Below are 72,089 nucleotides of genomic sequence, written 5' to 3'. Positions count from 1 at the left end.
CACTGGGTCATGTCCTGATGGCATGAAGTACTTAACAATTTCTGAAACTAAAGAATGAGTAAATAAGATGTGGGAGGTGCAGGATTAGACACCTGAGCAAGTGCAGAAATAGCTCAGGAGCATCCCTGTGGGGAGGGAGAGCATGTCCTTGAAAGCAAGGACAGGGAGATGTAAGCCACCCTTACACAGTAGATTCTCGGCTTGGCAGGACCCCTTGAGTCTTTTCTCATAGCAAATGCTCCATCTCCCACAGGGTGAGTGCTCCAAGCACACTTAGTAACGAGTAAATCAGAGGAAATGGTTATGCTTCAGATCAGCTAGTATTTATCAGGAAGAAGAGTGGTATCTACTTGCCCTGCAGTTGGGCACTGAAGGGTGCCTGTTCTCTAAGAGAGGATGACTTTGTGACCCTGACCTGCTCCCTCTCACTGCCTCCCACTGGTTCCTAACTCTCTGTCTTGTGTCACCAGCTCAGGGCCATGTCACCCCAAGGAAACGGAAACCTCTCAGTGATGCCTCTGCAGGAGTTTGTGCTGGATGGATTTGCGGGTGGTCAGCAGACCCAGGACCTGCTCTTTGCTCTGTTCCTGGCCCTGTACGTGGTGGCCATCCTGGGGAACCTCACCATGATCATGGTCGTCACCCTGGATGCACGTCTGCACTCCCCAATGTACTTCTTCCTCAAGAACCTCTCCTTTGTGGACCTGTGTTACTTGTCTGTCATCTACCCCAAGGCCCTGGCAAACACCGTAACTTCCTCCAAGGTCATCACGTTTGAGGGATGTATCATTCAGTTTTTCTTTTTCTCTCTAATGGGAGCCACTGAGGCATTCCTCTTGGCCGTGATGGCCTATGACCGCTTCGTGGCCATCTGCAGCCCCTTGCAGTACCCCATCTCCATGTGCCACTCAATCTGTGCCCGCCTGGTGCTGGGATGCTACTGTGGGGGCTGCCTCAACTCCGTCCTGCAGGCCAGCTTCACATTCACTCTCCCGTTCTGCAGCTCCAACCACATTGACCACTTCTTCTGTGATGTGCTGCCTCTGCTCAAGCTTGCCTGTGCGGACACTACAATCAATAAGCTGATCTTGTTTAGCATTTGTGGCCTCATCATCGTGGGCACCACACTCGTGGTTCTCACCTCCTATGGCTACATCACAGTGACCATCCTGAGGATGCGCTCAGGAGGAGGGAGACACAAGCTCTTCTCCACCTGCGGCTCCCACATGACAGCCGTGTCCCTCTTTTATGGGACCCTTTTTGTCATGTATGCCCAGCCAGGAGCTGTGGCATCCTTGGAGCAGGGCAAGGTGGTCTCTGTCTTCTACACCCTGGTCATCCCGATGCTCAACCCCCTCGTCTACAGTCTGAGAAACAAGGACGTGAAGGATGCTCTGTGGAGACTGGGGCAGAGACAGACAGCCACGTGAAGGAGGGTGGACAGAGAGACAGTGTCCTGAGGGCTGGACAAGAGGACTTGAGGGGAGTCACTAGGTTTAATTTGAAGAATTTATTCCTCATTTGTGTAATTCATTTTTTCAATTCATTCTTTCCTCCAACATTTTATTTAGGCCTTCTTGGAAGAACATCATGGACCTCAAACTGCAAGAGATGGAAAATGAATAACGCATTTTCTTTGCCAATATAAAATTAATATCCTTAAAGGGTATGACTCTAATCTGGAAATTTGGGTAATACAGTGGGCAGAGTGATCAGCAGAGAGTCTTTGACTGAGAATATATTTCCAAACTCTGCATCCTCCAGTGAAGATGTTGTTGTTTAGCAGCTAAGTTGTGTCCAATTTCTTGTGACCCCATGAATGTAGCACACCAGACTTCCCTTTCCTTTGCTATACCCTTGAGGTTGCTCAAACTCATCTCCATTAAGTTGGTGATGCCATCCAGCCATTTTATCCTCTGTCACACCCTTCTGCTCCTGTGCTCAATCTTTACCAGCACCATGGTCTTTTCCAATGAGTCAGCTCTTTGCATCAGGTGGCCAAAATATTGGAGCTTCAGCTTCAGCATCATTCTTTCCAATGACTATTCATAGTTGATTTCCTTTAGGATGGACTGGTTGGATCTCCTTGCTCTCCAGTGAAGGTATGAAACTAGACAAACTCTGATGTTTTTCCCTTCATTTCATTGTTGAGTCCATGTATTTATGTGCTCAGTGATCCCCTTTGGACCACCTAGTAGGGAGTTCTAGGACACTAAGCCCGGCCCCTTCCTTGGTGATAGCCTGGGTCACCACAGCCAATTAGGGGGGTTTGGAAGACCATGCTTCCCCTCAATCCTGAGCAGGGCTGTTCTTCCCCTCCCCCTTCTGTTCACTGATGCTGCCACCCAACAAGGCAACAGAAGCACCTGCGCTCCTGCTTCAGAGGCTCCTAGTGCTCCCTGTCCTGGGTTTCTCCCCTCAGACAGCAGCTGGGAGCCCCAGAGTGTCAACATGGATGTCTGATACCCAAAGTTCACCATCCAACCTGACAGGTGACACTGTCCTGACTACTTGTGACCCTAAGAAATGGGGTCTTGTCAGCACAGACATCTCTGAATAAGGATGCAGGTCCTGGTGCTGCTGCAGAGAGCAGGGGGTGAAGAGAGAAGGGGCAGTTTCCTGGCAGAAGCACAGCTCCCTGGCCCTCTGTCCCACACTCCCTGGGGCAGCTGGATCGTCTGCCTTGACCTCCCCATTCAGAGCTCCAGGCCCCTGCTCCATGGACCCAACACACAGTCTGCACTCAGATCCCTATGGTGTCTCCTGGGTAGGGTCATCCAGTCCCATGGTCACTCTCAGGAGGTGGTCCTGTGGACACAGGGCTAGTCTCTTCCCTGTAGGGCCAGTAGGGATGTGCCCTCCTCTCTGATCGCAGCTCTCCATCTCCCTGCTGTCTCTGCTCAGGAGACTCTGGCAAGCAGCCAAAACCCAAGTCATTAGATTTCTGCTCACCATTCCTCAATAGGAACCTACTCCAATGTCTCTGCTGGACTCTGATAGTATTGTCTCATCTTTGGGCTCCAAAATCAGTTCTAATTCTGCTGTAGATTACTGTATTCTTCTGATGACCTTTATTCTTTGAAGAATTTTCCCAAAATAACATGCCTTCTTATAGTGCCATGCTGCGATACTGTTCTCTTTCCCTGCATTCCTTTCTTCCTCTTTTTTCTCCGCCTCCTCCTCATTTCCTCCCCTTCCTTCCTTCTTTCCATTCTCCTTCTCTCCCTCATTTTATTTTTGCCATTTCAAGGAATATCTTACTCTAAATTTCTAAAGGAAAAGAAAAATCCCAATCTTTTGTACGCAAGTGTAGAGTTCTCATCATTATGTAAATTTTAATGGTACAAGCAGTAAGGAATCTATGGTTCTCAGTAGAACATTAATTTTCACTTTCAAATAAATCAGGAAAATTGAATCCAGTATTAGACAGAATGGAAATTGCTCTATAGTCTGGAAGAGAATTATTTTTAAAACCCTACAGGTTGACTTTACCTCTCCGTAAAACTATATTTCAGATTGCAGTGAATATCTCTATACAATGTTAGAAGTTGTTTACTTGGTTGTTCACCCCATATTATGCTTTGCCAGCTACTGGCACACACTAGATTCTCAGTTCACACCTAACACCAGAGTATAAGTTGAGTTCAGTGTTAGTTAGTCACTGAATTCCAAAATATACATGATACAGCTAGTTTCTTTATTGTGCTTAAGTGGACAATAAACACATTACATTTCAAGACCATATTGTAGTTTTGATGCTGATATTTTGGTGAACTTTAGAAGTTTCTACCTTTTAAAAGCAAAATAATAATAATAATAATAACTTTTGTTGTATTTTGAGTGTAGTTCAGTCCTATTGTTTAGTCACTAAGTCATGTGTTGTTGCTTAGTTGCTAAGTCTGTCTGACACTTTTGCAACCCCATGGACTGTAGCTCGACAGGCTCCTATGTCCATGGAATTTCCCATGCAAGAATTCTGGACTGGGTTGCCATTTCCTCCTCCAGGGCATCTTCCCAACTGTAGAGTTCAGTAGTGTCTGGCATATTCAGTTTGTGTGTATCAGATCTCCAGAACTTTTCATTTTGCAAACCTGGAACTCCATCCCCCTAAATAACAACTCCCTGTTTCCTTCTTACCTCCACCACTGGCAGCCACCATTCTTCTTTCTGTCTCTAAGAATGTGACTTCTTCAGATGCCCCAGGTAAGTAACATGTAAAGCATTGGTCTTTTGGCATCTGGTTGTTACACTTAGCATAGTCTCCTTAAGATTTACCCATGTTGCTGCATGTGACAGGATTTCTATCCTCTTTAAGGCTGAATAGTATTCCATCACATGTGTATGCAACTTTTTGTTTATGTCTTCACCCACCAAGGGACACTTGAGTTGCCTCCACCTTTTGGCATGCAAATATCTCTTAGAAAGACTGCTGTTTTGTTCTTTATCTTATTTTTTACTATATACCCAGATATCTGATTGCATAATATTGGAATTCTTTTTTAATTTTAGGAAGAACCCTATACTACTTTTCATAGTGACTGTACCATTTTTATGCCTACCAAAAGTGCAAAAGTGTTGCAATTTCTCCACATAATAGTCAGTATATGTTCTTTTCCTTTCTCTTTCATGTCAGCCATTATAATGATTGTGAGGTATAATCTCTTTGTTGTTTTTTTAGTATTTTCCTAATGATTATTGATTTTGAGCATTTTCTTATATGTTTGTTGGTAATTTGTAGGTTATCTCTAGAGAAATATCTTTAAGTAACATGAACATTTTAATTTAGGCTATTGGTTCATTTAATTGTAGTAATTTCTTATGTATTCTGAATATAATCCTCTTATCAGACATAACATTTTAAACATTTTCTTCCAGATCACAGGTTGCCTTTCCATACTGCTATCTAAGTCTTTAATGCACACATTTTTAGTTTGATGTGGTCACATGTGTCTATTTTCCCTTTTTTTTTTTTCATATGCTCTTGGTGTCATATCCAACAAATCATTGTTAAATTTAAGGTTACTGAGTTTTTCTCAGATGTTCTCTTCCAGGAGTTTAAGAGACTTAGGTCATACATTTAGGTTTTTAATCCATATTAAGTTAGTTTTTGTTCATGAATCAAAGTAATGGCCCACATTATGCTTTTTCACATAAGCAGCCAGTTTTCCAATGATGTTTGTTGAAGGGGCTGTCTTTCCCTGTGAGTCATCTTGGCACACTTGTTGACCATTTGACTAAATTGATGATGCTTCATTTCTGAGCTCTGTATTCTGCTCCATTGCTCTATGGTCTGCATTTGTGCCAATACTATTCTGTTCTGATTACTGTAGATTTGTAATATGTTTCCAAAGTAAGAAGTCTGAGGGCCTTTCAGTTGGGTGCTGAGTGGCTCTTCAGATCATGCCTGGCAGTTCCATAGATCATAACAAGAGAGAACATGGTGACCATGACCCAGAGGGAGTGGACCCACTGGTGTCATCGAGAGCAACTGGAATGAGGCTGTTGATCACATCGATAATATGAACTTAAAGGAATCTCTTCTTTGGGGCACGTATGCTTATGGTTTTGAGAAATCATCAGTTATTCAGCAGAGAGCTATTCTTCCATGTATTAAGGAGTATGATGTGATTATCAAGCTCAGTCAGGTACTGGCAAGACAGCTACATTTGCTCAATGGTTGGAGACTGAGTTCCAGGAGACCCAAGCACACTATTGGCCCCTGCCAGAGAACTGGCTTGACAGATACAAAAAGTAATTCTGGCACTTAGAGAGTACGTGGGAGCAACTTGTCATGTCTGCATTGGTGTAGCCAATGTTCTAAATAAAATGCAAAACTGCAGGCCAAAGCACCACATGTTGTTTTTGGTATGCGTGGGAGAGTTTATGATGTGTTAAACAATTATCTTTTTCCAAAACGGGTCAAAATGCTTGTTCTGGGTGAAGCAGATAAAATACTGGGCTGAGGGTTTAAGGATTAAATCTATGAAATTTTCCAAAAATTAAATACAAATATTCATGTGATGTTGTTTTCTGCCACAAGGCCAACAGCTGTGTTGAAAGTGACCAGAATTCCTGAGAAACCCAATTCAAATTCTGGTGAAAAAGGAATAATTGACCCTTGAAGGTTTCTCTAGTAGTCATGTATGGATGTGAGAGTTGGACTGTGAAGAAAGTTGAGCGCTGAAGAATTGATGCTTTTGAACTGTGGTGTTGGAGAAGACTCTTGAGAGTCCCTTGGACTGCAAGATCCAACCAGTCCATCCTAAAGGAGATCCATCCCGGGTGTTCATTGGAAGGACTGATGCTGAAGCTGAAACTCCAATACTTTGGCCACCTCATGTGAAGAGTTGACTCATTGTAAAAGACCCTTATGCTGCGAGGGATTGGTGGCAGGAAGAGAACGGGGAGACAGAGGATGAGATGGCTGGATGGCATCACCACTTGATGGACATGAATTTGAGTGATCTCCGGGAGTTGGTGATGGACAGGGAGGCCTGGCATACTGGGATTCATGGGGTCTCAAAGAGTCGGGCGCGACTGAGTGACTGAACTGAAGGAATAAAACAATTTTATATTAATGTTGAGAGAGAGAAATGAAAGTTGGACATGCTTTTGTGACTTGCATGAGACACTAACGATTACACAGGCTGTTATTTTTCTCAACACAAGGCACAAGGTAGACTGACTCAGAGAAAATGCATGGCAGGGACTTCAGAGTTTCTTCTGTGCATGGTGACATAAATCAGAAGGAAAGAGTTGTAATCATGAGGGAACTCCAATCAGGATCAAGTTGTGTTCTGACCTCTTATTGACTTGCTGGGTTGTGCGACTGATATACAACAAGGGTCACTGATTATAAACTATGATCTACCTACCAATCATGAAAATGATGTTTACAGAAGTGGCAGATGGGGACTATTTGGGAGGAATAGTGGGGCTATAAACTTTGCTACTGAAGAAGACAAGAAGATTCTTTATGACTTTGAGACTTTCTACAATACTATCAGATCAGATCAGATCAGTTTCTCAGTGGTGTCTGACCCTTTGTGACCCCATGAATTGCAGCACACCAGGCCTCCCTGTCCATCACCAACTCCCACAGTTCACTCAGACTCACATCCATCGAGTCAGTGATGCCATCCAGCCATCTCATCCTCTGTTGTCCCCTTCTCCTCCTGCCCCCAATCCCTCCCAGCATCAGAGTCTTTTCCAATGAGTCAACTCTTCACATGAGGTGGCCAAAGTACTGGAGTTTCAGCTTCAGCATCATTCCTTCCAAAGAAATCCCAGGGCTGATCTCCTTCAGAATGGACTGGTTGGATCTCCTTGCAGTTCAAGGGACTCTCAAGAGTCTTCTCCAACATCACAGTTCAAAAGCATCAATTCTTTGGCGCTCAGCCTTCTTCACAGTCCAACTGTCACATCCATACATGACCACAGGAAAAACCATAGCCTTGACTAGACGAACCTTTGTTGGCAAAGTAATGTCTCTGCTTTTGAATATGCTATCTAGGTTGGGCATAACTTTCCTTCCAAGGAGTAAGCGTCTTTTAATTTCATGGCTGCACTCACCATCTGCAGTGATTTTGGAGCCCAGAAAAATAAAGTCTGACACTGTCTCCACTGTTTCCCCATCTATTTGCCATGAAGTGATGGGACCAGATGCCATGATCTTCGATTTCTGAATGTTGAGCTTTAAGCCAACGTTCTCACTTGCTTCTTTCACTTTCATCAAGAGGCTTTTTAGTTCCTCTTCACTTTCTGCCATAGGGGTGGTGTTATCTGCATATCTTAGGTTCTTGATATTTCTCCTAGCAATTTTGATTCCAGCTTGTGTTTCTTCCAGTCCAGCGTTTCTCATGATGTACTCTGCATAGAAGTTAAATAAACAGGGTGATGATACACAGCCTTGACGTACTCCTTTTCCTATTTGGAACCACTGTGTTGTCCCATGTCCAGTTCTAACTGTTGCTTCCTGACCTGCATACAGATTTCTCAAGAGGCAGGTCAGGTGGTCTGGTATTCCCATCTCTCTCAGAATTTTCCACAGTTTATTGTGATCCACACAGTCAAAGGCTTTGGCATAGTCAATAAAGCAGAAATAGATGTTTTTCTGGAACTCTCTTGATTTTTCGAGGATCCAGCGGATGTTGGCAATTTGATCTCTGGTTCCTCTGCCTTTTCTAAAACCAGCTTGAACATCAGGATGTTCACGGTTCACATATTGCTGAAGTCTGGCTTCGAGAATTTTGAGCATTACTTTACTAGCATGTGAGATGAGTGCAGTTGTGTGGTAGTTTGAGCATTCTTTGGCATTGCCTTTCTTTGGGATTGGAATGAAAACTGACCTTTTCCAGTCCTGTGGCCACTGCTGAGTTTTCCAAATTTGCTGGCATATTGAGTGCAGCACTTTCACAGCATCATCTTTCAGGATTTGAAATAGCTCAACTGAAATTCTATCACCTCCACTAGCTTTGTTCATAGTGATGCTTTCTAAGGCCCACTTGACTTCATATTCCAGGATGTCTGGCTCTAGGTCAGTGATCACACCATCGTCAATATCTTGGTCGTGAAGATGTTTTTTGTACAGTTCTTCTGTGTATTCTTGCTGTCTCTTCTTAATATCTTCTGCTTCTGTTAGGTCCATACAATTTCTGTCCTTTATCGAGCCCATCTTTCCATGAAATGTTTCTTTGGTATCTCTGATTTTCTTGAAGAGATCTCTAGTTTTCCCCATTCTTTTGTTTTCCTCTATTTCTTTGCATTGATCCCTGAAGAAGGCTTTCTTATCTCTTCTTGCTATTCTTTGGAACTCTGCATTCAGATGTTTATATCTTTCCTTTTCTCCTTTGCTTTTCGCTTCTCTTCTTTTCACAGCTATTTGTAAGGCCTCCCCACACAGCCATTTTGCTTTTTTGCATTTCTTTTCCATGGGGATGGTCTTGATCCCTGTCTCCTGTACAATGTCACGAACCTCATTCCATAGTTCATCAGGCACTCTATCCATCAGATCTAGGCCCTTAAATCTATTTTTCACTTCCACTGTATAATCATAAGGGATTTGATTTAGGTCATACCTGAATGGTCTAGTGGTTTTCCCTACTTTCTTCAATTTAAGTCTGAATTTGGCAATAAGGAGTTTATGGTCTGAGCCACAGTCAGCTCCTGGTCTTGTTTTTGTTGACTGTATAGAGCTTCTCCATCTTTGGCTGCAAAGAATATAATCAATCTGATTTCGGTGTTGACCGTCTGGTGATGTCCATGTATAGAGTCTTCTCTTGTATTGTTGGAAGAGTGTGTTTGCTATGACCAGTGCATTTTCTTGGCAAAACTCTATTAGTCTTTGCCCTGCTTCATTCCATATTCCAAGGCCAAATTTGCCTGTTACTCCACGTGTTTCTTGACTTCCTACTTTTGCATTCCAGTCCCCTACAATACTACAGTGGAGCAAATACTGATGAATGTGGCTGAGATCATTTAATTCCTGGGATGAGATAGTTTGGGATGCCGTGCTCACTATCACAACGTGCATTATGCTTCTTTCTCTGGGAATATTTGAATCTTGTCTTAGTGCTCATAATGAATCAGAAATAACAGATTTTCATAGCAAAGTGACATTAGTCATGAGTTCTTGTAAGGAAAGTCATTAGCTTTATCTTCTTAGAGTGAGACTGTTCGGGTTGGGTGTAAAAGACAGGATCTTTAAAAATCTTTCTTTCTAATGAGCTATCACTTCACACCAGTCAAAATGGCCATTATCCAAAGAATCCACAAGCAATAAATCCTGGAAAGGCTGTGGAGAAATAGGAAGACTATTGCACCGTTGGTGGGAAATGTAAATAGATATAGTGACTAAGGAAGTCAGTATGGAGATTGCTTTAAAATCTGGGAATACGTGTACACATGTCCCCTCCCTCTTCAACTTCCCACTTATGGCTAATTAATGTTAATGTATGGCCGAAATGAAGCCAATATTGTAAATCAAGCATCAATCAATTAAAAATAAATGTATTTTTTAAAAAGAAAATTAAAAAGAACTAGAAACAAAACTGCCATATGTCCAGTAATCCAACTACTAGGGATATACCCTGAGAAAACCAAATTTGAAAAAGATGCACTTACCCCAATGCTCATTGAACCACTATTTACAATAGCTAGGCCATGGAAACAACCTGGGTGTCCATGGACAGATGAATGGATAAGGAAGCTGTGGTACATATACACAATGGAATATTACTCAGCCATGAAAAGGAACACATTGGAGTCCGTTCTAATGAGGTGGATGAAACTAGAGTGTATTATATAGAGTGAAGTAAGTCAGAAGGAGAAAAACAAGTGTTGTATATTAATGCATATATGTGGAATCTAAAAAAAAAAAATGGTACTGATGAACCTAGTTTCAGGGCAGCAATGGAGGTGCAGACATAGAGAACAGACTTATGGACATGGGCAGGAGGAGGAGAGAGGGGGTGGGATGAATAGAGAGAGTGTCATGGGAACACATACATCACCACATATAAAACAGTTAGCCAGTGGGAATTGGCTATATGACTCAGAACTCAAACTGGGCTCTGTAACAACCTAGAGGGGTGGGATGGGGTGGGGTGGGGGGTGAGAGGGAGGTTCAAGAGGGAGGCGACATGTGTAGACTTATGGCATTCATGTTAATGTATGGCAGAAACCAACACAATATTGTAAAGCAATTATCCTTCAATTAAAAATACATAAATTTCTTTAAAAAGTCTGGGACTTTCAACTTTGCTTTCAAAATTGTTTTGACTATTTGTCTTTCTTGAGACTCCATATGAATTTTAAAATGTACTTTTCATTTTCTGCAAAACATAACTGTGATTTTGAAAGTGTGACATTGAAGCTTAGATCACATTGGATAATTTTTTTCTCTTCCAAATCAAGCACATGGGATATCTTTCATTTTTTAGGTTGCCTTTAATTTCTTTCAGCTATTTCAGCAGTCCAAGGGACTCTCAAAGGTCTTTTCCACACCACTGTTCAAAAGCATCAATTCTTTGGCACTTAGCTATCTTTATGGTCCAACTCTCACACCTGTACATGACTACCGGAAAAGCCATAGCTTTGACTATATGGTCCTTTGTCAGCAAAGTGATGTCTCTGCTTTTTAATATGCTGTCTAGGTTTGTCATAGCTTTTCTTCCAAGGAGCAAACATCTTTCAACTTCAAGGCTGCAGTCACCACCTGCAGTGATTTTGGAGCCCAAGAAAATAAAATCTGTCACTGTTCTCATTGTTTCCCCCTCTATTTGCCATGAAGTGATAGGACCAGATGCCATAGTCTTTGTATTTTGACTGTTGAGCTTTAAGCCAGCTTTTTCACTCTCCTTTTTACCTTCATCAAGAGGCTTTTTAATTCCTCTACAACTTCTGCCATAGTGGTGGTGTCAGCTGCATATTTGAGGTTATCCCGGTTTTCCCAGCAATCTTGATTCCAGCTTGTGATTCATCCAGTCTGGCATTTCCCGTGATATATTCCGCATAGAAGTTAAATAAGCAGGGTGACAATACACAGCTTTGACGTACTCTTTCCCCAATTTGGAACCAGTCTGTTGTTTCATGTCCTGTTCTAACTGTTGCTTCTTGACCTGGATACAGGTTTATTTGGAGGCATCTCTTTAAGAATTCCCATCTCTCTAAGAATTTTCCACAGTTTGTTGTGATATCATGTTTCATATTTTGAATCAGTCTAGTACATGACAACAAGATTTTGACTTGTTTCATCAATTACTGAGAGAAGTATGATAAATTTCTATCATGATTTTGATGTTTACATTTCTAATTCTGTCAGTTTTTGATTCATATATTTGAAATCTTCATTAGTGGTGAAGTGAAGCGAAGTGAAGTTGCTCAGTCATGTCGACGCTTTGCAACCTCGTGGACTGTAGCCTACCAGGCTCCTCTGTCCATGGAATTTTCCAGGCAATAATAATGGAGTGGGTTACAATTTCCTTCTCCAGGGGATCTTCCCAACCCAGGAATCGAATCCAGGTCTCTGCTTTGTAGGCAGATGCTTTTACCATCTGAGCCACCAGGGAAGTCTCTTTAGTGGTATACAAATTTAAATTTTCTGATAATCCACGTGGATTGAAATTTTTATTTTGAAATATTCCTTTATAAGCAAACTTTTCCCCTGAAATCTATTTTGTCTAATAATTTTTGAGCCTTAAGAGCCTCGTTTTCCTTAGCATATTCATAACACAACTTTCTCCAGGATTTTACTCTCATACTTCCTATAATTTTCTAATAATCATATATCACATTTATAAATTGGCTTTGATTTTTCAGTGCAGGATTAAAATATCTTAACAGATACATTTACTCAACCTGCAATGAGGGAAGGGCCATATTATGACTTAGAGAGGGCTGTGCTTCTTCTGCAGACACAGAACCCTGCACATCACTCTTTGTCACACCAACACGCCAGGATGAAGCAAAGGAGAATGGTGTGGTGTGGGCCAGGAGGTCACACCTGCAGCCTGAGGAGACCTTTCCAAAAAGGGTCACTGGGTCCCTCTGAGTTGCTTCTCACCCTGTGGACCTGAGGAATTTCAGGCTTCCTGCTCCTCCTGTTTTGGGCTGAGATGTATCAAAGGAAGGTTAGCCACAGGATTGCATCATTCAGGGACTCAAGGAGTTGGGAGTCCCAGCGTACTCAGAGCTCAAGTAAATGCTAATTGACCACTTGAGACCTCGAATCCCAGCTGTGCCAGGTGGAGAGTATCTTTGAGTAGAGTCATCCAAAGATGCAGGTGCCATGAATACTACCCAGCTGAGGGTAACAGGTAGAATTGAGCCAGTCTCATCTCCTGCTGCAGTCCATGGGGTCGCTAAGAGTCAGACACGACTGAGCGACTTCACTTTCACTTTTAACTTTCACGCATTGGAGAAGGAAATGGCAACCCACTCCAGTGTTCTTGCCTGGAGAATCCCAGGGACCAAGGAGCCTGGTGGGCTGCCGTCTATGGGCTCGCACAGAGTTGGACAGGACTGAAGCGACTTAGCAGCAGTAGCAGCAGCATCTCCTGCTTACAACAAGACCCAAGACTTTCCTGCAGCAGGCACTTGGAGCACATGGCCGGCCTCTGACCGGTACCCCAGGTGCTCTCTGCTGCCCCCTCCTCACTCCCATGTCCCTGAACAGGACGCCAGAGGTGAACGAGGGAGCAGGATCCTCAACACCACGTCATTATCATCAGCACGGACCTGGGTCAGGAGTCCTCCCCGGGAGCACAGGGTCCTGGGTGAGCCATGCCCCTCCTGACGTCACAGGAGCGCTGCAGTCATCACTCAGCAGGCGTGGGCAGCATCACTGACAGGTGAGTCCTGGGAGCCTGGACTCCGAACAACACGACCCCCTACCTCTCACTGCACTGGGCAAGATCAGTCAGGGCCACAGGTCTGAACTTTAATGAGAGTGGAAATAATCAGGAGGTGTTATATAAGTGTGGATTTTATCTTTAATGAGAGTAGAAATAATCAGGGGGTCTTGAATAAATTTGATCTTAAATTCAGTGCCTGAGACCTTGCATTTCTGACCGGGTCTTAGATGCTGCTGCTGCTGTAGGGCCTCAGACACACATGATAACTAGATATACTAGGAAAGCACTCAGGGCCCAGTCATTACAAGCAGAGGCTTCTGACAGCACTGGATTATTCCGATTCACCCCTTAAGGCATTTCTCAGGCTCAGCTCACAGATTCAGTGAAGCCAGCACTGCAGCCACTCTGGGTCATCTCAACAGCCAAGGGAATGTGTGAGTATGTTTCCATAAAGCAAACTGAGAGACTGGCTTCCCAGATGAAAATGCAAATTGTTCCTCATGTGCTCCCCCAGGCACCCTAACGGTCACTGTTTTGATGACCCGAGGCTCCTGAGGTGGACAAATAGCCCTGGGAAACAGAGAACAGAAACAGGAAGCTGGGAACCCCAGGAGCAGACAGCCAGCCTGGGGTGGTGGGGAAAAGATAGTCCCTCTGGTCACAGTGAATCTATTGTGCGTATGACCAGGGGGTAAGCAGAGTTGGACAGAAAAGCTTGGTCATGATGAATGTGACTGCTTGCACAGGCCAGGGGTGGGAGGCCAGGGTGGTTGGCCATGGAGCACAGGGCAGACCACCACCTCCGCTCTTAGCAGCAGCTCCAAACACATATCACAGTGAACCCTGCCTGTCCCAAGCCAGACTGTCCCCTCTGCTCTCACGTGAGGGTTGGACTCAAGTCTGCCAGAAGAGGAAGCCTGGACAAACTACATGGTCATCCACTCTTCTATTGTTGGAAAAAGTGAACTTTCTCAGACCTCCTTCTAAGAGAACTTCAGGCTGGGGGGGTCATCGCTCCTTCAAGGAGCCCCCAACCAACAGGGCTCCAACTGCACACCCTGACTCCCAGGGAGCTCACTCCCGCCAAAATCAGCCAGTTCCAGGATGGCAAAGATCTCACCTCTAGAAAATATGAAACTGCTCCAAAGCTGATTGACCTCACCCTCTCACTAATCGCCTCAACTTCTTAGGTGCCCCGTAGCTCTGTGCCCCCTGCCTTCCACACTCCTTTCTATTTGGGATAGATTTCCTCTAGCATTTTCTCTGGCCATCATACAGCTTGTCCCCATGTTCCATGTGAGTGTGGTGGTCAGGCCTGTCCAGCGCAGACAAGGGAGGTCTGGGCTGTGACAGGAACAGGAAGCAGCACTCAGCAGGAGGACTCAAACATTGAGGCAGATGTGACCGTGTTGGTGGCTCCCATGGCTCCAAGCAATCACTTCAGGGGATGTGCCGACACGCCAAGGGCATGGGAGTAAGGACAGGGAGGATTTGCTCACATCCTGAACGTGTCCCAGCCTCTGTCCTGCTGTTCTCAGACCATGAAGCTGGGCTGTCCCCTCTCCACGAATTGTCCAACTTCTGGACATTTTAAGAAAGAACCCTTTGACTCCCAAGGATGTGGAGAGCTCTGTTGATGTTTGCCACCACAGTCTTACCTCAGAGACAAAAATGCTCAGAGACATAGGGTCTGTCTCTCAGGGTCTGCAGGAGAGGCAGACATAGCTCCACATTAGCCTGGTGAGGGCTGGTCCCTGATCTGCTCCCGGACTGGCCTGGAGTTAGAACCATCACTGGGTCAGTTCCTGATAGCATCAGGTGCTTAATGATTTCTAAAATTAAGAATGAGTAAAATAGGGGTGGAAGTGCAGGATTAGATATCTGAGCCAGTGCGGGAATGGCACAGCTCAGGACCATCCCCGTGAGAAGGGACAGCATGTCCTGCAAAACAATAACAAGGAGATGGAATCCACCCTTATGCTGGAGACTCTCAGCTCAGTAGGACCTCTTGAGCCATTGACAGCCTATGGTGAATGATGTCAGATTCATGATCTCTGAAGAAGAAGATTTAAGTTCGGGACCAGGGACCAGGCCTGATCACTCAGGAGCTTTGTGTAGCAGAGTTTTATTAAAGTAAGAAAAGGGCCAGAGAAAGTTTCTGACATAGACATCAGAAGGGGTTGGAGAGTGCCCCCCTCACTAGTCTAAGAAAGGGAGTTGTATGCTTTTTGTTTTATTTTATTTTTTAATTTAATTTTATTTTTAAACTTTACAATATTGTATTAGTTTTGCCAAACATCGAAATGAATCCACCACAGGTATACCCGTGCTCCCCATCCTGAATCCTCCTCCCTCCTCCCTCCCCATAGCCTCCCTCTGGGTCGTCCCAGTGCACCAGCCCCAAGCATCCAGTATCGTGCATCGAACCTGGACTGGTGACTCGTTTCATACATGATATTATACATATTTCAATGCCATTCTCCCAAATCTCCCCACCCTCTCCCTCTCCCACAGAGTCCATAAGACTGATCTATAGTTATTACAATAAATCAAAAGAATGTGTTAAGGTTGTAAAGATCTTACTAGACCCACTCCCATAATTTATATTTTATGATAACAAGATTAGCCAGGTTTTCAGGAAGGAGAAACTGTCCTCAAGAAGGATACATTGCTGTTATATAATCCTTACTAAGGAATATAGAAGAAAAAAAATAAGTTTGGCCTTCCGTCCTCCTTGAGAATTCCAGAACCCTGTCTCCTCTTTGAGAACCCCAGACCCTTCTCTCCTCCTCAGGGACCCTGGACTTCTTTAACAACCTGCCTAAGAATTGACTCTCATTCCCCCCTTTTCTTTTAGGAGAATTATATTTCCAAGGGAAAGAGGCATTGTTTTCATTCCATAACTACTTCCTGCTGTTGAGGAGCATAGTCCCTAAACTGTTGAGGCAACATATTCTGCTAACCCTCATACGAGGGTCTTTGACCAGGAGCCCCAAGTAATAGTTGGGGGAGGCTGCAGCAATTGTAGGAACCTGGACAGCCATGTGTAACTTAAAAGCTTTCAGACAGTTAGAAACAAACCCCATTTTACAGTTACAGATGTAAGACAAAATAGTCATTAAACCAAGTTAAAACATAAAATTTTAATTCTAAAATTAAAAGTCACATTATGTCCTTAGTTAAGTTATATCAGTCCATTTTAGGATTGTTAGATGTAATCAGATCAAGAAAAGGCATCACATATGATTGTTGCTGGTATTCACAGAGTTGAAGAAAGTCCTTCCTTTGAAGTGGAGAAACACATCATGGGAAGCCAATTGATGAGGCAAATTGGTGAGGAGGTTGAAAAGCTGAGAGCTGAGTCACATAGTTAATTCTGAGGCTTCAGGGTCTATAACAATGTCTGTGCATAAGAAGGGTCTTCCATAAATACATTCAAAGGGGAACAGTCCCTCCTTTTGGGGGACAGCTCGAGCCCTCATTAAAGCTATGGGTAGAATTTTAAGCCCATTTTCCTGTGTCTCTTGGGTTAATTTGTGCAGCTGTCTCTTCATGATGTCATTAGATTTTCAACCTTTCCTGAGGACTGGGTCTCCAGTAATAGTATAAGTAGTATTCTATTCCTAAAGCTTTCGACGCCCGCTGACTCACAGCAGCTCTAAGGTGGAGCCATTGTCACTCTGGAGGCTCTGCAGCAGCCAGAACCTGGGAATAATTTCAGGGATCAAAATATGCATAACTCCTTAGCCTGTTCACTACAGCAGGGAAAGGCCTCAGTCCACCCAGTAAAAGTGTCCACCCAGACCTGTGAGCAAAACAATCCGTTTGTTTTTGGCACATGAGGAAAAGGAACCACAGCCTCATTTATTATTCATAAATCTTATTATGAGATAATGAGATTATTCATAAATCTTATTTTTCATAAACCTAGTCTCCATTTATCATTTGATTTTTCTATACCCAAAATAGGAGTGTTGCATGGACTGTTACAGGGAATTAATAGCCCCCGCTCCTTTAAATTCTCAGTGATGGGTTTTAACCCTTCCTTAAACTTTCAGTGGGTACTGCTTTTGATGTGGAAATAGGTGAGGGCCTTTGAGCTTGATAAAGACAGGAACAGCATTTTGTGCTCGACACACAGTTTTTCCATCAGCCCACACTTTAGGATTTACATTTTGTTCAATTAATGGGAGAAAAGGAGCAGGCTCCACATTTATGAAAACGGAGGCCTGGACCTTGCTCAGTGTATCCCTCCCCAGAAAGGGTGCGGGAGACTCCAGCACGAATGGGAACTCAGGAGAAAATAGTACAGAGTCCAAGTTGCAGCCTAAAGGATGACTGAAATAATATTTGGCTTGTCCAGATAGTCCCATGATGGTAGTGGATTGGAAGGAAAGCAGGCCAGGGGCTTCAGTGAGGACAGAGAAATTTGCCCCAGTGTCCAAAAGAAAATTGACTGATTGGCCCCCCACAGTTATTAATACCCAGGGTTCCTCACGGGCTGTTAGGATGGGGGGGTTGTGTGGGGACCATGGGCACCTTCAGTCCTGATTGTCCTGAGAGTCTGACCCTGGGGCCTATGCCTCAGAGGGCAGTTTCTCCTCCAGCATGGTCCTTTGCAGACCAGACATGGAGCCAGGTGCAGCTTAGATGCCTGAGGGCAATCCCGCTTGAGATGCCCCTCCTCTCCACAGTGATAACAAGTCCGCCCCTTTTCACCTGGGTCCCTCTGGGCACTTTTCTCTTCAGGTTGATTCATAGCAGTTCTCACAGCCATCACTAGAGCCTGGGTCTTTTCTTTGGTTCTTGTCTGTTGTCGTTTATCCTCATTTCTCTACTGTAATATACTGTCTGAGCCAGCTGCAACAGTTTTTCTAAAGGCTGATTTGGTCTGAATGCCTGTTTGTGTAACTTACAGCAGGTATCTGGAATCAACTGAGTGAGAAATCTATCTTTTAAGATCATTCCTCCTCTGCAGTTACAGGATCAACATCAGTAAACTTGCAGAGAGCCTCCCATAATTATCTAGGAATTTGCCAGGAGTTTCCTTCTCATCCTGCTCTATGTCAGCCAACTTAGCATAAAGTCTTAGTGTGTATTTGCTTGAGTCCCTCAAGAATATGTCTGGCAAAGTGATTCTGATCCCAGTTAGCCATGTTATAGTCCCAGTCTGGCTCTGTCGTGGGAACTGCTTGGCTCCCAGTAGGGAGGAGGGCTATTTCATGTTCCCTCTTTCCCCTTATCTCAGGTTCAAGCCATTCATCTCCAAAAGTAGTAGCTTCCCTCAGAACTCGAGCTCTCAAGTCAGGAGTCAGCATCTGTCCTAAGACATGTATTATATCTAAGGAAGCTCATAAAGTAAAGTTAGTCCCACAAAGACTTCTATGTACTTTTTGGATCCTCTAAATAGTCATGACCACAATTGGAACTGTGCTAATTTCTACCTAGACTGAGGCAACCCCTCCTGGAAGTGTGTCCTGATTCTCAGCCTGTTCAGTTGGGAACCCCAGATACAGGGGCAAAGTAAGAGGACTAGAGGGAACCGAAAGTTTCACACCCAAATCTGTACCCTTAGGACCCAAGTCTGGAATATCTTGCAGAGAGATAAAGAGCCACACATATGGTACTTCTAGTTGTAAAACAGTATCATAATTGAGAGACCCTTTAACCGACCAGTGTTCCCTGTCTTCCAAAGGATACTGTGCCCATTTAATATCACAGAAGAAGATCAGGTATGTCTTTTTAAATTGTGGGGATCAAACTTGTCCCAGCTTTTCTTAAAATACATTTTAAAGGAGTGGTTTTGGAACTGCTAGCTCCCATCTGTAAGAGAGAAAAAAGCAGCATCCACAGCCATGGCTTCTTTCCATCAGAGGCATCCCTCCCTGCTCTAAATGGGGGTGTAGACAGACATTCCATTGAAGCTTTTTTTTCCCTGGTCAGACGTAGTCTGTCGCTTACCCACACAGGCGCCTTACTCATCCCTCCCGGTTCTTCCACTGAGGAGGGGTGGAGATGCACCAGGGATAGACATGATGGCATCCCAGATTGATTTCTAGCTCCTTACCACCGAGATCTTTGTTTGACTTGTCCTTTTCTCTGCTGCCACCCAGAATGTAACAGAGTAGCTGTCCTGGAATGTTGCCCAAGCTAGGACTGCTATGGGAAGCATCAGTGTTCCATGTGCCCATTCACATTCCTGAATACAATCCTGACTGCAGTAGAAGCGGTGAGTCACGAAGGGACGAACAACGATCAACATGTCCCTTCTGAGCGTCACCATGCTAGTGTTCATGATAGTAAAAGAGGTGGTGGAGTGTAGCCCAGTGAGGAAAAAGTGAATTTTGTCCTCAAGCTACTAGGACCAGTCCTTCCCGTTCATTCCCCTGGTCCACTAACAGCACTAGCAAAGGAAGAAGCCCATTGCACTTCCAATCTGACCAGATCCTGCAATTCCTGATCTGTGTCCTCAAAAACCTCATGGTCACCAGCAGCGCTTCTATCCACATAGGGTGGAGGCACAGCCATGACAAAGACTCACTTTTAGGACTCTGGCCCCTGAGGCAGACAGCCAAGGGAGTGACCTCTAGCCTGAGAGATATTCCTGGAGCTAGAGTTCTGCCTAGTTCCCGAACATGCTGCTGGAGCTAGAGTTCCCTCTCGCTCCATATATGCTCCTAGTAACTTTCTAGCAAGGCTAAGCACTCCCATACAGGGGCATCTAAGTAAAAGTACACAATAGCAGCATGGATCACAAGTCCCTTGAAAGTTTATGATCTGACAGATTATGTTAGTAGGTTTAATTCCCCAAGCAATTACGAAATGGTCAAAGAAACCAGGAAAAGGTAACCGAGAAAGGAAAGTTTGGTCCACATGCTTTGCCCAACCCTGGCCGCTTCCCTCGCAGGGATGTTGGGTGTCTCTTGGCATTGGCAGGTCAATATAAACCCCTGACAAGGTTCCCCTTTCTGGGGCTTCCATCAGTTATTACACAGAACTGTGAAACCACAGAGCAGGGCTCATCACTGGCTTTACGCAGGGCGTGTCATTCATTCACAAAAGCACACAGAAGAGTTAGTAAAGTAAAACAGAAAACGTGCATACTGAGAAAGCAGAGAGTCTAGAGCTCTGAGAGTTTTTACGTTGTCCTGAAGATCCTGGACGAGCCCCCAAAATGATAGCTTACAGTGAACGATGTCGGATTCATGATCTCTGAAGAAGAAGATTTAGCTTTGGGACCAGGGACCAGCCTTGATCACTAAAGAGCTTTTGCGTGGCAGAATTTTATTAAAGTAAGAAAAGGGCCAGAGAAAGGTTCTGACATGGACATCAGAAGGGGGATGGAGAGTGCCCCCCTCTCTAGTCTAAGCAAGGGAGTTATGTACTTTTATATTGGTTTTACAATAAATCAAAAGAATGTCTCAAGGTTGTAAGGATCTTACTAGACCCACTCCCATAATTTACATTTTTAAGATAACAGGATCAGCCAGAAGGTTTTCAGGAAGGAGAAACTATCCTCAAGATTCTCAAGCAGGATACACTATTGTTATATAACCCTTACTAAGGAATGTAGGAAAAAAACATTTGTCATTTCCTCCTCCTTGAGAATTCCAGACCCCTATCTTCTCTTTGAGAGCCCCAGACTCCTCTCTCCTCCTCAGGGACCCCAGACTTCTTATCAACCTGCCTAGGAATTGGCTTTCTCACCATCTCATACCAAACACTGGGCGTCCTCCACAGAGTGAGTGCTCCAATCATACTCTGTTGTTCTGTTCAGTCACTAAGTCGTGTCCAACTCCTTGCGACTCCATGGACTGCAGCACACCAGGCTTCCTTGTCCTCCACTATCTCATGGGGTTTGCTCAAACTCATGTCCATTGAGTCGGTGATGCCATCCAACCATCTCATCCTCTGTTGCCCCCTTCTCCTCCTGCCTTCAACCTTTCCCAGCCTCAGGGTCTTTTCCAATGACTTGGTTCTTTGCATCAGGTGGCCAAAGTATTGGAGCTTCAGCATCAGTCCTTCCAATGAATATTGAGGGTTGATTTCCTTTAGGATTGACTGGTTTGATCTCCTTGCAGCCCAAGAGACTCTCAAGAATCTTCTCCAGCACCACAATTCAAAAGTGTCATTTCTTTGGTGCCTGTCTTTTTTTATGGTCCAAGCATACTTAGGAATTAGAGGATATGTTTATGTTTCAGGTCAGCTGGAGCTCATCTAAAAGAAGGGTGGGTATCTAGTTGTCCCTTGGCCATGGGCAGTGGATCACTGAGGGGATCCTGTTCTCCAAAAGAATACAACCTTGTGACCTTGACCTGCTCCTTCTCATTTGCTCCCACCTGCTTTCTGCTGTCTGCCGCTTGTTTCCTTGCTGAGAGCCATGTCACCCTATGGGAATGGAAACCTCTCAGTGATGTCTCCGCAGGAGTTTGTGCTGGATGGATTTGGGGGTGGCCCACAGACCCAGTCCCTGCTGTTTGCTCTGTTCCTTGTTCTGTACTTGGTGGACATCCTGGGGAACCTCACCATGATCGTGGTCATTACGCTGGATGCCCGTCTGCACTCCCCAATGTACTTCTTCCTCAAGAACCTCTCCTTCCTGGACTTGTGCTACTCATCTGTCATCTACCCCAAGGCCCAGTTTGACTTAATGTCGTCGACCAAGGTCATCACCTTTGCAGGATGTGTCACCCAGTTTTTCTTCTTCTCCACCATGATCACCACTGAGGGATTCCTCTTGGCCGTGATGGCCTATGACCACTTCATGGCCATCTGCAACCCCCTGCTTTACCCCATCTCCATGCGCCCCTCGGTCTGTGCCCTCTTGATGCTGGGCTGCTACTGTGGGGGCTCCTTCAACTCCATCCTGCAGCTCCAACCACATCGACTACTTCCACTGTGATGTGCCGCCTCTGCTCAAGCTGGCCTGTGCTGACACTACAATCAATGAGCTGGTCATGTTTGGTCTCTGTGGCCTCGTAATTGTGGGCACCATACTTGTGGTCCTTGTCTCCTATGGCTACATCACAGTGACCATCCTGAGGATGCGCTCAGGAGGAGGGAGACACAAGCTCTTCTCCACCTGTGGCTCCCACATGACAGCCGTGTCCCTCTTTTATGGGACTGCCTTTATCATGTATGCCCAGCCGGGAGCTGTGCAGTCCATGGAGCAGGGCAAGGTGGTCTCTGTCTTCTACACCCTGGTCATCCCGATGCTCAACCCCCTCATCTACAGTCTGAGAAACAAGGACGTGAAGGATGCCCTGTGGAGACTGGGCCAGAAGCACACAGCCACGTGAAGGAGGGTGACTGCAGAGACTGGTTTTCCTGAGGGCAGGATAACAGGGCTTTGGAGGAGGCCCTGGGTTTAGTTTGAGGAATTAATTCCTCATTCATTTAATTTATTCTTTCATCCTATATTTTATTTAATCCTTCTTGGAAGCATATCCTGGACAAAAAAATAACTGCAAGTATGAGATGAAAAATGAATAAGGCATTTACTTGCCAACAGAAAATTAATATCCTTAAAGGGTAAGACTCCAAGCTCAAAGTCTAGGTAACAGAGTGGGCAGAGTGGTGAGCAGAGTCTCTGAAATAGCATATGTGTCCGAATTCAACATCCTTCACTGAAGACATGAAACTACACAAACTCTGATGCCTCCTCTTCAGTTCACTTCACTGAATCCATGTAAATATGTGCTCTGCATTCCCCCTCAGCCACCTAGAAGGGGGGCATTGGTAGGCTCAGCCTTGCCCCTTCTTTAGTGATAACATGCGGGTCAGTTATGGGGAGTCAGGAAGACCATGCTTCCCTCAGTGCTGCAGCGGGCTGTTCCTCCCCTCCCCCTTCTGTTCACTGATGCTACCACCCAACAAGGCAGCAGGGAACTCCTCTGCTCCTGCTTTAGATGCTCCTAGTGCTCCCTGTCTTGGGTTTCTCCCCTTAGGAGTCCCAGAGATGCCCCAAATCCATAGTTCTACTGATCTTTCACAACCCAGCCTGACACGTGACAGTGTCCTGGCTAGTTAAGACCACAGAATATGGTGCACAGGTATCTCTGAATAAGGAGGAAGGTCCTGGTATCTATTGCAGAGGCAGAAGTTAGAGAGGGAAGGTGCACTTTCTTGGCAGAGAGCACAGCTCCCTGCTCTCTGCCCCACTCTCCCCAGGGTAGCCTGGACCCTCAATCCTGACTTGCCTGTTCAGAGCTCCATCTTCATTGCTCCCTGGACTCAACACACAGCCTGGACTCAGAGCCCAATGGCCTCCTTGTCATAGGTCCCTAGAGTCATCCACTCCCATGGTCACTACCAGAAGGTGGTCCCCTGGACATGGTATGGTCTGCACCCTATATGGTCAGTGGGGATGTGCCCTGCCTCTGATCACAGCTCTCCATCTCCCTGCTCTCCTGCTCAGGAGAACTGTGGGTGAGGGGCTAGAACACCCAAGTCATCAGACTGTTGATCACCATTACTGAAGGGGTAGATAATCCAAGGACCCTTCTGGATTCTTGATCCCATTGTCTCATCTTTGGGCTCCAAAATTAATTCAAAGCCTTCCATAGATTACTGTATTCCTCTCACATAATGCCTTCACTCTGAGGAGTGCCTACAATTTTCCATTCCCAAATGACATGCCTCCTTGTCATCCCATGCTATTATATAATTCTATCTCATACTCTCTCTTTCTTCATCTCTTTTATTCTCCTCACTCTCCTCCTCTTTTCCTCATCTTTCTTCCTTCCTTCTTTCTCTCTCTCTCTCATCTATTTTATTTTTGTCACTCCATGGAATACTTCATTTAAATTTGCAAATGAAAGAAAAAGCACAATATGTTGTCTGCGATTCTAGATTTCTCATCATTATGTCCATTTAATGGTACAAACAGAAAGGAATCTGTGGATCTTAGAAGACCCTTAATTCTAAATTTGACTAAATCAGGAAAGCTTGTCTGATTTTAGATTGAGTAGAAATTCTCAAACACTCTTAAAGAGAATTATTTTTAAAACCCTACAGGTTGGCTTTACCCCTGGTTGATCTTTACACTGAAGATCACTGTAAGGTGTCAGAAGTGGTTTATTTGGCTTTTTATCCTGTTAATGGTTTGCAAGCTGCTGGTACACAGTAGGTTCTTAGTTCACACCTAACCTACTGCCTGATTCCAATTTGAGTTCAGTGTTAACTAGTCACTGATCCCCAAAATATGCATGATGCAACTCTAGGTTTTTTATTCTCCTTAAGTGGAAAATAAATCCATTACACTTCAAGACCATACTGTAGTTTTGACGTTGATTCTCTACTAACATTTATAAGTTTCTACCTTTTTATAATCCAAAAAAATAGCATTTTTGTTGTAACTAATTTTGAGCATGCTGTTCAGTAGTGTTTAGCATAGTCACCTTGTTGTAAATCAGATCTCTGAACTTGTTGTATATCAGATCTCCAATCTTGCAGTCCTGAAACTCCATGCCCCTAAACAATAACTCCCTGTTTCCCCATTATCTCCACCACTGGCAGCCACCATTCTACTTTCTATCCTAACGAATGTGACTTCTTCAGATACTCCAGAAAAGTACAACCTACAGCATTCGTCTTTTGGGGGTTTGGTTGTTTCACTTAGCATAGTGTCCTCAAGATTTAGCCATTTTGAAGCATCTGACTGTATTTCCATCCTTTTTAAGGCTGAAGAGTATTCCATCGCATGTGTATATTTTGTTTCCATCTTCATCCACCAAGGAACACTTGGGTTGCCTCCACTTTTAGACTATGCAGAAGAGTGTTGCTATGTAAATGGGCATGCAAATACCTCTTAGACAGACTACCTCTTTTCTTTCTTTTCTTTTTTATAGTATCTATTTAGATGTTTTATTACATCATATAATAATTCTTTTTCAATTTTGGGAAGAACCCTATATTACTCTTCATAGTAGATGCACCATTTTTCTTCCCATCAACAGGGCAAAATCATTACAATTTCTCCACATAATAGCCAACACATATTCTTTTCTCTTTCATGTCAGCCATTTAATGATTGTAAAGTATGAGCATTTTCTTATATGTTTGTTGGCAATTTGTAGATCATCTTTAGAGAAATGCCTTCAAGTAATATGAAAATTTTAAATACAGTTATTGGCTTAACTGTAGTAATTTTTATGTATTCCAAATATTATCCTCTTATTGGACATCTGCAAACATTTTCCCCACCCCACAGCTTGCCTTTCCACACTGTTATTACTATTTAAGTCTTTAACAAACACGTTTTTAAGTTTGATGTCATCCCACATGTCTATTTCACTTTTGTTTCATATCCTGTTGATGTCATATCCAAGAAACCATGCCTAAATCTAAGACTATTAGCTTCTCTCTTATGTTTTTTCCATGGATTTAAGAGACTCGGCTCATCCATTTAGGATTTCATTCCATTTTAAAGTGGTTTTTGTTCATGATGCAAGGTAAAGGGCCAGCTTTATAGTGGTGTACATACACAGCTAGTTTTCCGATGACATTTGTTGAAGAGGCTGTGTTTTCTCCATGGGACATTTGTTGGAGGTCATTTGACTAAAACCATGAAGGTTCACTACTGAGCTCTCTATCCTGCCCCATTGTTCAACCAGTCTGTCTTTGTGCCAGTACCATACTGTTTTGATTACTGTAGCTTTTATATTAAGAAATAAAGAAGTCTGAGACCCCCAAATTTCTTTTCAAGTTGGTTTTGGTAATATAGCCTCCCTGAGACTCTATATGAATTTAAAATGTGTTTTCATTTTCTAGAAAAAATAACATTGTGATTTTGATAAGGGTTGCATTGAATCTCAGAACATCGGGTAATATTGTGATCTTCCAACTCATGCACTTGGGATATCTTTCATTTATGTTGAATATCTTTAACTTCTTTCAGCTATGATTTCTAGTTTTATATCCCTAAGTCTTTTGTCCCCTTGGCTAAGATTAGTCCTTAGTATTTTATTCTTTTTGATATTTTTGTAAATGGATTGGCTTTATTAATTCCTTTTTATGTAGTTCATTAATAGTGCATATTAGTGCTTCTCATTTTAATGTATTGATTTTATATATTGACACTTTGCTAAATTTTGTATTTCTAACACATTTTTCATGGATATTTAGGGTTTTGTATACATCCGTGAACTTCCTGATGTTCAAGCTGGTTTTAGAAAAGGCAGAGGAACCAGAGATCAAATTGCCAACATCCGCTGGATCATGGAAAATGCAAGAGAGTTCCAGAAAGACATCTATTTCTGCTTGATTGACTATGCCAAAGCCTTTGACTGTGTGGATCACAATAAACTGTGGAAAATTCTGAAAGAGAGGGGAATACCAGACCACCTGATCTGCCTCTTGAGAAATTTGTATGCAGGTCAGGAAGCAACAGTTAGAACTGGGCATGGAACAACAGACTGGTTCCAAATAGGAAAATGAGTTCGTCAAGGCTGTATATTGTCACCCTGTTTATTTAACTTCTATGCAGAGTACATCATGAGAAACGCTGGACTGGAAGAAACACAAGCTGGAATCAAGATTGCCAGGAGAAATATCAATAACCTCAGATATGCAGATAACACCACCCTTATGGCAGAAAGTGAAGAGGAACTCAAAAGCCTCTTGATGAAAGTGAAAGTGGAGAGTGAAAAAGTTGGCTTAAAGCTCAACATTCAGAAAACGAAGATCATGGCAACCGGTCCCACCACTTCATGGGAAATAGATGGGGAAACAGTGGAAACAGTGTCAGACTTTATTTTTCTGAGCTCCAAAATCACTACAGATGGTGAGTGCAGCCATGAAATTAAAAGACGCTTACTCCTTGGAAGGAAAATTATGACCAACCTAGATAGCATAGTCAAAAGCAGGGACATTACTTTGCCAACAAAAGTCTGTCTAGTCAAGGCTATGGTTTTTCCACTGGTCATGTATGGATGTGAGAGTTGGACTGTGAAGAAGGCTGAGCACCAAAGAATTGATGCTTTTGAACTGTGGTGTTGGAGAAGACTCTTGAGAGTCCCTTGAACTGCAAGGAGATCCAACCAGTCCATTCTGAAGGAGATCAGCCCTGGGATTTCTTTGGAAGGAATGATGCTGAAGCTGAAACTCCAGTACTTTGGCCACCTCATGCGAAGAGTTGACTCATTGGAAAATACCCTGATGCTGGGAGGGATTGGGGGCAGGAGGAGAAGGGGACGACAGAGGATGAGATGGCTGGATGGCATCACTGACTCAATGGACGTGAGTCTCGGTGAACTGTGGGAGTTGGTGATGGACAGGGAGGCCTGGTGTGCTGCAATTCATGGGGTCCCAAAGAGTCGGACAAGACTTAGCGACTGATCTGATCTGATACATAATATCATGTCATCTGTAGATATAGATATTTTTAAATTCCTTATCAACTTGAATCTCTTTTATGTCTTTTTCATGCCTACCTGCTCTAGTCAGGACCTGCAGTACTATGTTAAATAGAGGTGGCAAGAGACATTCTTATTTTGTTCCTAATCTTAGAAGAAAAGCTTTTACTAGAGAGTATGATGTTAGCTGTGGGAGTTCCTATGTGGATTTCACTTAGTTGAACTTTTTCTTTCATTTTCTATTTGTTTTTTTAATATACAATTAAAGGGAATTGGATTTTTAAAACATTCACCTACATTAGTTGAGCTGATCTTGGGATTTTCCCCCATCATCCTCTTAATGTACTGAGTTACAGTCTTTGATTTCCAAAACATCACAAGTTTTCATTGTATTTACTTATATCAGTTCAGTTCAGTTCAGTCACTCAGTTGTGTCTGACTCTTTGCGACCCCATGAATCGCAGCACACCAGGCCTCCCTGTCCATCACCAACTCCCGGAGTTCACTCAGACTCACGTCCGAGTCAGTGATGCCATCCAGGCAACACCACAGTTCAAAAGCATCAATTCTTTGGTGCTTAGCTTTCTTTATGTATTTACTTACATACTAGTCAGTAACACTATTTTCTCTCTCCTCCCCCCCCCCCATATTTTTATGTATCATGCACATAAATGTTTGTTATCATCAAAGCATTTATTTAGTAGGAAAGAGAATAAATATCTTGTATCACCTTGACTCAAACTTCACACAGAAAAAAAAAAAATCCCTAATACCCTCCCCATACTCTTTACCATTCATCCTGAGCGCACCCGGATGCAGGGCTTTGCCACCTCCCATCGAGCAATGATAAGCATTGACTGAAAGGGCCCATTGCCTCCACTTGGCCTCTTGTCAACTCACCTTCACTACCATCATCAAAGAGAATTGTTCGAGAAATAATCAAAATACACGGACAAATTTCCACCTGGAGAGACTGACTTCAGTGGGACTAGGCTTGGCATCAGTGGCTCAGATCTGACAAACAGTGTCTCTCATGGAGGAACCAGGTCAGTGGTCTGAGGAGAATGTGGTGGTTCCACTTGCGTTGGATGTTTCCAGGGTTCCTGCCCCATCACACCAAGGCCATGGGTGACACTGTCATTAGAGATGATGATCCAGACCTCCAGCCACAGCATCCACCTTCCTAGTCTCAGAATGGAAGACACGAATATTTATATTGATACTAATATTATACTTTCTTTATAATATACTTATATTTATACTTATGAATACTTAGTTGTAATACAAATGTCATATTTATACTAATATTATATAATATATAAAATACTAAAATAAAATCCAATTATGGAACTTTTCATCACCCAAACACAGACAAAGAAATTTTTCTAAATCTCATTTCTTGTCCTCCAAAGTTAAATACTATCTTGACTCTAAAATCAATGCCATTAATTCTTGGTAGAATTTATATACAACAGAAAAAATTGATTCTAAAATAGGATCAGTTCAGTTCAGACACTCACTCTGTCCAACACTTTGTGACCCCCATGGACCACAGCACTCCAGGCCTCCCTGTCCATCACCAACTCCCAGAGCTTACACAAGCTCATGTCCATTGAGTTGGTGATGCCATCCAACCATCTCATCCTCTGTTGTCCCCTTCTCCTCCTGCCCTCAATCCATCCCAGCATCAAGGTATTTTCCAATGAGTCAACTCTTCACATGAGATGGCCAAAGTACTGGAGCTTCAGCTTCAACATCAGTCCTTCCAATGAACACCCAGGGCTGATCTCCTTTAGAATGGACTGGTTGGATCTCCTTGCAGTCCAAGGGATTCTCAAGAGTCTTCAACACCACAGTTCAAAAGCATCAATTCTTCAGCGCTCAGCTTTCTTCACAGTCCAACTCTCAAATCCTTACATGACCACTGGAAAAACCATAGTCTTGACTAGATGGACTTTTGTTGGCAAAGTAATATCTCTGCTTTTTAATATGCTGTCTAGGTTGGTCATAACTTTCCTTCCAAGGAGTAAGCGCCTTTTAATTTCATGGCTGCAGTCACCATCTGCAGTGATTTTAGAGTCCAAAAAATAAAGTCTGCCACTGTTTCCACTGTTTCCCCATCTAATTGCCATGAAGTGATGGGACTGGATGCCATGATCTTCGTTTACTGAATGTTGAGCTTTAAGCCAACTATTTCACTCTCCTCTTTCACTTTCATCAAGAAGCTTTTTAGTTCTTCTTCTGCCATAAGGATGGTGTCATGTGCATATCTGAGATTATTGATATTTCTCCCAGAAATCTTGATTCCAGCCTGTGCTTCTTCCAGCCCAGCATTTCTCATGATGTACTCTGCATAGAAGTTAAATAAGCAGGGTGACAATATACAGCTTTGATGTATTCCTTTTCCTATTTGGGACCAGTCTGTTGTTCCATGTCCAGTTTTAACTGTTGCTTCTTGGCCTGCATACAGATTTCTCAGAAGTCAGGTCAGGTGGTCTGGTATTCCCATCTCTTTCAGAATTTTCCACAGTTTATTGTGATCCACACAGTCAAAGGCTTTGGCATAGTCAGTAAAGCAGAAATAGATGTTTTTCTGGAACTCTCTTGCTTTTTTTTTTTTTTAAAGAAAACATGTTTAATCTTACAGCACAGTACCTTCAGAAGCACACAGTACAGTACAGCAGCTGGCATACGGGGTTGGCATGCCTGTTTGCATCCCATAGGTTTTGTCACATGCATCATGCCACGCAGCCTCCACTGCAGCATCATACAGAATGATGTCTCTGCCCTAAAAGTCCTCCATCCTCCTATTCATTCCTTGCTTCCCTTCCTAACTCCTGGCAACCACTGGTCTTTTTACTGTCTCTATGGTTTTGCATTTTCTAGACAGTCATGTAGTTGGAATTCATACTAGATATTTAATAAACCCTTGTTTAATGAATGGATAATTGATAGCTGTTTTGACAACCCATGTGAGCTTTGGTGAGGGCTGTACCAGTGAGGCTATTGAGAGGGGAATAGGCTAGTGAGACATAGTGGGATGGAATGAACAGGGCATAGTAACAGAGCAGGAGAAGGAGTGGCTAAAGTTGATGCTTTCACATTCTAATCCAAATGTCCTGAACAAGGGGATAAATGCGTAGACATCAGTGCAATGTCCTGAAATAATTTCTTCTTACCCAGGTCATAGAGGAAGAGTTGTATGCTCAAGCTCTTATCCTAGAATCACTTAACACAACCCTCTACCAAACCCAGATGGAACTCCAGAGAGAGGTGAATCTTGGCTGGAGTGGGGATGGGAGCTGGAGGGAGGAACCCTCTGCCATGTAGCTCTGCCCTGCGTGACTCTAATTTAGGAAAGATGGCTATTAAAATGTACCTGTCTTTCAGAAAGCTGTGGTAGCAACTCTGGAGAAAACACTCCAGATCAAGCTTACTGAAGCTGAAGACAAGTTTAAGTACACCATACACAATCTGACAGAAGAAAACATTCATCTAAGGTATGAATGATGCTGCTCAGAAAGACGTGACTGAATTATCTTCAGAAAGTGATAGCAGGAATTCCCTGGCAGCCCAGTGGTTACAATTCTGTGCTTCCACTGCAGGGGGCCTGGGATCAATCCTTGATCAGGGGACTATGATTCCACATGTTGTGTGGTGATGGGTGAGGAATGGGTGGAAATGAACCTAGGTATTCCCTCATGAAGTCAAGGCACAGGCACTGTCAGGAGGGGGATATTCGCTGGCCACAGAAGTTACCTTCTGAGGTCAGCACTTTTAAAGTGATGTTGGGAGACTCCTCTCCCTTTCCTATGTTAGTTTTTAATGCAAAATAACACATGAGGTTTATCTGAGACTCTCTGGGTTTATTCAGTTTTATGACTGAGAATTATTTTTAAATCCATGGCCTTGAGCCTTGTGATTTTCTATTAAGGGCTTTATGCCTTGAAGGCCTTCTTTACTTATGGGGTATTAATAAATGCTAGAAAGAGGTTCTAGCAGAACTTCTTTCTAGAGAAGGCAATGGCACCCCACTCCAGTACTTTTGCCTGGAAAATCCCATGGATGGAGGAGCCTGGTAGGCTGCAGTCCATGGGGTCGCTGGAGTCAGACACGACTGAGTGACTTCACTTTCACTTTTCATTTTCATGCATTGGAGAAGGAAATGGCAACCCACTCCAGTGTTCTTGCCTGGAGAATCCCAGGGACGGGGAAGCCTGGTGGGCTACAGTCTGTGGGGTCGCACAGAGTCGGACACGACTGAAGTGACTTAGCTTAGCAGAAAGAGGTTCTGAGGGATCTATTTGAATATCTTGATGGCAAGTGCACTGTGAATTTTTCCAGTATCAGTTGGAGAGTTTGCCCATAAGAAAGATAGTTGATTCAGGAGGGACAGATGATCAATGTTTCCAGAATAAGTTTTAGGTCCACGACAGATGGAGCAAATAAAAGATGTCACAGGGTCTTTAAATTCACCTAGTTGGTTGTTTTGATGATTGTAGTCAAATTCTAGAATTATTTTATATAGGGAGAAAAAAATTCCAGCAAGACACTTCTCTAAGAAGTCTCAGCTTAATAAATGGGTAGAGATGAGGGAACTAAGGAGAAAGGGACGTGTGTCTCAAAGGACCTAAACAAAAGGAAGTAAGTGCAGAGACAGGACCCTCTTGTGGCTCATTAGAGATCCCCTCTCTTTGAAGTGTTTTAGAACTCTGAGGCAAGGGCCGCTTTATTGTAGTGGGGCTGAGCACTGAGAATGTGGCTCTGATGTCTTTTAGGACTGAAAGAGATTCATCCCCAACTTGGAGAAAAGTTTCTTCAAACCAGTTGGGAGGGAGGATTGGGAAGAGCCCCTGGAGTTCCTTGGAGCCCTATCACTGAGAATTGAAAGGATGTTGGAAAGGCTGGTTAAGAGGGCTGAAGCAACCTGAAGTGCTAGACTCTGTAAAATCTCTTTTCCAATGTCCTGGCTCTTTGCAATAACAGGAGAAACTAGGAGGATTCTTGTCTGGCTTAGGAAATTTAGTTTGTGAAATTGAAGATAAGAATTTTGGTGGTCTTCTTTATGGGTGACTCATCCATGAGTGTCAGAGAGCTGATTTGCCAGATGAACTAAATCTGGAGTGGATGTAAATTCACCATTCTGAGGGTCCTTTTAGCAGGGGAAGATTTCAGTTCAACCCATTAATAAGTACAGTTAAAAGCTTCCTGGGTAGAATCAAACTCTTTAGGAAGACAAGAATTTTCTTTAAAAACAATCTGAAGTCAATTGTAATTTGTCATGAACAGGTTTGTTACATTTTTATGTGCAAGCTTGAATTTTCTTCTAATCAACAGGCTTTGGAAAAGCCCTAGGAATCATGGGATGAAGTCATCTAGCAGTTGCTCAAGCCATATAAGTTAGTAGTTTCCTGGTTGTAATTTTTGAGATCTGTTAGGATTTTCTTTTTTTTTTTTTTTTTTTTAATTTTATTTTATTTTTAAACTTTACATAACTGTATTAGACTTGCCAAATATCAAAATGAATCCACCACAGGTATACATGTGTTCCCCATCCTGAACCCTCCTCCCTCCTCCCTCCCCATTCCATCCCTCTGGGTCGTCCCAGTGCACCAGCCCCAAGCATGCAGTATCGTGCATCGAACCTGGACTGGCAACTCATCTCTTGCTTTTTTGATGATCCAGCGGATTTTGGCAATTTGATCTCTGGTTCCTCTGCCTTTTGTAAAACCAGCTTGAACATCTGGAAGTTCACGGTTCACGTATTGCTGAAGCCTGGCTTGAAGAATTTTGAGCATTACTTTACTAGCATGTGAGATGAGTGCAATTGTGAGGTAGTTTGAGCATTCTTTGGCATGGCCTTTCTTTGGGATTGGAATGAAAACTGACCTTTTCCATTCCTGTGGCTACTGCTGAGTTTTCCAAATTTGCTGGCATATTGAGTGAAGCACTTTCAACAGCATCCTCCTAAAACGATTTGAAAGAGCTCAACTGGAATTCCATCACTTCCACTAGCTTTGTTCATAGTGATGCTTCTTTTTTTTTTTTTTAATTTTATTTTATTTTTAAACTTTGCAATATTGTGTTAGTTTTGCCAAATATCGAAATGAATCCGCCACAGGTATACATGTGTTCCCCATCCTGAACCCTCCTCCCTCCTCCCTCCCCATACCCTCCCTCTGGGTCGTCCCAGTGCACCAGCCCCAAGCATCCAGTATCGTGCATCGAACCTGGACTGGTGACTTGTTTCATACATGATATTATACATGCTTCAATGCCATTCTCCCAAATCTTCCCACCCTCTCCCTCTCCCACAGAGTCCATAAGACTGTTCTATACATCAGTGTCTCTTTTGCTGTCTCATACACAGGGTTATGCTTCTTAAGGCCCACTTGACTTCACATTCCAGGATATCTGGCTCTAGGTGAGTGATCACACCATCGTGGTTATCTGGGTTGTGAAGATCTTTTTTGTACAGTTCTTTTTCAAAGAATATGTAGAGGACTTTTTAAAAAGAAAAAGCAAGAGGGACCATTCCTGAAAAAAAGCTAGATATGTTTTAGTGCAAACAGTTGAAACTGCTGCTGCTGCTGCTGAGTCACTTCAGTCATGTCCGACTCTGTGTGACCCCATAGACGGCAGCCCACCAGGCTCCCCCATCCCTGGGATTCTCCAGGCAAGAACGCTGGAGTGGGTTGCCATTTCCTTCTCCAATGCATTAAAGTGAAAAGTGAAAGTGAAGTCGCCCAGTCATGTCCTACCCTCAGTGACCCCATGGACTGCAGCCTACCAGGGTCCTCCGTCCATGGGCAAACAGTTGAAACTAGTTTTGTCAAATATCTAAAAGAACAATAAGAAAGGAAACTCAAATGGCCAAAATAATTCAGAAAGTTACTAGAATTCATTGTGAATTTAGGAAACTCAAATTAAAACAAAGCAACGTGTATCTAACACACTCAGAAAATGAGGGAATATGGTGAAAACAAAGACTCCCACACTGCTTATTGCAGCCCGTTGGTACAATCAGTTTGAGAGAAAAGTGGTCAGATAACTGTTAATGTAGGAAAGAAGCTTATGCAATGCAGTTGCTCACCAAGAAGAGCAAAAGGCTAGAACGATTTATAGGAAGAATAAATCACCACCCTTTTGCTTTGGATGTTACAGATGTAGACAGACCATATTTCTAGAGAATTAGAAGAGAAAAGAGAGATTGGCAAGGGTAACCTCTATGCTCACCTTATTAGACAACACCATGGTCATGGAGCACCTTATAGACTGCCTCAGTCCCATGGAACCAGGACTTCTTAAAAGAGAAGTCTTATCTTTTCAGTTGTGTAGAGTAAGGGGATGACAAAATGAATAAGAATAGAAGAAAAGGAGTCTCTATAATGTAAAATTAACATGAAAATTAATGAAGTTGAGAAAAAAATATGTCTTTGTACTCAAGAATCCTTCTCTAGATATACACTTTAAAGGGGAAAAAATATCCATTGCATAACACGCACTATTAAAAAAACACATAAAAATGAAGTAACCTAAATGTCTCTCTAAAGAAGATTCTGCAAGTAATTAGGGTATGCTTTCATGTTTAAAGCAATTGAAATAAGTGAACTAGAACATGGAAGGATTGGGAAAGGTGATCAAGTTCCCTGCAGAGTGCATTTTGACATAGAGCTGGAGAGGTGATACACCCCTGAGATAGGAGAGAGAAAGTGTATTGCTGACCTTGCCAGGTAAAAGCAAACTCCCTCTCTGCTCTCCTGTGTCAGTCATCAGGGCCACCACAAATAATTAACACACAGTTGGCAACTTATAGCGATAGGAACCTACTCTCTCGTAGGTCAGGAGGATAGATGTCCAAAATCAAGTTTTCAGCAGTTCTGGCTGCCTTTTAAATTTCTTTAAAAAAAATTCTTCCCTGCCTTTTCCTAGGTGCTGGAGACTCCCGGTATCCTTGGCACTCCTTCCCCTGTTGCTGTATTGCCCTAACCTCTGCTCAGTCTTTACATGCCCTTTGTCTTTATGTCTCTGTGTCCTTTCCTCCTCTTATAAGGAAATAAGTCATTGGATTTACAGTCCACCTAATCCAGCATGACCTCATCATAACACACTCATTTTGAAAGACCCTATTTTCAAATAAGATCAATTTCTGATTTTTGGGGTGGACTTTTTTTTTGGAGGGAGACTCTATTCACCTTATCATAGTGATGTTCTCTATGCTTCAGGGGAATTTACATTCTACAGTTTCTGAGTATAGTTTTCTATCTACACCCAATAATCTCATTTAGGTAATATGTTGAATTAAATCTAACATACGACTACAATTTTTCTGTTTGCTTATCAGTTACTGAGACAGTATGATAAACCATGATTTGGATGTTTGCATTTCTTTTTAATTCTGTCAGATTTTCCTTTATATACTTAATCTTTTTAAGTTTCAAACAAATTTAAAATTTTCACATCATCCACTTGAATATTGAGAATTGAAAATTGAATATTTTACTATGAGTCAGTCAGTGTTAGTTACCCAGTCACGTGCAACTCTTTGTGACTCTGTGGACTGTACCCTGCCAAGCTCCCCTGTCCATGGAATTTTCCAGGCAAGAATGTTGGAGTAGGTTGCCATTTCCTTCTCCGATTTCATTATGATATGTCCTTTTAATGAAAAAGACACGTGTACCCCAATGTTCATCACAGCTTTATTTACAACAACTAGGACATTTTTGGGGGCTCCAAAATCACTGCAGATAGTGACTGCAGCCATGAAATTAAAAGATGCTTACTCCTTGGAAGAAAAGTTATGACCAACCTAGATAGCATATTCAAAAGCAGAGACATTACTTTGCCAACAAAGGTCCATCTAGTCAAGGCTATGGTTTTTCCTGTGGTCATGTATGGATGTGAGAGTTGGACTGTGAAGAAAGCTGAGTGCCGAAGAATTGATACTTTTGAACTGTGGTGTTGGAGAAGACTCTTGAGAGTCCCTTGAACTGCAAGGAGATCCAACCAGTCCATCCTGAAGGAGATCAGCCCTGGGATTTCTTTGGAAGGACTGATGCTAAAGCTGAAACTCCAGTACTTTGGCCACCTCATGTGAAGGGTTGACTCATTGGAAAAGACCCTGATGCTGGGAGGTATTGGGGGCAGGAGGAGAAGGGGACGACAGAGGATGAGATGTCTGGATGGCATCACTGACTCAATGGACATGAGTCTGAGTGAACTCCGGGAGTTGGTGATAGACAGGGAGGCCTGGCGTGCTGCGATTCATGGGGCTGCAAAGAGTCGGACACGACTGAGTGACTGAACTGAACTGAGGACACGGATGTAATCTAGATGTCCATTGACAGATGAAGGGAGAAAGAAGCAATGGTACATATATACAGTGGAATATTATTCAGTCATAAAAAGGAATGCATCTGACTCAGTGCTAATGAGATGGATGAACCTAGAACCTATTATGCAGAGTGAAGTCAGTCAGATAGAGAAAACCAAATATCATATATTAATCCATATATATATATATATATATTCTAGAAAGATGGCACTTATGAAAGTATTTGCAGGGCAGCAATGAAAACGCAGATGAGGAGAACAATCTTATGGACATGGCGTGGGGGAAGGAGAGGCTGGGACAAAGGGAGATAGTAGCATGGAAACATATACACTACCATGTGTAAAATAGATAACTAGTGGGAATTTGCCCTATGACTCAGGGAACTCGAACCAGGACTCTATGACAACCCAGAGCGGGGGGATGGGGTGGGAGATAGGAGGGAGTTGCAAGAAAAAGGGTGTCCCTGCTATGTGACCTATAGCAGACTCATGTTGATGTATGGCAGAAACCAACACAATATTGTAAAGCAATCATCTTCAATTAAAAATAAATAAAAAATGTTTAATGGATTTAAAAATGTCCTTTTATGAGCAAAATTTTCTCCTGAAATCTACTTTGTCTGATAATTATTGAAATATAGCAGCCTTGGCTTTTTCAGGATATTTATGATACTACATTTTCCAACTTTTTACTTTCACACTTCCTATATTTTAATAGTAACCATATATCAACTTTATACTTTGTTTTGGGGTTTCTGTCCAGGATTAAAATATTTTGTTTTAATAGACATATTTACTCAACCTGCATTGAGGGAAGGGCTACATTATAAATGAGAAAGTGTTTTATAGCTTCTGCAGACACAGAGTCTTGCCCATTGCTCTTTATCACACCAACATACAAGGGTGAAGCAGAGGAGGAAGGACTGCAGGCCAGGAAGCCACACCTGCAGTCCTGAGAAGACCTTTCCAAGATGGCCACTGGTCCTTCTAAAATGACTTGCTTCTTGTCTGGTGGACCACAGTGCTCCCACGGGGATTTCTGGCTTCCTGCCCCTCCTGGTTTGGACAGAGATGTATCAGAGGAAGTTTAGCCACAGGGCTGCATCTTCCTGGGATCCAGGGAATTGGGAGTCTCAGTGCACTCCCAGGCCAAGTCTCACCTAATTGGCCAACTGAGGATGAGAGTCCCAGCTGTGCCCAGTGGAGAGCATCTTCCCCAGCAGAGGGACCAAGGATGCAGGTGCCATGAATACTATCCAGCTGAGGGGGCAAGACAGAGTAACAGGTGAGTTGAGCCAGTCTTCCGCTGGTACTAAGAGCCAAGCACTTCCTGCAGCAGGCAATTGGAGCACATGGTCTGCCTATCACTGTGACCCCAGGTGCTCTCTTCTGCACCCTCCCCACTCTCACTTCCCTGCACAGGAGGCCAGAGCTGAACAGGGTGGAGGAGGGTGCTCAGCACCACATCATTATCATCAGCACAGACCTGGGTCAGGAGTCCTCCCCGGGAGCACAGGGTTCTGGTGGGTCATGCCCCTCCTGACATCACAGGAGCAGTGTGATCACCACTCAACAGATTGTGATCAGCATCACTGACAGGTGAGTCCTGGGAGCCTGGACCTGGACACATCACCACCTATAGCCCCATGGACTGGGCAGGGCCAGTCAAGGCAGAAGTTCTGGACTTTAACAATAGTAGAAATAATTAGGGGGTCTTGTATCACCATGGGTTTAAATTCAGTGGCCTGAGATCTTGCATTTCTGGCCAGCTTTAGACCTCAGACCACACTTTTTTTTTTTTTTTTTTTTTTTAGAGTTCAACATATTTATTTTATTCATAGAGAAACTGAGTCTCAGAAATATAAAATGATTTTCCCAAAGCCATGGAGGTAATATAAGCTAACATATTTGTATAGTTTATTACATATTTTCTCCCCACTTAGTTATAAGCTCCCTAAAAACAGAAACTTTAACTATTTGGTTGATTGACTGCTTACAGCACCTTGAACAGTGCTTTACACATAGAAGTTTCTCAGTAAATATTTATGCTTCAACAATGAATCAATGAACTAAAATCTAGCTCCTGTGACTAGATCAGCCAGGTGGTCTCCCCTTAAGATATGGTATACTGCTTTATATAACCATTATGGACATTGACTGAATTATATAAATTCTTTCATTAAAAAAAAGAAAAAAATTCATTTACCATATTACAAAGAAACACCAAATTGTCAACATTTAATTAAGTCATAATATCCATGAAAAAGCATTTCCCAGGCGGCACTAGTGGTCAAGAACACACCTGCCAGTGTAGAAGATATAAGAGACAGGGGTTTGATCCTGAGGTTGGGAAGATCCCCTGGAGCAGGGCATGGCCATCCACTCAGACCACACTTGATAAGCTACAGTTTACAAGGAATAGATGCAGAACAGTCTTTAAAAACAGAGGCTTGTAGACAACACTGGGTTCTTCTGCCTCCCCCATTGAGGATTTACCAGGCTCAACTCACAGGCAGGTTTCCTGAGGCCAGCGCTACAGTCACACTGAGTTGTCTCAACAACCAAAGGAATGTGCGAGTTTGTTTTTTTAAAAAACCAAGAGCTTGACTTCCCAGATGAAGACGTTGATCTCTGCTCATGTGCTTCCCCAGGCATCCTAAGGGTCACTGTTTTGATGACCTAAGGCCACTGAGGTGGATGAATGGCCTTGGGAAACAGAACAGAAACAGGAAGCTGGGAAAACTAGTGGACACAGGAGCAAGACAGCCAGCATGGGGTGGTGGGGAGAAGACAGTCACTCTGGCCACAGTGGCTCTGCTGTATGTATGAGCAAGGTGTGGGCAGAGATGGAAGCAAAAGCTTGGCCTTGGTGAATGTGAGTGTGTGCACAGGTCAGGGCTGGTAGCAAAGGGGTGGGCAGCCATGGCGTGTACAGCAGTGACCCACTCCACTTTTAGCACCGGCTCCAAACCAATATTACCGTGATCCTGCCTAGACATCCCAGGTCATACTGTCCCAACTCATTCATGTGATGGTTGGGGTCAAGTCTCCCAGGAGAGGGAAACTGGACAGCCTTCACTGTAGTCAACCTGTCCTTTATTGGGGAAGTATGGACTCTCTCAGACTACCTTCTAAGAGACTACCTCCCCTGCTTAGGGGAGCTTGGGGTAATCTCTCCTCCACAGATACCATTGACCACCCAACCTCTGCCAGTATATCCCCACTTCCAGGGAACTCACTCCATCCAAAGAGAGCCAGCTCCATGACACTGAAGATCTGACCTCTACAAAATGTGGAATCTGCTCTGAAATAGACTTCCACCCACTGACTAATCTGCTTGCCTTCCAAGGAAGCACGATGGCTCAGCGTCCAACTTCCTTTTTCATTCCTCCATCTTTGGGCAGGATTCCCCTCAACCACTCTTGTGGCCATCACGCAGCTGGTCCCCATGTCCGATGAAAGTGTGGTGGTCAGCCCTGCTCAAGGCAGACAAGGGAGGTCTGGGCTGTGACAGGGACAGGAAGCAGCACCCAGCAGGAGGGCCCAGTCATTGAGCAGATGTAACCGCGTTGGTGGCTCCCATTGCTCCAAGCAATCGCCCCATGGGGTGTGCAGAGGAACCAGGGGCACAAAAGTAATGATGGGGGAGGAAATGCCATGTCCTGAATGTGTCACAGCCCCTGTCCTGCTGTTCTCAGACCATGCAGCTGGGCTCTCCCCTGCTCATGAACTGCCTAACATCTGGGCTTTGCAAGAAAGAACCCTTAGATTCTCAAGGATGTGGAGGACTCTGTTGCTGGTTGCCATCACAGTCTTATCAGAGATAAAGATGCTGAGATAGGTCTCGGGGTCTTCAGGAGAGACAGACATAGTTTCACTTTAGCCTGGTGAGGGCTGGTCCCTGGTCTGCTCCCTCACTGGCCTGGAGTTAGAACCATCACTGGGTCTGTTCCTGATAGCATCAGGTGCTTAATGATTTCTAAAATTAAAAATGAATAAAATAGGGGTAGAAGGTGCAGGATTGGATACTTGAGCAGGTGCAGAAATGGCACCACTCAGCCATCCCCATGGGAAGGGAGAGCATGTCCTGCAAAACAAGGACAGGGAGATGGAAGCCATCCTTACTCTGGAGACTCTCAGCTCAGCAGGACCCCTGGAGCCATCTCATAGAGTGAGTGTTTCAAGCATACTTAGGAATTAGTAAATCAGAGGAAATGTTTACATTTCAGGTCGACCTGAGCTCATCTGGAGCAGAACTGTGTAGCCGGTGGTCTCTTAGTCAGTGAACAGTAAGGTGCTGAAGGGCCCCTGTTATCCAAGAGAAAATGATCTGACTTAGACTGACTTCCCCTTGTTGTCTCCCACTTATTCTCTGCTCTCTGCCCCGTGTCCCCCAGTGCAGGGCCATGCAACCCCCCAAAAGTGGAAACCTCTCAGAGATGCTTCTGCAGGAGTTTGTGCTGGAGGGATTTGATGGTGGTCCGCAGACCCAGGCCCTGCTCTTTGCGGTGTTTCTGGCCCTGTACTTGGTGGCCATCCTAGGGAACCTCACCATGATCGTGGTCATCACCCTGGATGCCCGTCTGCACTCCCCGATGTACTTCTTCCTCAAGAACCTCTCCTTTGTGGACCTGTGCTACTCATCTGTCATCAGCCCCAAGGCCCTGGTCAACTTCCTGTCCTCCTCCAAGGTCATTACCTTTAAGGGATGTGCCACCCAGTTCTTCTTCTTCTCCATGATGGGCACCACTGAGGCATTCCTTTTGGCTGTGATGGCCTATGACCGCTTCGTGGCCATCTGCAGTCCACTGTGCTACCCCATCTCCATGCGCCCCTCGGTCTGTGCCTGCCTGGTGCTGGGCTCCTACTGTGGAGGTTGCTTCAATTCCATCCTTCAGACCAGCTTCACATTCAGCCTCCCATTCTGCAGTTCCAACCACATCAACCACTTCTTCTGTGATGTGATTCCCCTGCTTCAGCTCACTTGTGCCAATACAGCCATCAACAAGCTTGTCATGTTTGGCATTTGTGGCCTCATCATCGTGGGCACCACACTCGTGGTCCTCACCTCCTATGGCTACATCACAGTGACCATCCTGAGGATGTGCTCAGGAGGAGGGAGACACAAGCTCTTCTCCACCTGTGGCTCCCACATGACAGCCGTGTCCCTGTTTTATGGGACTGTTTTTGTCATGTATGCCCAGCCGGGAGCTGTGGCATCCATGGAGCAGGGCAAGGTGGTCTCTGTCTTCTACACCCTGATCATCCCGATGCTCAACCCCCTCATCTACAGCCTGAGAAACAAGGACGTGAAGGATGCTCTGTGGAGACTGGTCCAAAAGCACATAGCCACATGAAAGAGGGTGACTGAAGAGACAGAATGTCCTGAGGGCTGGACATGAGGGCTCTGGGCGAGACAGAGGTTTGGTTGGAAGTATTCGTTCTTCATTCATCCAAGTGATTCTTTCATTCATTTCATTCAACACTGTGGAAGCACATCATGGGCCCCCCATGCAAGTGTGAGATGAAGAGATCAGATAAGGCCCAGAAAAATGATGGTGAATGATGGGGCAAGACCCTAATCTTGAAGTTTGAATAACACAACTGTTAGAGTAGTGAACAGAATATTGAAACAGAATTTATGTCCCAAGTTCAAAAACTTCCAGTGAAGGTATGTAAGTAGATAAACTCTCAGGCCATTCCTATCCCTCCTCCCCTAAATCTACTGTAATTATGAGGTTGGTAATCTCCCCTGAACCACATAGAAGGGGAACCTGAGGACACTCAGCCTTGACGCTTTCTTGGTAATAGCCTGGGTCACCACAGCCAATTAGGGGGAGTTACAAAACCATGCTTCCCCTCAATCCTGAGTGGGGCTGTTCCTCCCCTCCCCCTTCTGTTCACTGATGCTACCACCCAACAAGGCAGCAGGGAGCACCTGTGCTCCTGTTTCAGATGCTCCTAGTGCTCCCTGTCCTGGGTTTCTCTCCTCAGACAGAAGCTGGGAACCCCAGGTAGTCAACGTGGATGTCTCATACCCAAAGATCCAGTGACCTTCTACCACACAGCCAGACTACTTCTGACCACAGAAAATGGTGCTTTATCGGCTCAAACATCTCTCAAGGTTCTGATGGCTGCCCTAGAGACAGGAGGTGGAGAGAGAAGATGCCCTTTCTTGGCAGAGAGCACAGCTCCTTGCTCTCTGTCCCACACTCCCTGGGAGATCCTGGACCCTCTGTCTTGATCTGCCCATTCAGAGCTCCACCCTTATGCTCCATGGACCCAACACACTGTCTGGATTCAGAGCCCAGTGGCCTCATTATGCCTCCCTTTGGTGGGGTCCTCCACTCCCATGGTCACCATGAGGAGGTGGCCCTGTGGACACAGGGGTGCTCTCTACCCTGGATGGTCAGTAGGGATGTGTCCTGCCTCTCTAACCACAACTCTCCATCTCCTTCTCTGCCTGCTCGGGAGGACTGTGGGGAGAGACTGATAGCTAACTTATCTGATTGCTGCTTGTATTAATTGTATTAGTTTTGCCAAATATCAAAATGAATCCACCACAGGTATACATGTGTTCCCCATCCTGAACCCTCCTCCCTCCTCCCTCCCCATTCCATCCCTCTAGGTCGTCCCAGTGCACCAGCCCCAAGCATCCAGTACCGTGCATCGAACCTGGACTGGCAACTCGTTTCATACATGATATTTTACATGTTTCAATGTCATTCTCCCAAATCTTCCCATCTCTCCCTCTCCCACAGAGTCCATAAGACTGTTCTATACATCAGTGTCTCTTTTGCTGTCTCGTACACAGGGTTATTGTTACCATCTTTCTAAATTCCATATATATGCGTTAGTATACTGTATTGGTGTTTTTCTTTCTGGCTTACTATTTTAATCTTAATTCCTGGACTTATGATATCTTAGGGCCTTCCCTGGTGACTCAGCTGGGAAAAAATCTGCCTTCAATGCAGGAGACCCCAGTTCAATTCCTGGTCAGGAAGATCCCCTGGAGAAGGGATAAGTTACCAACTTCGATATTCTTGGGCTTCCCTTGGGCCTCAGACAGTAAATGATCTGCCTGCAATGAGGGAGACCTGGGTTTGAGTCCTGGGTTGAGAAGATCCCCTGGAGGAGGGCATGGCAACCCACTCCAGTATTCTTGCCTGGGAAATCCCAAGGATAGAGAAGCCTGGTGGGCTACAGTCCATGGGGTCACAAAGATTCGGACATGACTAAGAACAGCACATATAATCTGAATCCAAAATGAGGAAACACATTTTTTCTCTTACAGAATAGTACAATTATCATCCATATGTAAATGCAATTATACATATGATAAGGGATTAGTGAAAAAGTTGGCTTAAAGCTCAACATTCAGAAAATGAAGATCATGGCATCCAATCCCATCACTTCATGGGAAATAGATGGGGAAACAGTGGAAACAGTGTCAGACTTTATTTTTCTGGGCTCCAAAATCACTGCAGATGGTGAGTGCAGCCATGAAATTAAAAGACACTTACTCCTTGGAAGGAAAGTTATGACCAACCTAGATAGCATATTCAAAAGCAGAGACATTACTTTGCCAACAAAGGTCCGTCTAGTCAAGGCTATGGTTTTTCCTGTGGTCATGTATGGATGTGACAGTTGGACTGTGAAGAAGGCTGAGCGCCCAAGAATTGATGCTTTTGAACTGTGGTGTTGGAGAAGACTCTTGAGAGTCTCTTGGACTGCAAGGAGATCCAACCAGTCCATTCTGAAGGAGATCAGCCCTGGGATTTCTTTGGAAGGAATGATGCTAAAGCTGAAACTCCAGTACTTTGGCCACCTCATGCGAAGAGTTGACTCATTGGAAAAGTCTCTGATGCTGGGAGGGGTTGGGGGCAAGAGGAGAAGGGGATGACAGAGGATGAGATGGCTGGATGGCATCACTGACTCGATGGACGTGAGTCTGAGTGAACTGTGGGAGTTGGTGATGGACAGGGAGGCCTGGCGTGCTGCGATTCATGGGGTCTAAAAGAGTCGGACACGACTGAGTGACTGATCTGATCTAGTGGTTCTAGTAGAAGAACATTAATTCTGACTTTGGAATAAATTTAGGAAGTTCATCAGATAGTCAATGGAGTAGAAATTCTCCAATAGTCTGGAAAACATGACTTTTAAAAACCCTGCACATCTCCATTTGTCTATGTTATCCAGATTTCAGATTGTAGTGAACATCTTTTTACAATTTTAGAAGTAGTTTATTAGGTTTGTTCATGCTATACATGGAGAAGGAAATGGCAACACACTCCAGTCTTCTTGCCTAGAGAATCCCAGGGATGGCGGAGCCTGGTGGGCTGCCATCTATGGGGTCGCACAGAGTCGGACATGACTGAAGTGACTTAGCAGCATGCTATATATTTATTGCATCCTGTGCCACATTGCTGGTTCTCAGCACATATCTCCTGGCTGATTATAATTTGAGTTCAGTGCTAACTAGCCACTGTACTCTGAAATACACTTGACATAGCTCTAGTTATCTTAATTAAGTGTAGAATAAACATCTTAAGTTTGAAGACCATGTTGTAGTTTTAATTCTGTTTCCTTACTTTTTTAAAAGATTAACAATTTTATTCTGTTTAAAATAACATTTCTGTTGTAACCAATTATAAGTGTACAGCTTGTTGATGTTCAGCTACTAAGTCATGTCCGACTCTTTGTGACCGTGTGAACTGCAGCACACCAGACTTCAGACTTCCCTGTCCTTCACTGTCTCCCTGAGTTGGCCCAAACTCATGTCCATTGAGCCACTGATGCCTTCCAACCATCTAACCATCATAAGTGTACAGTTTAGTATTGCTCAATATATTCACCTTGTTGTGTAACAGATCTCCAGAAAGTTTCATCCTGCAAAACTGAACTGCATACCCCTTCAGCAACAACTCCTTATTTTCCCCTCACCTCCACCACTGATAGCCAACCTTTACTTTCTATGTCTATGAAAGTGGCTACTTTCAATTCCACAGGTAAGTAAAACACAGAATATGCCTTTTTCTCTATGGTTATTTCACTTGGCATAATTTTTTCAAGGTTCATTCATATTGCTGTAAATGAACATATTTTCATTTTTAAAGGTTGAATAACATTCCATCATGTATATACACCACATTTTGCTTATCTATTTATCTATCATTTTGTTTATCTATTCAACACCTAGGTTACTTCTACCTTATACCTGTTGTGAAGGCTGCTATTGTTGTCCAAATATCTCTTATAGATACTGCTTTCTAAGTTCATACATACAATTACTGGATCATATAGTAAATGGTTTTTTAATCTGGGAGAAAATCTCCAAAGTACTTTCCATAGTAGTTGTACCAATTTACATTCCCATCAACAGAGCAAAAATCTTCCAATTTCTCCACTTCCTAGTCAGCTTATCTTCTTTTCTTTTTTGTTTTTAAGAGTAGCCATTGTAATACTTGTGAAGTAGTTATCACATTGCTGTTTTTTATTTTAATGTCACAGAAAATCAGTAAGGTAACAGTGCTTTTAAATGACTTATTATACCAGATAGAATGAATTGCTATATACAGAATATTTTATCCCCAAACAGCAGAATACACATTCTTCAAAGTGGATGTGGAATATTCTCTAGGACAGATCACATGCAAGGCCACTAAATAAGTCTCAATAACTTCAAGAATATTGAAATCATAACACACCTTTTTCTGACCACAAAGGTATGAAACTAGAAACCAACTGCAAAAAAATAAAACTGCCACACACCCCACAAACACAGAGACTTAAACAATATGTTCCTAAACTACCTATGGGCTTCCCTGGTGGCTCAGAGGTTAAAGTGTCTGCCTGCAATGTGGGAGACCCAGGTTCAATCCTTGGTTCGGGAAGCTCCCCGGGAGAAGGAAATGGCACCCCACTCCAGTATTATTGCCTGGAGAATCCCGTGGATCGAGGAGCCTGGTAGGCTACAGGTCACGGGGTCACAAAGAGTCAGACACAACTGATTGACTTCACTTTCACTTAAACTACCTATAGATTACTGAATTAATCAAAGAAGAAATTTTTAAAATACCTGGAGTCAAATGAAAAGGAAAACACATCAATCAAAAATCTATCTGATACAGCTAAAACAGTTCTAAGAGTGAAGTTTATAGCAATACAATCTAATTCATAAAATAAGAAAAATATCCAATAAACAATCCAACTTTACACCAAAAGAAAATAGAAAAAGACAGTAAACAAAATCCAAATTTACTAGAAGAAACAAAATAATAAAAGTCAGACCAGGGACTTCCTTGGAAGTCCAGTGGTCAAGACTTCATCTTCCAATGCATAGGGTGCAAATTTGATTCCTGGTTGGGGAGCTAAGATCCCACATGCCTTGGGGCCAAAACAAACAAACAAACAAACAACAACAACAAAAAAACCCCGTAAAACAGAAGCAATGTTATAACAAATTCAATACAGACTTTAAAAGTGGTCCACATCAAAGAAATCTTTTTAAAATATCAGGCCAGAAATAAATAAATCAGACTAAAAGAAAAAAACTAGAAAAGATCAATGAAACCATAATTGGTTCTTTGAAAAGATAAACTAAATTGATAAGCCTTTAGCCAGATACATTAAGAAAAAAGAGAAGGCCCAAATAAATAAGCTCAAGTATGAAACCCGGAGAAGGCAATGGCACCCCACTCCAGTACTCTTGCCTGCAAAATCCCATGGATGGAGGAGTCTGGTAGGCTGCAGTCCATGGGGTCACTAAGAGTCAGACACGGCTGAGCGACTTCAATTTCACTTTTCACTTTCATGCATTGGAGAAGAAAATGGCAACCCACTCCAGTGTTCTTGCCTGGAGAATTCCAGGGACAGGGGAGCCTGGTGGGCTTCTGACTATGGGGTCACACAGAGTCAGACATGACTGAAGTGACTTAGCAGCAGCAGCAGCATGAAACAGAAGCTACAACCAACACAAAATATGCAAAATATTTTGAGAGATTACTATGACCTGTTATAAGCCAATAAAACTGACAGCCTGCAAGAAATTGGGCAAGTTCACAATCATGTGGCTTCCAAAGACTGAATTAGGGAAAAACAGAAAATCTAAAAAGTTCAAAAATGGATAAGAAGATTGAATCAGTAATGAAGAACCTTCTAAGAAAGAAAAGCCACAGACCAGATGGTTTCATGGTGAATTCTACAAAACACTAAAGAATTATCAATGCCAATACTTCTCAAACAATTTCAAAGTATTGAAGAAGAGGGAACACTCTTAAGCTCGTTGTTCAAGTCCAGCATTACCCTGATACAAAAGCCAGATAAGGTCACAACAGGAAAATAAAACTACCAACTATTATCTCTAATGAGCATAGATGCAAAAATTCTCAACATATTACAAAATTCTTTACAATCTGAGCCACCAGGGAAGTCTTTTGGATTTAGGGTCCTTCTAATCCAGTATGGCCTCTTCCTAACTAATTCATTTGGAAAGACCCTATTTCCAAATAGGGTAATAGTCTGAGTTACCAGGACTTCTCTGGTATCTCAGCTGGTGAAGAATCCACCTTCAAGGGAGGGGACCCTGGTTTGATTCCTGGGTCAGGAAGATCCCCTGGAGAAGAGATAGGCTACCCACTTCAGTATTCTTGGGCTTCTGTGCTGGCTCAGATGGTAAAGAATCCACCTGCAATGCAGGAGACCTGGGTTCGATCCCTGGGTTGGGAAGATCCCCTGGAGATGGGAAAGGCTACCAACTCCAATATTCTGGTCTGGAGAATTCCATGGACTATATAGTTCACGGGGTCACAAACAGTTGAACACAATTAGCAACTTTGCCATCCTCTTAGTATAGTGGTTGAGTATTCCTGCCTGTCATGTGACAGACTGGGGTTTAATTCCCTGATGGGGAAGCAACATGCCCTTTGGGCTTCCCTGGTAGCTCAGCTGGTAAAGAATATGCCTACAAGGCAGGAGACTCCAGTTCAATTCCTGGGTTGGGAAGATCCCCTGGAGAAGGGATAGTCTAGCCACTCCAGTATTTGGGGGCTTCCCTGGTGGCTCAGATGGGAAAGAATCTGCCTGCAATGCAGGAAATCTGGGTTCAGTCCCTGGGTTGGGAAGATCCCCTGGAAAAGGGAATGGCTACCCACTCCAGTATTCTGTCCTGGAGAATCCCATGGACAGAGGAGCCTGGATGGGTACAGTCCATGGGATTGCAAAGAGTTGGACATGACTGAGTGACTTTCACTTTCTTTCTGAGGTTTCAAGTAGACATCATTTTTGGGGGGAGGAGGGAGGGGGTGACACTGTTCACCTTGCCACAGTGATGTTCCATGTTCTTCAAGGGAATTTATATTCTGCAGTTTCCTGAATGTCATGTTCTACTTACACCAAGAAAGTATCCTTGGCTGATATTTTAAATCATTTATAATATATAACTACTAACTTTGTCTTCTTGTTTTGTCAATTACAGAGAAAGATGGGGCTCTCAGTCTGGGGCAGGGACCCCCCACCTCAGGTGTGGCTCAGCCACCCCCAGTGCCCTCCTCCGGCTATAACAGAATTCATGGGGGTGCCTGGTCCATCCCACAGCTCTCTTGAAAGCTGGGCAGCAAGGACCCAGGGCACCATTTTAAGGAAACCAGTCCCAGAAATGCCAATGGTCAACAAATATTAATATGTGAAAAAATATGCAGCCTCACAAGGAAATAGAGGCCTGGGCTTCCCTGATGGCTCAGATGGTAAAGAATCCGTCTGCAATGCAGGAGACCCAGGTTCAGTCCCTGGGTCTGGAAAACCCCTGGAGAAGAAAATGGCAACCCACTCCAGCATTCTTGCCTGGAAAATCCTATGGACAGAAGAGCCTGGTGGTCTACCATCCATGGGGTCGCACAGAGTCAGACACGACTGAGCGACCAGCACGTTCATAGGCACTACCTGCCTGCTAAGTGTGCAAATGTCAGGGTGGATGACGATGAGCCATGGTGAGGGGAAGGGAATTCAAATCTTTGTGAGCCATTAGAAGAAAATAAGTTGTACATTTCTAGAGGAAATAGACTGTATTAATAAAAAAATAAAGACAAAGCAAGCTGTCTATGCCGTAATGACCCCTGTTGTGGTTGTAGGACCCTAGCCCACAGAAATATTAGCAGGAGCCCAGAATGAACGTAGGTTGAGTCGTGGTTTGTGGGAGGAAGGAAAGTGAGGGAGTGGCCGTCAGGACAGGAAACCCATGACGCTGGCTGCGCCTACACAGGGGAACACCATGGAGACGTTCAGAACTGACCCGGGAAGACCCCCTTGCTAGGCTGTCTGTTAAGTGAAGGCCCCAACCGCGAGCTAAGGACAGCATGACCTGATTCACACAAAGATCCTAAAAGAAAGGCTTCACGCATGCAGACACACCTTGGGCAGACACCCCCAACTGCTAAGAGAGGCGAGGCTTTACTGGGGCCAAAGGAAAACGCATTTCCATGGTACCGTTGTGAGCTCAACTGCTCAGTCATGTCTGACTCTGTGGCCCCATGGACTCTAGCCGCCAGGCTCCTCTGTCCGTGGGATTTTCCAGACAAGAATAGTGGAGTGGGTTGCCATTTCTTTCTCCAGGGGATCTTCCTGACCCAGGGATGGAACTCGTGTGTCCTACATTGACAGGTGGGTTCTTTACCACTAGCGCCACCTGGGAAGTCCCCATTGTACTATATCACATCTTAATTCTTGAATTTCATCAAGCATGTGTTTATTCTGAAATTTCACACACACACACACACACACACACACACACACAAAGAGAATTTTAGACATGCCAGCAACAACAAAAACAACAGAGGGGATTCAGAGTCCATTTCCACGTTCCCATTATTCAAGGGGGTAAGGATGTGCCCGCATTTCAGGCATGTGGAGGCAGAGTCTCTAAGTCTGGAGTAGAGAGGGCCGTGTGCTGGCCTGGGCACAGATTGCACACCTGCCCCCCTTCCTGACACTGACAACCTCCAAGGATGGGCAGGAGTGAAGGCTGAGGGCCAGAAGGTCACACCTGCCCCCCTGGGGAGACCCATCCAACGAGGGGCACTGGGTCCCTCTAACTTGTCTGTGTTCCTCTCCTGTTGGCCCCCTACTGCTTGCTGAAGACTTCAGGCTTCCTGTCTGTCCTGCCTTGGGTCGAGAGGGGCCAGTGGAAGATTGGCCTTGGGACTGCAGCTCCTGGGACCTGGGGGTTGGCAGTCCCAGTGCATGCAGAGCCCAAGCCTCACCTAATTGGCCATCAGAGGCCTTGAGTCCCAGGCCTGCAGGTAGAGAACACCTTGCCCCACTGAGTGACTCAGAGGTGTGGGCAGGGCATGGAAGAGCAGGTGAGCTTCCTCCAAGATCCAGTAGTTCCCACTCCAGAATCTGGGGCACCAGTCTGAGGCTCTCTGAGACCCTGGGCGCCCTCCTTGGCACCCCCTCATTCTCCCTTCACTATACAGGAAGGCAGAGCTGAAAGGGCAGTAGACAGGGGTCCTGGTGCCGACTGATTATCATCAGCACAGACCTGGGTCAAGAGCTCAGGAGGCCCTGGGAGAGCAGTTCCTGGCTGTGTGGGGCTGGGCAATCACAGCCCTCACCTGGACAAGGTAAGGTCAGGGCAGCCACCCTCAGGGCTGCAGGAGTGGGAGGAGACCATGTGGGTAAGGGGGCAGGGCCGTGCATACAGTAAGCACTCAGGTCTGCTCTCCGCAGGGTAAGTGGGGACACCCTCCTGCCTGGACAGCTCTGGACTTGTCTCACAGATAACGCCCCAGTCCAGGCTCAGAGGCAGTGATGCTGAGATGGGAATCTAGGTGTGCAGGGGAGAGAAACAGGAAACACCAACATTAGCCCAGGGAGACCTGGCCCCTGCCCTGCTCCTGGCCTGTCCAAGACGTGGTGGGCAGAGGCACCCAGGAACCTTTTCTGAGATTAATGAAGAGTACACAAAGGGGCAGAACACGCAGGATTAGATACATGAGTAAAGAGCAGAAAGCTGGCAGCGTCGCTGGGAAGACAGGCGGCTGTGGCGCCATTTCTGCACTCCAGACTCAGCTCTGCAACCCTCCTGGCACCCCACCCCACCCTACAGTGACTGTTCAGCGTCCCCACAGGCTGAGTGCTCCCTGCAAATTTGTGAATTAGCCAATTGGAGAAAATATTGCCTTTTCAGGTCAGTCTGAGCTCTCCTGGAGGACTGGGCGCTGAAGGGTCCCTGTGCTCCAAGAGAGTATGACCTTGTGACCCTCACCTCATCCCTCTCCCTGCCTCCTGCCTGCTCTCTGCCCCATGCCCCCCAGCTCAGGGCCATGGCATCCCACAGAAATGTAAACCTCTCAGAGATGCCTCTGTAGGAGTCTATGCTGGAGGGATTTGAGGGTGGCTCACAGACCCAGGCCCTGCTCTTTGCTCTGTTCCTGGCCCTGTACGTGGTGGCCGTCCTGGGGAACCTCACCATGATCGTGGTCATCACGCTGGATGCCCATCTACACTCCCCAATGTACTTCTTCCTCAAGAACCTCTCCTTCCTGGACCTGTGCTACTCATCTGTCATCGCCGCCAAGGCCCTGGTCAACTTCCTGTCCTCCTCCAAGGTCATCACCTTTAAGGGATGTTGTTGGGGGCCAGCGTGAGGCACTCCACCCGTGGCAAATGTCATGAGGAAGGAGGCTCAACATATACAAAGGCGGGATCAAGCCTCAGGAGTCCCCCTGGAAATTCTCGAGCATCTACCCCCATAACCAGAGCCTGCCTACTTTACTACTTTGTGCTCTCACCTACACCTCTGACTTTACGGGGGGCTGTCCCCCACCACCTCTTTCTGAGATGGAGTTAACTTAGAGCTCCAGTTAATAATAATTCCTGGGCTTGATAGGAGTGTTTTAACCTACAAACTCTTCTGAAGGTTCTCTAGCCTGCCTGACAGGCTTGTCCGGCCACATGTGATTGCTTACAGCCTCCCAATCATGAGAGGCACGAGATGCTTTAAACCTTCTAAAAACAGGTTCCTTAGAAAAATTAGAAAACCATTAGTATAAGTATAGTGGGCTGATTAGAAATTGTATTGGTGAAGGGTTTTTCATTTGTTGAGCCAATGTTTACTGCTAAGTCTCCACATCCCCTGCCCTTATACACATTAATGAATATATAGAAGAAATAAGTATTAACCTTTGATATTAATCACGTTAGACCTTAGGCTAAGTAAATTCTTTCCTTAACTAAAACCCACTACACCCTCACCCTATAGGAATGTAACTTTATTTGGGTGGCGTCTGTTTTAAGAATAATCACCCCTGGAGAAATAAGTGTCCTGGTTGACTGACCGCTGTCACAAGGAGAGGGTCATAAATTATCAGCAGGTCCCTCTTGCCAGAAGATGATGTAACACCCCTAAGACCTCTGTATACATTTGTATGAAGCACCTGACTTTGATAAAAGTCAGGACTGCTGACCCTGCGTGACTTTTGCATAACATCTCAGAGTATAAAAGTAGACAATGGAAAATAAAGAATTGGGTTCAGTTCCTCGAAAGACTGGTCTCCCCATGTCTCTCTCTCTCTCAAACTCTGGCTGAGTCTCCATCTGGAGCACGGAACCCGCCATGCTTACTAATTATGCCTGGGCTTCTAAGATCCAACCGGGAAGGCCTCAGTGTCTCCTCTCCTTCGGGAGAATGGAAAGACGCCTGCGGCCTACGTAAGTGGTGCAAGCTTCTTGTCTTGAAGTTTTATTGGTCTCCCGCGTAAACCAAGCTACTCAGCCTCTTTTCTCCACTGAATTTTCCTACTGAGCTATCCTCATTCTATTACTCTTTATATCTGTAATTAATATCTAATTGAAGCTATTGTATCCTGATCCTCGCCGACACCGTCCCTGCTTCGAAATCCCTGGATCAGCTGGGGCTGGACCCCGGCAGGATGTGCCAACCAATTCTTCTTCTTCTCCCTGATGGGTATGACTGAGACTCTCCTCTTGGCTGTGATGGCCTATGACCACTTCGTGGCCATCTGAAGCCCCCTGAGCTACCCCATCTCCATGCACCCCTCGATCTGTGCCTGCCTGGTGCTGGGCACCCACTGTGGGGGCTGCCTCAACTCTGGGGTGCAGATGATCCTCACATTCAGCCTCCCGTTCTGCAGCTCCAACCACATCAGCCACTTCTTCTGTGATGTGATCCCCCTGCTACAGCTCACTTGTGCCAGCACGACCATCAATGAGCTAGTCTTGTTTGCTATGTGTGGCTGCATCATTGTGGGCACCACACTCGTGGTCCTCGTCTCCTATGGCTACATCACAGTGACCATCCTGAGGATGCGCTCAGGAGGAGGGAGACACAAGCTCTTCTCCACCTGTGGCTCCCACATGACAGCCATGTCCCTCTTTTATGGGGCTGTTTTTGTCATGTATGCCCAGCCGGGAACTGTGGAGTCCATGGAACAGGGCAAGGTGGTCTCTGTCTTCTACACCCTGGTCATCCCGATGCCGAATCCCCTCATCTACAGTCTGAGAAACAAGGACGTGAAGGATGCCCTGCGGAGACTGGGCCAGAAGCACACAGCCACATGATGGAGAGTGACCAGAGAGACCCAGTGTCCTGAGGGCTGGACAAGAAGACTTGAGGGGAGGCACTGGGTTTGGTTTGAGGAATTCATTCTTTATTCAGCCAATTCATTCTTTCATCCAGCATTTTATCCAACCCTTCTTTGAAGCACATCATGAACCACACACTACAAGTGTGAGATGCAGAGATGAATAAGGCATCTTGTTTGCCACCAAAAATCTAATGGCCCACAGTGGGGCAAGACACTAAACTTGAAGTTTGTGTAACACGGTGGGCAGAGTCACGAACTGGGAGTCTTTGAAGCACAGTATGTGTCCCAGTTCAACATCAATTGGTGAAGGTATGTGGGCTAGACAAACTCTCTGACCTTATCCCTTCACTTCTTTATTGAATCTAATTTAAATATGTACCCAGCAATCTACCCTGGGACAACTAGCAGGGGGCTTTAGGACACTCAGCCCAGCCCCTTTCTTGGTGATAGCCTGGGCATCCCCACAGCCAATTAGGGGAGTTAGGAAGACCATGCTTCCCCTCAATCCAGCAGCGGGGCTGTTCCTCCCCTCCCCCTTCTGTTCACTGATGCCACCACCCAACAAGGCAGCAGGGAGCACCCGTGCTCCTGCTTCAGAGGCTCCTAGTGCTCCCTGTCCTGGGTTTCTCCCCTCAGACAGCAGCTGGGAGCCCCAGGGAGTCAACGTGGATGCCTGACACCCAAAGTTCACCATCCAGCCTGACAGGTGATACTGTCCTGACTATTTGTGACCCTAAGAAATGGAGTCTTGTCAGCACCAACACCTCTGAATAAGGATGGAGGTCCTGGTGCTGCTGCAGAGAGGAGGGGGTAGAGAGAGGGAGCAGTTTCTTGGTAGAAGCACAGCTCCCTGGCCGTCTGTCCCACACTCCCTGGGGCAGCTGGGAGTCTTGACCTCCCCATTCAGAGCTCCAGGCCCCTGCTCCATGGACACAACACACAGCCTTGACCCAGGGCCTATCGTATCTCCCTGTGGGAGAGTCGCCCACTCCCATGGTCACTCCCAGGAGGTGGTCCTCTGGACGAGAGGGTGGTCTGTTCCCTGTAGGGGCAGGGGGCGTGCCCTGCCCCTCTGATCACAGCTCTCCACCCCCCTCTCTCCCTGCTCCGGGGGACAGGGGGAGGGGCTGGCAGCTAAGTTTTCAGACTGCTGCTCCCCATTACTCAAGTGGAACCGCCTCCAAGCTTCCTGCTGGATTCCTATTCACATTGTCTTTGGGCTCCAAAACTAGTTCTACGTCTGCCATAGATTGTTGTATTCATCTGATAACAAATTGTTACTTGAGGCTTCCCCAAATATTCTGCTTCACCATGACAGCCCTTGTTGTCATCTCATGCCGCAGCTGTTCCCTCTCACACGCGCTATCCTCTGTCTGTCTGCTGTGATTTTTTTCCTCACTCCATGGAATGTTACAGGAATATTCTTGGGTCTTCTACTTGATCCAAATTTGGAATATGCATACATATAGTATATATTCATTCTATGCACAAGTGTAGATTTATCTTAATTCTGTAGAATTTAAAGTTATACATAGAAAGAAATCAGTTAAAGATTCATAGTAAAACAGCATCTACCCTGAATTAGGAATAAATAAAAGGTCTGACTTTAGAAGGAACAAAAACTTTACATTTCTGCAAGAGAAATGTAAAACAAACAAACAAACAAACAAAACAGCAAATCGTAGATTGTTTCTTCCTAAATTACCTACATTTAAGATTGTAGTGACGAACACAGTACAACGTTAGAGGCAATTCACTTCGCTTTGTTCATCTTATACAACGTTTTGTATGCTAGCTCCACAGAGTAGATTCGCAGTGGTACATATCTACTGGAGGATTATAATTTGACTTCCTTGTTAACTAGTCATTGAACTCCAAAATATACTTGGCATAGCATTATAGTTATGAGCTTGGATTTGGCAATGATTTCTTGGATATAACTGAAAAGCACAGGAAACAAAAGTGCAAAGAGACACAAGGGACTCCATTAAACTTAAAAAATCTGTGCATTAAAGACTTAAATAATAGCTTGAAAAGGCAACCTGTGGGATGGGAGAGAATTACTGCAACTCTTATGTCTGATATGGGGTAACATCCAGAGTATGTGAAGAATTCCTACAACTTAAATAATCCTGTTAAAAATGAGCAGAGGATTTGAATAGTTATTTCACCAAAGATGATCTACAGATGGGCAAGAAACATATGAGGAGATGCTCGTCATCACTAATCCCTGAGGAAATGCAAGTCAAATCACAAGGACATACCACCTACATTCGTGAGAATGGCTGTATTAGAAGGCCATTACCTGTATTAGAAAAACAGGTAAAAACATAACCAGTGTTGTAAAGGATGCAGATCAGTTGGAGCCCTTATACACTTTTGGTAGATAGTAAAATGATGCAACCATTATGGGGAACAGTACAGAATTTCCCCAGAAAACTAAAAAAAAAAAATAATAATAATAATTGCCACATGATCCACGTTTGAGTATGTATCCAAAATAATTATAGACTGCTCTCTAAGAGATATTTGCAAACCCAAGTACACAGCAGCATCATTTGTGGTGGCCAAAAGGTAGAAACAAGCCACATGTTCATTGTGGATGAGATAATAAACAAAATGATGCACATACGTATGACGGAAAGGCACCCACCTTAAAAGGGATGAAAATCCTGTCACCAGATGCAGCACAGATGAAGGTTAGGACATTGTGCTAGTGAAATAAGCCAGACGCAAAAAGACAAAAGCTGTATGATTCTAACATGCAGTAAAGCTGTCACATTCACAGAGACAGAAAGTAGAAAGGTGGTTCTCAGTGGTGAGGTTGCGGGGTGGGGTTGGGGATGGGGGTGGATAGAGAACGTTTTTAAAGGGGGTGAGTCCAAGATCCACACAGTCAAAGGCTTTGGCATAGTCAATAAAGCAGAAATAGATGTTTTTCTGGAGCTCTCTTGCTTTTTCCATGATCCAGTGGATGTTGGCAACTTGATCTCTGGTTCCTCTGCCTTTTCTAAAACCAGCTTGAACATCAGGAAGTTCACGGTCCACGTATTGTTGAAGCCTGGCTTGGAGAATTTTGAGCATTACTTTACTAGCGTGTGAGATGAGTGCAATTGTGTGGTAGTTTGAGCATTCTTTGGCATTGCCTTTCTTTGGGATTGGAATGTCATGTATGGATGTCAGAGTTGGACTGTGAAGAAGGCTGAGCACCAAAGAATTGATGCTTTTGAACTGTGGTGTTGGAGAAGACTCTTGAGAGTCCCTTGGACTCAAGGAGATCCAACAAGTCCATTCTGAAGGAGATTAGCCCTGGGATTTCTTTGGAAGGAATGATGCTGAAGCTGAAACTCCAGTACTTTGGCCACCTCATGCTAAGAGTTGACTCATTGGAAAAGACTCTGATGCTGGGGGCGATTGGGGGGCAGGAGGAGAAGGGGATGACAGAGGATGAGATGGCTGAATGGCATCACTGACTTGATGGACGTGAGTCTGAGTGAACTGTGGGAGTTGGTGATGGACAGGGAGGCCTGGCGTGCTGCAATTCATGGGCTCGCAAAGAGTCGGACACGACTGAGTGACTGAACTGAACTGAACTGAACTGAGTCCAAGATAAAACATTCTGGACACTTGTTGTGCAGAAATGTGGATATACAAAATGCTACTGAACTAAGTGGGTTTCCCCGGTGGTGCTAGCAGTAAAGAACCCACCTGCCAATGCAGGAGACATGAGGCACAGGTTTGAACCCCAAGTCAGGAAGATCCCCTGAAGGAGGGCATGGCTATCCACTCCAATATCTTTGCCTGGAGAGTCAGTCCATGGGATTCCAAAGAGTTGGACACGACTGAAGTGACTGAGCAGACACTTAACTGTACACTGACAATTATTTACAATTTTCAAGATTTCTTTGTGGTCAAAAAAATATATAACATGAAATTAACCATTGTAGTCTTGCCTTGCTGCTCTGCTTAGGACTTCCAGTACCATGTTGAATAGACATGGTGAGAGTGGACATCCTGTCTTGTTTCTGATCCTAATGGGAAAGCTTTTGGGTTTTCATCAAGTATGAAGTTAGCTGTGAGCTTTACATATATGGCTTTCATTATGTTTAGGTCAGTCAGTCAGTCAGTCAGTTCAGTCACTCAGTTGTGTCCAACTCTTTGCGACCCCATGAATTGCAGCACACCAGGCCTCCCTGTCCATCACCAACTCCTTGAGTTCACTCAGACTCACGTCAATCGAGTCGGTGATGCCATCCAGCCATCTCATCCTCTTTCGTCCCCTTCTCCTCCTGCCCCCAATCCCTCCCAGCATCAGAGTCTTTTCCAATGAGTCAACTCTTCGCATGAGGTGGCCAAAGTATTGGAGTTTCAGCTTTAGCATCATTCCTTCCAAAGAAATCCCAGGGCTGATCTCCTTCAGAATGGACTTGTTGGATCTCCTTGCAGTCCAAGGGACTCTCATGAGTCTTCTCCAACACCACAGTTCAAAAGCATCAATTCTTCAGCACTCAGCTTTCTTCACAGTCCAACTCTCATCCATACATGACCACTGGAAGAACCATAGCCTTGACTAGCCAGACTTTTGTTGGCAAAGTAATGTCTCTGCTTTTGAATGTGCTATCTGCTGCTACTAAGTCACTTCAGTCCTGTCTGACTCTGTGCAACCCCATAGATGGCCTCCTACCAGGCTCCTCTGTCCCTGGGATTCTCCAGGCAAGAACACTGGAGTGGGTTGCCATTTCCTTCTCCAATGTGTGAAAGTGAAGTCACTCAGTCGTGTCCGACTCTTAGCGACGTCATGGACTGCAGCCTACCAGGCTCCTCCGTCCATGGGATTTTCCAGGCAAGAGTACTGGAGTGGGGTGCCATTGCCTTCTCCAAATATGCTATCTAGGTTGGTCATAACTTTCCTCCCAAAGAGTAAACATCTTTTAATTTCATGGCTGCAATCACCATCTGCAGTGATTTTGGAGCTCCAAAAAATAAAGTCTGACACTGTTTCCCCATCTATTTCCCATGAAGTGATGGGACCAGATGTCATGATCTTAGTTTTCTGAATGTTGAGCTTTAAGCCAACGTTCTCACTTGCATCTTTCACTTTCATCAAGAGGCTTTTTAGTTCCTCTTCACTTTCTGCCATAAGGGTGGTGTAATCTGCATATCTGAGGTTATTGATATTTTTCCCAGCAATCTTGATTCCAGCTTGTGCTTCTTCCAGCCCAGCATTTCTCATGATGTACTCTGCAAAGAAGTTAAATTAGCTGCTGACAATATACAGCCTTGACGTACTCCTTTTCCTATTTGGAACTAGTCTGTTGTTCCATGTCCAGTTCTAACTGTTGCTTCCTGACTTGAATATAGGTTTCTCAAGAGGCAGGTCAGGTGGTCTGTTATTCCCATCTCTTTCAGAATTTTCCACAGTTTATTGTGATCCACACAGTCAAAGTTTTTGGCATAGTCAATAAAGCAGAAATAGATGTTTTTTCTGGAACTCTCTTGCTTTTTTGATGATCCAGCAGATGTTGGCAATTTGATCTCTGGTTCCTCTGCCTTTTCTAAAACCAGCTTGAACATCTGGAAGTTCACGGTTCACATATTTAGGTGTATTCCTTCTATTACTACTTCATTGAGTTTTTTTTTTATGTCAAGATGTTGAATTTTGTCAAATGCTTTTTTTGAATAAGTTGAATGATCATGTATGGGGGTGGGGGTTGTGGGGGAGTTATCCTTCATTCTGTTAATGGGGTATAGACAGTGGTTGATTTTCTAAAAACACCTCTTTTGATAGTGTTTACTTACATTCTAGCTCTGAAGTGATCTTCTATCCTGCCTCTTTTCGCCTCTTCCCCATCCCTCTCTCTCTCTCAGTAGAGAAAGAGATAGATAGATAGATGATAGATAGAATGTGTTGTCATTCAACTGTATTTCTGTAGAAAATGTGGAATTGGGCATGTTGTATCACACTGACACAAATTTTAAAAGGAAAATCCATAACAATTTTCAAACACAATGTACCTCCATTTCCCCAACCCCACCAGGATACAGGGCTTTGCCATCTCCTCTTGGCCACTCATCAGCCTTGACCGATGGGCACCTTGCCTCCACTTTGATTCTTTTCAGCCCATTTTCAATGCCGTTTTCAAAGAAATATGATAGAAAAAGAAGGAAACTCAAATGAAAATACTTTGATAAATTACTGGAGCTCATTTGCAGTTAGGAAATCAAATTAAAGTAAAAGAGAAGAGATTAACCTATCCATCAGAAGGTGGAAGGATGAGGAAAACAAGGACTCCCACATTGCTGGATGTTCTTCATTGGTACAATCATTTTGAGAGAAAATTGGCCACATGAGTGGATAAAGAAGGAAGAATTTCATACGATGCAGTTGCTCACCAAGAACAGTGAAAGGACAGAATGATTTACAGCAAGAAAACTCACACGCCTGTCCTTGTGAAAGTTGTGGACAGTCCAGACACACAGACTTGGTGAAGAAACTGCAACAGAGGAGAGGGATTGTCATGGATAACCTCCCTGCTGACCCTTAGCCAACTGTGTCACTAGGGCACCTGATAGACTGCTTCAGTCCCAGAGAACCAGAGCCTCTTAAAAGGGAAGGCCTCCAGCCTTTGAGTAGAGTAGTTGGTTAACAAAAAGAAAGATGCAAGAAAAAGAACCTCCATAATGTAAGATTAATATGAAAGTTAATGAGGTTGAGAAACAATATGCCTTTCTACTCAGGAATCCACTTCCAGATATATACACTTTGGAGGGGGAAAATGTCCATTACAAAATTTTCATTACTGAAAAACAAAATTTAAAAAAGGAAATGGAAGTAGCCTAAAAGTCTCTGTAAAGAAGATGCCACAAGTAGTTGGGGGAATAATTTCATTTTTAAAACAATTGAAATAAGTGAACTAGAACATGGAAGGATTGGAAAATGTGATCAAGATCCTGCAGAGTGCATTTTGACATAGAGCTGGAGAGGTGTCATAGCCCTGAGACAGGAGATTGAAAGTGTATTGCTTACCTTACCAGGTGAAAGCAAGTTCCCTCACCACCCTCCTGTGTCAGTCACCAGGGCCACCATAACTAGGTAACACAAACTTGGTGACTTATAGCAACAAGAATTTATTCTCTCACAGGCCTGCAGGATAGATGTTCAAAATCAAGTTGTCAGCAGCATCTGCTGCCCATGAAAGTTCTAGGAAAACATATGCCTCTTCCTGGAGGCTCTTGGTATCCTTGGCTTTCCTTCCTTCCCCTTTGCTGCACCATTCCAACCTCTGGCCAGTCTTTCATGCCCTTAGTCCTTGTGTCTTTGTGTCTCTGTGTCATTTCCTCTTCCTAAAAGGACACCAGTCATTGGATTTAAGGCCATTTAATCCAGCATGATCTCATGCTAACTTATTTGGAAGGACCTTATTTCCAAATAAGGTCACGTTCTGCATTCCAAAGTAGATGATCTGGGGGGAGAAGATACTATTCACCTTCGTACAGTGATCTTCCATGTGCTTCCATATACTCTAAAGTTGCTGAGTGTATTGTTCTATTTATGTCAAGTAGGTCCATATGGTTGATATTTTAATTCAGTTCTAACATACTATTTATTATCTGCTTATTATCTGGTAATTTTTTTTATCAATTACTAAGAGAGGTATACAAAATATCAATTATGATTTGGATATATGCATTTGCTTTTAATTGCATCAGTTTTTGCTTTATACATTTAAAATTTCTATTAGTCATATACAATTTTTTTTTTAATTTTCACATTATCCAGTTGAATTTAACTTTCTTTGTGAAATGCCTCTTTAGTAACTTTTTTTCCTGAACCCTACTTTGTGTAATAATTATTGAGCCACATCAGCATTCTTTTTCTTAGAATGCTTGTAATACAACTTTTTCAGGCTTTTATTTATATACTGTCTTTTTATATTAAACATGGGCCATCAATAACCCTGTATGTGAGACAGCAAAAGAGACACAGATGTATAGAACAGTCTTTTGCACTCTGTGGGAGAGGGAGAGGGGGATGATTTGGGAGAATGGCATTGAAGCATGTATAATATCATATAAGAAATGAATCGCCAGTCCAGATTCTATGCAGGATACAGGATGCTTGGGGTTGGTGCACTGGGATCACCCAGAGGAATGGTATGGGGAGGGAGGGATGGAGGAGGGGGGTTCAGGATTGGGAACACGTGTACACCCGTGGCGGATTCATGTTGATGTATGGTAAAACCAATACAATATTGTAAAGTAATTAGCCTCTAATTAAAATAAATAAATTTAAATTAAAAAATAATAAACATGCACCACTTTTGTACTTTGGTTTTCATTTCTATTCCAAGTTAAAATATTTTTTAAGCAGATACCTTTTCTCTTTGTGGACTGAGTGCATGGCCACTTGAAGCATAGAGACTGCTGTGCTGCTGCCCCAGGGAAATACTTCCTGCCTTCCACTTGTCTCACCACTATACAAGGGTGCAGGTGGAGGACAGCAGGGGCCGTGGGCCAGGAGCTCACACTGGCTGCCTGGGGACTTTTCAGAGGAGGGGCACTGGATCCCTCTAACTTGTGTTCCTCCCCTGTTGGCCCCCACTACTTCCTGAGGACCTCAGGCTTCCCACCTCCCCTACCTTGGGCCAAGTGGGAGTCAGGGGAAGATTGGCCTCAGGACTGCAACTTCCTGGGACCCAGGGAGTTGTGAGTCCCAATGCACTCAGAGCCCAAGTCTCATCTAATTGGCCATGTGTGGCCTCAAGTCCCAGGTGTGGCAGGTGGAGAGAATCTTCCCCAGCAGGCACCCCCAGGGTCCAGGCACCTCACAGACGACGGGACAAGATGTAGAGGGGCAGGTGAGCTGAGTTCATCCCCTTCTCTGCTTGCACCAAGCCCCAGGGCCCTCCTGCAGCCAGACTCTTGGTGGGACCCCAAGTGCCCCCTCCAACCCTTGGTTCACTGCACAGGAAGCCAGAGGTGGGAGAGGCAGGAGTCCTCAGTGTTCACTGGTCTTCATCAGCACAGACCTGGATCAGGAGCTTGGGAGACCCTGGGAAAGCAGATCCTGGCTGTGTGCACTTGGGTGTGTCATGACCCTCACCTGGAAAAGGTAAGGTCAAGGCAGGCACCCATCAGGGCTGCAGGAGGGTAAGGGCAGCAGGGCTCTGTCCACAGTAAGCAGCCAGGGCTTGTTCTCAGCAGCTGGAGTGATGTCCACTCTCCTGCCTCCCTACCCCGACCTCAGCTTCAAGGTTGTGAAAGCAGTGCTTCTTTAGCCAGTGAATGAGTCCTCTGAGAAACTTGTTCAGCAGCAAGTTCTGATTCAACTGGTGTGTTTGACTGGAGTGTCTGCATTTCTAACCAGCTCGCAGGTGGTGGTGATGCTCGTGGTCCCTGGACCACACTTTCAGTTAGGAGGGTTAGCACCGAATGTTAGTACAGGCTATGTGCCACTGCAGAGAAGTGTTCAGCTGCTTTGACCTCATCAAGTGCATCCCTTAGGCTCGGATTAAAGGCTTCCTCATGTCAATGATGCCTATGGATGACCCTGGGTGACCTCAGCAGGCTGGAGCCCCCTGCTTGTTTGTTGTTCAAAAAAACAAACAAAGAGCCTGGCTTTGGAAATGAAAATTTCTCTTTGTTTTCAGCTTACCAGAAGGAGTCACTACTTTATCATGCTAAGGGCTTGTCAAGAGAAATGGTCAAGTAATACTGAGCACAAAACCATGAACTCAGAATCTTTGAATTCACCACAGAAATACCTGCTTCTTGGGGTGTGGGGCTGAACAGGTGTGCCACACTAGCCACCTGTCCCCTCTACTTGTGAATGATCCCTGGGTGCCAGGGTCCAGCCCCAGCAGGATCCAGGGGAACTCTCAGGGTGAATGGCGTTGGAGAATGAGTGAGATGGGGTGCCCAAACCTCAGTGAGCAAGACCCGTAACTTTATTTTCAAAAGGAGCTTTTATACCCTGATTGTACAAGCTGGAATCAAGATTTCCAGGAGAAATATCAGTAACCTCAGATAGGCAGATGACACTACCCTTATGGCAGAAAGTGAAGAGGAACTAAAAAGCCTGGATGTCTGGATGTCTGGAACTAAAAAGCCTGGATGTCCAGATGTCTGGCTCTAGGTCAGTGATCACACCATCGTGAATATCTGGGCCATGAAGATCTTTTTTGTACAGTTCTTCTGTGTATTCTTGCCACCTCTTCTTAATATCTTCTGCTTCTGTTAGGTCCATACCATTTCTGTCCTTTATCGAGCCCATCTTTGCATGAAATGTTCCTTTGGTATCTCTAATTTTCTTGAAGAGATCCCTAGTCTTTCCCATTCTGTTTTTTCCTCTATTTCTTTGCATTGATCACTGAAGAAGGCTTTCTTATCTCTTCTTGCTATTCTTTGGAACTCTGCATTCAGATATTTATATCTTTCCTTTTCTCCTTTGCTTTTCACAGCTATTTGTAAGGCCTCCCCAGACAGCTATTTTGCTTTTTTGCATTTCTTTTCCATGGGGATGGTCTTGATCCCTGTCTCCTGTACAATGTCACGAGCCTCATTCCATAGTTCATCAGGCACTCTATCTGTCAGATCTAGATAGATATTGGCACTTAGACCATAGTATCAGTCCTTTCAATGAATATTTAGATTTGATTTCCTTTAGGATTGACTAGCTTGATCTCCTTGCTGTCCAAGGAACTCTCAAGAGTCTTCTCCAAAACCACAGTTCAAAAGGACCAATTCTTTGGCACTCAGCTTTCTTTATGGTCCAACTCTCACTTCCATACATGACTAATGGAAAAATCATAGATTCAACTAGATGGACCTTTGTTGGGAAAGTTATATCTCTGCTTTTGAATATGCTGTCTAGGTTTGTCATACCTTTGCTCTGAATTTCTTGGCTGCAGTCACCATCCATAGTGATTTTGGAGTCCAAGAAAATAAAATCTGTCACTGTGTCCATTGTTGCCCCAACTATTTGCCATGACGTGATGAGATCTGGATGACAAGATCTTAGTTTTTTCAATGTTGAGCTTTAAGCCAGCTTTTACACTCTCCTCTTTCACCTCATCAAGAGGCTCTTTAGTTCATCTTCACTTTCTGCCATTGGGGTGGTGTCATCTGCATATCTGAGGTTGTTGATATTTTTCCCAGAAGTCTTGATTCCAGTTTGTGAGTCATGCAGCATGGCATATCGCATGATGTACTCTTGAGAGAGTTAAGACTTAGGCAGGTTGATAGGGAGTCCAAGTCCCCTTTAAGGTGGAGGTGAACATTTTTATTCACATTCTTTTGCATTAATCATGTAGGCTGCCCAGGCAACAGTATATCTTGCTCATGCTTTCATTAAGGCTTTTGCAACAATGTATCTTGCCCCAGAGAGCTGGCTTTTCTTTAGATATGGAGCTAATAAATGTGCAGCAGTAATATATCTTAATCATGGGTATGGTTTTCGTTGTCTATATGTTAATGATTATAATTGTAGCAAATCTTGCCTGGGAACCTGTTTTCTCATATCTGTTGCTTACACAGCAACAATATGTCTCACCCAGAGACATTCTGTCAGGAACAAATTCTCCTTGACTAATCTTGGATCGATGTTATCTTGGGATGTACCCTGTGGGAGAAAGATTCTGGTAAAACTTTTACAACCTTGTATGCCGGGAGCCGGCATATTGCATATTGAGTGAGGATCTGTAATAGCTCAACTGGAATTCTATCACTGCCGGGAGCCAGCGTGAGGCACTCCGCCCATGACAAAGGTCATGAGGAAGGAGGCTCGGCATACGCAAAGGCGGGATCGAGCCTCAGGAGTCCCCCTGGAAATTCTTGAGCATCTACCCCCCAAACCAGAGTCTGCCTACTTTCTGCTTTGTGCTTTCACCCACACCTCTGACTTTACAGGGGGCTGTCCCCACTACCTCTCTCTGAAAAAAAGAGTTAGCTTACAGCTCCAGTTAATAATTCTTGGATGTGACAGTGTTTCAACCTACAAACTCCTTTAGCCTGCCTGAATGGGTTTTTCCGGCCACATGTGATTGTTCAGAGCCTCCCAACTGTGAGAGGCAGGAGATGTTCTAAACTGCCTAAACACAGATTCCTTTGAGTAGTTAAAAGATTGATTAGAAATTGTATTGGTGAAGGGTTTTTCACTTGTTGGGCCAATGTTTGCTGCCAAGTCTCCATACTCCTTACCTACTGTGTCCTTGGCAGTGTATTGATTGATATAATGGGTGTATAGAAATGTAAAATGCAGCTTTGTCCAATGCTTTTTGGAAGGCTGGCGCCTGACTTTGGAATAATCACCTTTAGAGAAAGATAAGTTTCTTAAAATGTTAACAGGCCTCCGGGCCAGAAGATGATGTCTATCACCTGAACTTTTGCATATGATAAGTTTACAGGAAAAAAGCCTGGCTTGCTGCATGACTCTACCCCTTCCCCCATTATCCTCTATGCATAACTTAAGGTATAAAAGCTACTTTGGAAAATAAAGTGCGGGCCTTGTTCACTGAAACTTGGTCTCCCCATGTCACTCTCTCTCCCAAATTCCAGCTGAGTGTCCATCTGGAGCGCGGATGTCCTCTGCGACCATTTATTTGCCTGGGCTTCTAAGACCCACTCGAGAAGGTGTCTAAGGTGGGGCACCTTCCGCTATTCGAGAGGGCGCCTGCGGCCTCCGTGGTCAGAGCTAACCTGGTGTCACGGGTTATATTGATTTTCCGCGTAAACCAAGCCACTCAGCTTCTTTTCTCCACTGAATTTTCCTACTGAGCTATCCTTATTTCAGCCGCTTTTCTCCACTGAATTTCCTCACTGAGCTATCCTCATTCTATTACTCTTTATATCTTTGATGAATAAATAATTAAATAGGTCGCCGACGCTGTCCCCGCTTCGAATACCCTGGATCAGCCGGGGCTGGACCCCGGCACTTGTACAGTCTTGAAGTATTCTTTTTATCTTCTTAGCAGCTGACTGAAAAGTATATACTGCCCTGCTAACTAGTGAGGGGGGTGTACTCTTTCTTTCCCCTTCTGATGCCTACATCAGAAGCTTTCCTATTCTTTCACTTAAGTAAATTCTCTGCCGCACAAAGCTCTGAATGATTGAAACTGTGTCTTTGATTCCAGAGTGAAATTTTCTTTGAATACCACGAATTTGACACCAGCCACTGTAAGATATCGCTCTGCATATCAGTTAAATAAGCAGGATGGCAATATACAGCTTGACATACTCCTTCCCAATTTTGAACCAGTTTGTTGCTCCATGTCTGGTTTGAACTGTTGCTTCTTCAGCTGCATACAGATTTTCCAGGAGCCAGGTGAAGTAGTCTGGTATTCTCATCACTTTAAGAATTTTGCACAGTTTGCTGTGATCAACACAGTCAAAGGCTTTAGCATAGTCATTGAAGCAGAAGTAGACTTTTTTGGGATTTCCCTTGCTTTTTTGGAATAGATTCAAGGGAGTAGATATGGTAGACTGAGTGCCTGAAGAACTATGGACAGAGGTTTGCCACATTGTACAGGAGGTGGTGACCAAAATTATCCCCATGAAAAAGAATTGCAAGAAGGCAAAGTGATTATCTGAGGAGGCCTTACAAATAGCTGAGAAAAGAAGAAAAGCAAAAGGCAAAGAAGCAAGGGAAAGATATACCCAGCTGAATGCAGAGTTCCAGAGAATAGCAAGGAAAGATAAGAAAGCCTTCTTAATGAGCAATGCAAAGAAATAGAGGGGGAAAATAGAATGGAAATCTGCCGGGAGCCAGCGTGAGGAACTCTGCCCGTGGCAAAGGTCATGAGGAAGGAGGCTTGACATATGCAAAGGCAGGATTGAGCCTCAGGAGTCCCCCTGGAAATTCTCGAGCATCTATCCCCAAAACCAGAGTCTGCCTACTTTACTGCTTTGTGCTCTCACATACACCTCTGACTTTATGGGGGGCTGTCCCCCACCACCATCTCTCTCTCTGAAAAAGGGTTAACTTACAGCTCCAGTTAATAAAGTTCCTGGGCGTGACAAGTGTTTTAGTTCACAAACCCCTCAGATGGCTCTCTAACTTGCCTGACAGGTTTACCCAGACTCCTACAGCTATGCATACGATTGTTTACAGTCTCCCAGCCACGAGAGGCATGGGGAGCTTAAGATATTCAAATACTATAGAGCCTCTCAGAGAGTTAGAAATTGTCAGAATAGAACTAGTAGAAGATTTCATTGTTGAGCCAATGCTTGCTGCCAAGTTTCCACATCCCCTTTATTGTATCCTTGGAAGTGTATTAATTAATATAGTTGGTATGTGGGAAAAATAAGTAGTGGCCTTGGTGTTAGCAACTTTAGACCCTTAAGGTAATAAATTCTTTCATTTGTTGTAAACCCACTGCACCTCTGCCCTATAGGAATGCAACTTTATCTAACACCTTCAGAGGATGGCGCCAAACTTTAAAATAATTACTCTTAGAGAAAATAAGTCTTATGGTTGACAAACCTTTGTCAGAGCCATAAAATGTTAACAGGCCTTCTGGCCAGAAGATGATGTAAATCACCTAAACCATTTGTATACGATAAGTTTGCAGAAAAGAAACCCTGGTTTCAATAAGGATCAAAGACTGCTGACTTTGCATGATTTCACACCCCTATTATCCTCTATGTGCAACTTAGGGTATAAAAGCCCCTGTTGAAAATAAAGCTATGGGCCTTGCTCACCAAAGCTTGGTCTCCCCATGTCGTTCTTTCTCTCACCTTCTGGCTGAATTCCCATTTGGAGCGTGGAGGCTCGTCAAGCTTACTAATTTTGCCTGGGCTTCTAAGATCTGACTGGGGAGGTCTTAGTGTGTCCTCTCCTTCGGGAGAACGGGAGGACGCCTGCAGCCTACGTAGGTGACACAAACTCTTGTCTTGGAGGTTTATTGTTTTTCCACGTAAGCCAAGTTATTCAGCCTCTTTTCTCCACTGAATTTTCTCATTGAGCTATCCCTATTTAACCACTCTTTATATCTCTAATATCTCTAATTAATACTTAATTAAGCTATTGCTATTCTAATCACTGATGCTGTCATCCTGAGGGAATCCCTGAATCCAACCGGGGCTGGACCCCGGTAGAAATCACTACAGGTCTCTTTAAGAAAATTGAAGATACCACAGGAACATTTCAAGCAAAGATAGGCACAATAAAGGGCAAAAACTGCAAGGAACTAACAGAAGTATAGGCGATTAAGAAGAGGTGGCAAGAATACACAGAAGAACTATACAAAAAGGATCCTAATGACCCAGATAACCACGATGGTGTGATCACTCACCTAGAACCAGAAGTGTGATGCCAACTGGGCCTTAGGAAGCATTACTACGAACAAAACTAGTGGAAGTGATGGAATTCCAGCTGAGCTATTGCAAATCCTAAAAGGTGATGCTGTTAAATTGCTTCACTCACTATGCCAGCAAATTTGGAAAACTCAGCAGTGGCCACAGTACTGGAAAAGGTCCGTTTCCATTCCATTTGCAAAGAAAAGGCATGCCAAACATAGTTCAAATTGCCATACAGTTGCATTCATTTCATACGCCAAACAAATTACGCTCAAAATACTTCAAGCCAGGCTTCAACAGTATGTGAACCAAGAACTTCCAGATATACAATCTGGATTTAGAAAAGGGAGAGGAACCAGAGCTCAAACTGCCAACATATACTGGATCATAGAAAAACCAAGGGAATTCCACATATGAGTGATACAATGTTTGTTTCTCTGTTTGACTTTCTTTGCATCATATGATAATCTCTAGGTCCATCCATGTTGCTGCAAATGGCATTATTTCATTGTTTTCCTGGCTGAGCAATACTCCATTGAACATATTTGCAAAACAGAAATATGCTTACAGATATCAAAACAACTTATAATTACCAAACAGAAAATGTGCAAGGCAGAGAAATGATCAACCAGGAGTTTGGGATTAACATACACAGACTACTATGTATAAGAAAGATAACCAAGAAGGACCTGCTAGATAGCACAGGGAAATCTACTTAATGGCCCGTGATAGTCTAAATAAAAAGAAAAAAAGAATGTAAAAAAGAACGAGATTTTGCAAGTAGTTGAGCAAAGAAGAGAAGCAAAAGGAAAGGGAGAAAGGGAAAGATATACCCCACTTGAATGCAGAGTCTCGAGAATAACAAGGAGAGATAAGAAGGCCTTCTTAAATGAACTATGCAAATAAATAGAGGAAAACAATAGCATGGGGAAAGACTAGAGATCTCTTTAAGAAAATGAGATATCAAGGGAGCATTTCATGCAAGGATGGGCATGATAACAGACAAAAATGGTAAAGACCTAACAGAAGCAGAAGAGATTAAGAAGAAGTGGCAAGAATACGCAGAAGTCTACAAAAAGATCTTAATGGCCCAGATAACCATGATGCTGTTGTCACTCACTTAAAGCTGAACATCTTGGAGTGTGAAGTCAAGTGATTCTTAGGAAGCATTTATATAAACAATGCTAGTGGAGGTGATAGAATTCCACCTGAGCTATTTTAAATTCTGAAAGATAACGCAGTTAAAGTGCTGCACTCAACATGTCAGCAAATCTGAAAAACTCAGCAGTGGCCACAGGACTGGAAAGGGTCAGTTCTCATTCCAATCCCCAAGAAGGGAAATATCAAAGACTGTTTTAATGATCCTACAACTACTCATTTGACATGCTGGCAAGGTTATGTTCAAATTCCTTCAAACTAGGCTTCATCAATACATGATCTGAGAACTTCCAGATATACAAGCTGGATTTTGAAAAGGCAGAAGAACCAATGATCAAATTGGCAACACCTGTTGGATTTTGGAGAAAGCAAGGCAATTGCAGACAAACATCTACTTCTGCTACATTGACTAAGCTAATGCCTTTGACTGTGAATCTCAACAAACTATTGAAAATTCTTAAAGAGATGGGAGTACCACATCAACTTACCTGCTCCCTGAGAAACGTGCATGTGAATTAAGAAGGAACAGTTAGAACTGAACATGAGACAACTGACTGGTTCAAAGTTGGGGAAGGAGTACAAGGCTGTATATTGTCACACTGCTTATTTAACTTCTATGCAGAAGTACATCATGAGAAACGCTGGGCTGGAAGAAGCAAAAGCTGGAATCAAGATTACTGGGAGAAATATCAATAACCTCAGATATGCATATGACACCACCCTTATGGCAGAAAGTGAAGAGGAACTAAAAAGCATCTTGATGAAATTGAAAGAGGAGAGTGAAAAAGTTGTCTTAAAGCTCAACATTCAGAAAACAAAGATCACGGCATCTGGTCCCATCACTTCATGGGAAATAGATGGGGAAACAGTGGAAACAGTGTCAGACTTTATTTTTTTGGGCTCCAAAATCACTGTAGATGGTGACTGCAGCCATGAAATTAAAAGACGCTTACATCAACGATAAAATAATGAAATCCTTTCCTGCTTTTTGTGAC

At 44.1% G+C, this 72,089-nt stretch overlaps 2 protein-coding genes and 3 pseudogenes across 2 annotated transcripts; all 5 read left to right on the top strand.

The window, feature by feature from the left end:
* Nucleotides 1–479: 479 nt before the first annotated feature.
* LOC102391570 (olfactory receptor 12-like) lies at nt 480–1,430 on the top strand. Its single transcript, XM_044944061.2, has one exon. The coding sequence runs from the start codon at nt 480–482 to the stop codon at nt 1,428–1,430; it is 951 nt and encodes a 316-aa protein (XP_044799996.2).
* A 3,970-nt stretch (nt 1,431–5,400) lies between these two features.
* On the top strand, nt 5,401–9,481 carry LOC102414668 (annotated as a pseudogene).
* Nucleotides 9,482–21,732: 12,251 nt separating this feature from the next.
* Nucleotides 21,733–22,777, top strand: LOC112585492 (annotated as a pseudogene).
* An 18,668-nt stretch (nt 22,778–41,445) lies between these two features.
* On the top strand, nt 41,446–42,396 carry LOC112585793 (olfactory receptor 12-like). The gene has a single exon (XM_025289360.3). It carries the CDS (start codon nt 41,446–41,448, stop codon nt 42,394–42,396), a length of 951 nt encoding a protein of 316 aa, XP_025145145.3.
* A 9,963-nt stretch (nt 42,397–52,359) lies between these two features.
* LOC102415006 lies at nt 52,360–54,616 on the top strand (annotated as a pseudogene).
* Nucleotides 54,617–72,089: the final 17,473 nt, after the last annotated feature.

This window comes from Bubalus bubalis, chromosome 6 (assembly GCF_019923935.1).
Source record: "Bubalus bubalis isolate 160015118507 breed Murrah chromosome 6, NDDB_SH_1, whole genome shotgun sequence".
NCBI lineage: Eukaryota > Metazoa > Chordata > Mammalia > Artiodactyla > Bovidae > Bubalus > Bubalus bubalis.
This window is presented reverse-complemented; position numbering and strand designations above follow the sequence as displayed.

Excerpts from the sequence above, each read along its gene's own strand:
- LOC112585793 (XM_025289360.3), top strand. The coding sequence starts at position 41,446 with ATGCAACCCCCCAAAAGTGGAAACCTCTCAGAGATGCTTCTGCAGGAG.
- LOC102391570 (XM_044944061.2), top strand. The coding sequence starts at position 480 with ATGTCACCCCAAGGAAACGGAAACCTCTCAGTGATGCCTCTGCAGGAG.